General features: G+C 43.1%; 1 protein-coding gene across 1 annotated transcript; it reads left to right on the forward strand.

The window, feature by feature from the left end:
- The first annotated feature begins 14932 nt into the window (after nucleotides 1–14932).
- Nucleotides 14933–37473, forward strand: LOC122557279 (ras-related protein Rab-39B). Its single transcript, XM_043704805.2, has 3 exons — nucleotides 14933–15247; nucleotides 15440–16437; nucleotides 31369–37473. Exons 2-3 carry the CDS (start codon nucleotides 16223–16225, stop codon nucleotides 31793–31795), a joined length of 642 nt encoding a protein of 213 aa, XP_043560740.1. The 5' UTR covers nucleotides 14933–15247; nucleotides 15440–16222; the 3' UTR covers nucleotides 31796–37473.
- The last annotated feature ends 22685 nt before the right edge of the window (nucleotides 37474–60158 follow it).

A 60158-nucleotide genomic window follows, 5' to 3' on the forward strand; every position in this document is an offset into this window, starting at 1 on the left:
GCTGTACGGCTGCCCAGAAATGAGAATTGACTAGGAGATGTGATCTGTAGCCATCAGCCATAAAGCTTAACAGCTCAGATACTCACTAATTTCTGATCCAGTGTCAAATCACTTTGCTTGACAGTTCTCCTCAAAGACCCAATATAAAAGAATAAAATTTTTGAAAATTCCCTTTATTAAATTTATTGCATCTTTTGAATCCCCAATCCCAGTTCAAACAACAAGTCAGAGAATTAACAAGTCATAAAGTTCAGAGACATATTGAGATGTTCGCTGAAGTACAGCTGTGCTCAAGCTGGACTGTATTTATTTCTGTTGCAGAAAAAGCGCAGCAGGTCAGGCAGCATCCAAGGAGCAGGAGAATTAACGTTTTGGGCATAAGCCCTTCTTCAGGAATGAGGAAGGTGTGCCAAGCAGGCTAAGATAAAAGGTAGGGAGGAGGGACTTGGGGAGGGGTGTTGGGAATGCGATAGGTGGAAGGAGGTTAAGGTGAGGGGTGGGGGCGGAGAGGTCGGGAAGAAGGTTGCAGGTCAAGAAGGTGGTGCTGAGTCAGAGGATTGGGACTGAGATAAGGTGGGGGGAGGGAAATGAGGAAGCTGGAGAAATCTGCATTCATCCCTTGTGGTTGGAGGGTTCCTAGGCGGAAGATGAGGCGCTCTTCCTCCAGGCGTCGTGTTGCCATGGTCTGGCGATGGAGGAGTCCAAGGACCTGCATGTCCTTGGCGGAGTGGGAGGAGGAGTTAAAGTGTTCAGCCACAGGGTTGGTTGGTGCGGGTGTCCCAGAAGTGTTCTCTGAAACATTCCGCAAATAGGTGGCCTGTCTCCCCAATGTATAGGAGGCCACATCAGGTGCAGTGGATGCAGTAAATGATGTCTGTAGAGGTGCAGGTGAATTTGTTACGGATATGGAAGGATTCCTTGGGGCCTTGGAGAGAAGTGAGGGGGGTGTGGGTGCAAGTTTTGCATTTCTTGCGGTTGCAGGGGAAGGTGCCGGGAGTGGAGGTTGGGTTGGTGGGGGATGTGGACCTGACGAGGGAGTCGCGGAGGGAGTGGTCTTTCCGGAATGCTGATAGGGGAGGGGAGGGAAATATATCCCTGGTGGTGGGGTCTGTTTGGGGGTGGCGGAAATGACGAAGGATGATGCGATGTATCTGGAAGTTGGTGGGGTGGTAGGTGAGGACCAGTGGGGTTCTGTCCTGGTGGTGATTGGAGGGGCAGGATTCAAGGGCGGAGAAGCGGGAAGTGGAGGAGATGCGGTGGAGAGCATCGTCAACCACGTCTGAGGGGAAATTGTGGTCTTTGAAGAAGGAGGCCATCTGGGTTGTTCGGTATTGGAATTGGACCTCCTGGGAGCAGATGCGGCGGAGGCAAAGGAATTGGGAATATGGGATGGCGTTTTTACAGGGGGCAGGGTGGGAGGAGGTGTAATCTTGGTAGTTGTGGGAGTTGGTCGGTTTATAGTAAATGTCCGTGTTGAGTCGGTCGCCCGAGATAGAAATGGAGAGGTCTAGGAAGGGGAGGGAGGAGTCTGAGATGGTCCAGGTAAATTTGAGGTCGGGGTGGAAGGTGTTAGTAAAGTGGATGAACTGTTCAACCTCCTCGTGGGAGCACGAGGTAGCGCCGATACAGTCATCGATGTAGCGGAGGAAAAGGTGGGAGGTGGGGCCAGTGTAGCTGCGGAAGATGGACTGTTCCACATATCCTACGAAGAGGCAGGCATAGCTAGGACCCATGCGGGTGCCCATGGCTACTCCTTTGGTTTGGGGGAAGTGGGAGGGTTGGAAAGAGAAGTTGTTCAGAGTGAGGACAGTTCAGTCAGTCGAAGGAGGGTGTCAGTGGAAGGGTACTGGTTGGGTCGGTGCGAAAGGAGGAAGCGGAGGGCTTTGAGGCCTTCGTGATGGGGGATGGAGGTGTGTAGGGACTGGATGTCCAGGGTGAAGATAAGGCATTGGGGGCTGGAGAAGCGAAATTCATGGAGGAGGTGGAGGGCGTGGGTGGTGTGCCGAACGTAGGTGGGGAATTCTTGGACTAAGGGGGACAGGACCGTATAGAGGTAGGTAGAGATGTGTTCAGTGGGGAAGGAGCAGGCTGAGACAACCAGGGCAGTCAGATTTGTGGATTTTGGGCAGGAGGTAGAAACGAGTGGTGCAGGGTTGTGGGACTATGAGGTTGGAGGTGGTGGATGGGAGATCTCCTGAGGCGATGAGGTTATGGATGGTCTAGGAGATGATGGTTTGGTGGTGGGAGGCGGGGTCATGGTCAAGGGGGCAGCAGGACGAGGTGTCCGCGAGCTGGCGTTCTAGCCTCAGCAATGTAAAGATCGGTGCGCCAAACTACCACCGCACCTCCCTTGTCTGCTGGTTTGATAGTGAGGTTGGGGTTGGAACAGAGGGAGTGGAGGGCTGCATGTTCCGAGGATGAGAGGTTGGAGTGGGTAAGAGGGGTGGACAGGTTGAGGCGGTTAATGTCGCGGCGGCAGTTGGCTATGAAGAGATCGAGGGCGGGTAAGAGGCCAGCACGGGGTGTCCAGGTGGATGGGGTGTGTTGGAGGTGGGTGAAGGGGTCGTCAGAGGGTGGACGGGAGTCCTGGTTGTAGAAGTAGGCGCGGAGGCGAAGGCGGCGGAAGAATTGTTCGATTTCTCGCCGCGTGTTGAACTCGTTAATCTGGGAGCATAGGGGGATGAAGGTGAGGCCTCTGCTGAGGACTGATCTTTCATCCTCAGAGGGGGAGATCTGGAGGGATGGTGAAAATACGGCAGGGAGCTAGGACCTGGGACCTGGTGTGGGGCTGGAGCTGGGAGTGGGCACGGGGTTAGGTGTGGGGGTGGAGTTAGGCGTGGGGGTGGAGTTAGGCATAGGGGTGGAGTTAGGTGTGGGGGCGGAGTTGGGCTGTGGGCGGAGATTGGCGTGGGGACGGAGATCGGCGCAGGGGCAGAGACGCATGCGGCTTATGCCCGAAACGTCGATTCTCCTGTTCCTTGGATGCTGCCTGACCTGCTGCGCTTTTCCAGCAACACATTTTTCAGCTCTGATCTCCAGCATCAGTTCTCACTTTCTCCTAGTTGTATTTATTTCTGCTCCAATTAGGATAACATTAGGGAATTTTTTTCATCTTTCACATCTATATCTCATCATTTCACTCTAATGAATGTGCATTGCACTTTTTCTGTGAGAGTACTATAATTTCCATGCAAACTTTCTCTGGACAGCGTACAGTGCCAGAATATATTCCTTCACAGAGGGGATGTAAGCTATGTTTACAGTATTCCATGTATGGTCTAAATATGCTTTGTACAGTTTTGGGAAAACTTCCTATTTTTGTATTCCCTTCCTTTTGAAACTACCTGCTAAACTTGAAAGCTAGCTTTTTGCAATTCACGCACAAGGACCCCCAAAGCCCTTCATGCTGCAGCTTTCTGTACTGTTTCCCCATTTAAATAATATCCATCTCCTCTATTCTGCCTGTCATAATGCATGGCATCACATTTTCCCACATTATATTCCATCTGCCAAGAGTTTGCCTTCTCAGTCAACCTATTTGTGCCATCCTCACCAGTTGCCTTTCACCTTTTACCAATTTGGTATTGGAAGCGAAACTCAGTCATTAAACGCACTGAACTAGACCCCATATACAAACCAACCAGACAGAACTAGAAGCACTAAAAAACATAGACACATAAATACCAAGCAGGACAGACCACTAACACTTTATCGAAGACGCACTGATGATGTCTGTAAAAAACAACCAGCTCGGCGAACGAATCTACAACCTCATTGTAAATCTGTTTTTCATGTCTGTCATAGATGCTTCAATTAATAATGCTACACCTCCATTGTTTGCTTTATCTCCCCTTCTCTCACACCCTTCTGAAAACTCTATATCCAGGGATGTTGAGCTCCCATTTCTGTTTTCTGTTCTCTATCCTTTACCTGTCCCTCTAACCACATAGCACATTCTTTTGATCCCATGGACCTTAATATCTACAACCAATCTCTTGTATGTCATTTTATCAAATTATTGGTGAAATTGCAAATAGACAATATATGTGTAGTTTGCTTTATTTATATATTCTGTAATTGCTCAATGAGTTTGTTTAATTCAATATACCATTACAACACTCTATTGATTGCCCATGATTAGTTGATAAATCAGTATTTTCTACCAACAATAAGCATTTTCCTTTTTTTTTAAAGTAATTTTCCTGCTATGGATGTGAAGTTAACCAGTTCATAGTAATATTGCTTATTCATTTCCATTCTTGCAATGTAAGTGTAATATTTGCTTCCCTCTTCTCTGATATATTTGTCATTTCCACTTAAATTTGGATATTATGGTAAGTATCATTGTTGTTTTACTACTAACTTCCTTCTGTGTACTTGAGTGCAGGCCTCATTAAGTTGGCAAATGAACTTGATTTTTTAGCAATTTTTCCCCTTTACATCTTTAGGTTCATTCCCTAAAGCGTCCCCTATTACTCGTAGAATTCCCTGCAATCACCCATTATTGTAAGTTGAGATGAGGTGGTTGCTCATTATGTCATGCTTATGTTCCAGAATGCCCATCTGATCTAAGATTGTCATGGGGATGTATAATTAGGGAGCAAATGGTAAATAGAACTTCGATGTTGTGGCTATTACGGAGACATGGCTAGAACAGGGACAGGATTGGCTGTTGCAGGTTCCAGGATTTAAATGTTTTAGTAGGGTCAGAGGTGGGGGTAAAAGAGGGGGAGGTGTGGCATTGCTTGTCAAAGATAGTATTACAGTGGTGGAAAGGACGATGGATGAGGACTTGCCATCTGAGGTAGTTTGGGCTGAGGTTAGGAATAGGAAAGGTGAGGTCACCCTGTTAGGAGTCTTTTACAGGCCTCCTAATAGTCCTAGAATCATTGAAGAAAGGATAGGGAAGGTGATTCAGGAGATGAGTGACAGTAATAGGGTGGTTGTTATGGGGGACTTTAACTTTCCTGATATTGATTGGGAAAGCTATAGCTCAAGTTCGTTAGATGGGTCAGTGTTTGTTCAATGTGTGCAGGAGAGTTTCCTGACACAATATGTAGACAGGCCAACAAGAGGTGAGGCCATACTGGATTTGGTTCTGGGTAACGAACCAGGCCAGGTGTTAGAATTAGAGGTAGGTGAGCACTTTGGGGATAGTGACCATAATTCGGTGATTTTTACTCTCGTGATGGAGAGGGATAAGTGGGTACTACAGGGCAAGAGTTATAGCTGGGGTCAGGGAAATTATGATGCGGTGAGGCATGACTTAGGATGTGTGGCTTGGAAAAGTAGACTCCAAGGCAAGAGTGTAAATGATATGTGGAGCTTGTTCAAGGAGCAACTATTGAGTGTCCTTGATAATTATGTACCTGTCAGGCAGGGAGGAAAGGGTCGTGCGAGGGAGCCGTGGTTTAATAAGGAATTGGAATCCCTTGTTAAATGGAAGAGGGCGGCCTATCTCAAGATGAGACGTGAAGGTTCAATTGGGGCGATTGAGAGTTATAGGGTAGCCAGGAAGGAGCTGAAGAGAGAGCTAAGAGCCCCAAGGAGGGGACATGAAAGGTCCTTAGTCGGTAGGATTAGGGAAAACCCTAAGGCTTTCTATAGGTATGTTAGGAATAAAAGAATGACTAGGGTAGGAATAGGTCCAGTCAAGGATAGTAGTGGGAAGTTGCGTGTGGAGGCGGAAGAGATTGGGGAGACACTGACTGAATACTTTTCTTCAGTATTTACTCAGGAACAGGGCATTGTCGTCGATGTGAATACTGAGTCACAAATAAGTAGAATGGATGGCTTTGAGGTATGTAGAGAAGAGGTGTTGGAAATCCTGGAAAAGGTGAAAATAGATAAGTCCCCTGGGCCTGATGGCATTTATCCTAGGATTCTCTGGGAAGCAAGGGAGGAGATTGCAGAGCCATTGGCCTTGATTTTTATGTCCTCTTTGTCTACAGGAGTAGTGCCAGAAGACTGGAGGATAGCAAATGTGGTTCCCTTGTTCAAAAAGGGGAGTAGGGATAACCCTAGTAACTATAGGCCGGTGAGTCTCACTTCTGTTATGGGCAAAGTCTTTGAGAGAATTGTAAGGGATAGGATTTATGCACATCTGGATAGGAATAATGTGATCAAGGATAGTCAGCATGGTTTTGTGAAGGGCAGGTCGTGCCTCACAAACCTTATTGAATTCTTTGAAAAGGTGACGAAGGAGGTTGATGAGGGGAAAGCGGTAGATGTGGTATATATGGATTTTAGTAAGGCGTTTGATAAGGTTCCCCATGGTAGGCTACTGCAGAAAATACGGAGATATGGCATTGAGGGTGAGTTGGAGGTTTGGATTAGGAATTGGCTGGATGGAAGAAGACAGAGGGTAGTAGTTGATGGCAAAGTTTCTTCATGGAGTGCCGTCACTAGCGGTGTTCCGCAAGGATCTGTTTTGGGACCATTGCTGTTTGTCATTTTTATAAATGACCTGGAAGAGGGGTTAGAAGGTTGGGTGAGCAAGTTTGCGGATGATACGAAAGTCGGAGGAGTTGTTGACAGTGAGGAAGGATGTGGCAGGTTACAGCAGGATATAGAGAAGCTGCAGAGCTGGGCAGAAAGGTGGCAAATGGAATTCAATGTAGCTAAGTGTGAGGTGATTCACTTTGGGAAGAATAACAAAAAGATGGGGTACTGGGCTAATGGTCGGATACTTGGTAGTGTGGATGAGCAGAGGGATCTTGGTGTCCATGTACACAGATCTCTGAAAGTTGCCACCCAGGTAAATAGTGCGGTGAGGAAGGCATATGGCGTACTGGCTTTTATTGGTAGAGGAATTGAGTTCCGGAGTCCTGAGGTCATGATGCAGTTGTATAAGACTCTGGTGCGGCTGCATCTGGAATATTGTGTGCAGTTTTGGTCGCCATACTATAGGAAGGATGTGGAGGCACTGGAACGGGTGCAGAGGAGGTTTACCAGGATGTTGCCTGGTATGGAAGGAAGATCGTATGAGGAAAGACTGAGACACTTGGGGCTGTTTTCATTAGAGAAAAGAAGGTTTAGAGGTGACTTGATTGAGGTGTACAAGATGATTAGGGGGTTAGATAGGGTTGACAGTGTGAACCTTTTCCCGCGTATGGAGTCGGGTATTACAAGGGGGCATAGCTTTAAATTAAGGGGGGGTAGATATAGGACTGAAGTTAGGGGTAGGTTCTTCACTCAGCGAGTCGTAAGTTCATGGAATGCCCTGCCAGTAGCAGTGGTGGACTCTCCCTCTTTATGGGCATTTAAGCGGGCATTGGATAGGTATATGGAGGATAGTGGGTTAGTATAGGTTAGGTGGGCTTGGATCGGCGCAACATCGAGGGCCAAAGGGCCTGTACTGCGCTGTATTCTTCTATGTCTATGTCTATGTCTAGAAAGCTAATTGCAATGGGGTTGAGTTAGTCAGTATGTTCTGTTGGGCTGTTAAGAAAACACTGAGCATTTGTGTAAAGATGAAATAAGTAAGGTTCTCTTTGAAAGCAACATTTTTCTCTGTGAAAGAGTTTAAACAGATCCTGGTGTTGAAACCTCCAGGACTTCTTAGCACTATGTTTAAAGCTCAGCCATGCACCCAGTCAAGTACTGCCAGCCAGGGGGTCGCCCTTCACAATCAAATAGAAACAATTCTCAGGGTACACAGCTGCCATTGCAAATATGAGTGCACATTAGTAAATGTCTTCCGAGTTAAAACAAATCTACACAGGTTATCTGTCCATAATGTCGTTCCATCTTGGAACCCTGTCCAATGGAGTGCCCAATGTAGGCTAACATTGCCTCATTGTGCCATGTGGGAGATAGCATACTGGAAAGCATTCAAATGGTTGCATCCATTCATTTTTATGCAGCAACAGAAAAAGGCGAAGAAAAGAGAAACAAAATCTGCATTTGCTTCTGGAAACAGGACTACTTGCCTTTTGAGTGTAAACAAGTATATAGTCAATGAATGATTACTGTAGTAGCTCACATCCATTAGAACCAGTGCCAATTAAATCCTATCTGGATTGTTGAGCCTGACGCGGTAATGCTGTCATTAGAAGATGATATCCCAATTGCTTAATATCTTCATCTTCCTCCTTGGAAGACTCTCCAGCTGTCTCTGTTCTTCAGCACCCATCACATCCCCTTTTAACCTGCTCCAGTTGTGCACAGTGGAAGGGCACAGCAAACCAGGCAGCCTCAAAAGGTGGAGAAGTCGACGTTTTGGGTATAACCCTTTTTCAGGACTCTTATTCATGAAGACGGGTTACACCCAAAATGTCCACTTCTCCATCTCCTGATGCTGCCTGGTTTGCTGTGTTCTTCCAGCATCCTCACTGTCTATTTTGGATTCCAACACCTGCACTCAAAGATTATGTGGCATATCCTGTCTGAACTGTGCTGCAAGGCTCCACTGACATAGATTCACACATCAGTACCTCATCGTCAGACGATCTATCATTTGTTTTGTGTTGGCCTTGGTCAAAGAATGGGCAGCATAATATCTATGCCTGGCCTCAGTCAGGGGGTTGCATAATGTAGTCAGCAGCTACAATTGCAGAGGGTAATCTTTGTCTTTCAATAACCATCCATGTAAAGCTTCCAGCCATTGATGGTTTACCACATTCAGCCATGCAGATGGACATGGAAGACTCTGACAAGGAGGATCATGAAATGTATTCAGATGAGCCTTTGACACAGGGACCTTATTTCAATGAATGCAGCCCTTGTAATGTCATGCAATCATAGTGAGAGATTGAAAATGCTGTCTGAATGCTAATAGCTGTCCACTCACCCTCCCTCAACACCTAAGAAAGGCATTATTGCAAATAACAGAATGTTGGCGAATACTGACAGTTCAAGGTGAAAGAAAATTTGTCTTTTGCCTTTGAGGAGCCGATGTGATATTGCATTAATTTTATACTTTGCAGTCCACAAGTGTCACTTTTTTGGTTGCCTGAAATTACTTCAACTTCCAGAGATGAATATGGCTAATCCGCAATAACCAATGACATGGTAATGATTGCTTGAGACTAGAATTTGTATCCCACATAATCTGATTACTGATGACTCCAACCTGTACAGTCTAAGACCCTTTAAGGGTCTCGCATTGCTCACAAATAGAGTCTAGATGCTGTGATAGGGGAAAGAAAAACTTATTTCAGCCACTATGGGTATGGCACAGCCATTCTCTACTTCCAGTGAATATTTGTGAGTTGTATTAGAATAAAAAGCAAGGCAGGCCATGCTTGGCACAGCAAGTTGCAGTCTTAGCCTGGTAAACAAGGATACCCCCAAACCTCCATGTTCCTTTCTTCCTGAACAGTGTGTTGAGTTCATCAGTACGAGGCTTCCATATATTCCCACACACCTTGTTGAAATATGCCTTCGCTTCCTAATATTACCCTCATTCCAGCCCCATATTTTAGTAATGCCAACCACTGTGCTGTGCTGCACTGCACCCTGGTGAAAGTTACGGTGGTGCTGACCCTCCACCGGTGATCCTACCCCCACCTCTGCAGTGGCCAGGTCCTCCAAGGCACTGTTGTCTCCCCGTCCACATCTGAGCATGCTGCCTCCAATTCTCAGAACTGACAGCCCTACCTTTCCCACCACAGCAATGTTCCTGACAACTCCCTTGACTATCACTGAGCTGAGCCCCAGGACTAATTGTGGCTCACTCTCCTGATTGAACTGGACTAAAAGCCCTGACTGATCACTGACCAGGTCCCTGACTGATACTTGTGCATCTCCCCACCTGACCTGCCGTGACTCCTTGGATTGGTCACATTCCACCTATTCACCAGAATGTAATCACCGCTGACCCTGACCACTCCACATAGCTGATTAACCATGTCCAAGCTCCTAAACTGACATCAAATGCTGCCCAATGCTTACTGTAGTGTGACCCCCAACTGAAAGCTTTCTCCCTCAGCCTGATTGAGGACTATACCCTGTCTTTGAGACATGGTCATTCGCTTGCTGTATATGCAGTGTGTTTACTGTGTATGCTGCTGGCCCATGGTTCAGTGTGAAATTGATGTACCACATTTTCACACAGCAACATGTCCACCACCCTGACTACCGATTGCTGACAGCACTAAATAGCAAAGTAAGACAGAGGTACTGTGAACCTTTAAGCTCTGGTTGAGGGGACAACACACAAAAAGATGAGGCAAGGCATGGCTGAGAAGCTGTGAGCATTCAAGTAGACACAAAGTGAGTGAGCACTAAGAGAGAAAGCGAAGGGGTCTCAAATGTACCTGGATCAATCCATTAGTCTATCCCTGCTTGCAAAGCACCCTGGCAGTAGCATTACAATGAAAGGTAAATGGGTTGGAGATGAGACGTGAGGGTGCATTGAGGTTGCTGAGTCTCCAATGGTGACCTTTGTGAATGGGGGATGTGGGCAGTCACTGCTTGTGGAGTATTCTCTGAGCTGATGGGGACTGCTGCTCAAGATGGAGGTCCAAGAGGTGCGTTGGTGTTGCCAGGTTACTGTTCTAACTTTCATGTCGGGACTTATTGCCATCTACTTTCTTTGTAGCAGGTGGGAGATTACATATCAATGAGGGAAGATGTGAATATAGAGGCTTGCTAATGCATTCAAATGGCTGCGAATACACCTCTTGTCACTCCCAAGCAAAATTCTCATTTCACCATCAAAACTTGGTTGGAGAATCAAACTTTTTCTTGTTGGCGAGAATCTAATTTCTTCTGATCTAACCCTGTTTTCCAAACTGACTCACCAATGCTGAAAATGTGTTGCTGGAAAAGCGCAGCAGGTCAGGCAGCATCCAGGGAACAGGAGAATCGACGTTTCGGGCATAAGCCCTTCTTCAGGAATGAGGAAAGTGTGTCCAGCAGGCTAAGATAAAAGGTAGGGAGGAGGGACTTGGGGAGGGGCGTCGGAAATGCGATAGGTGGAAAGAGGTCAAGGTGAGGGTGATAGGTCAGACTGGGGTGGGGGCGGAGAGGTCAGGAAGAAGATTGCAGGTTAGGAAGACGGTGCTGAGTTCGATGGATTTGACTGAGACAAGGTGGGGGGAGGGGAAATGAGGAAACTGGTGAAATCCGAGTTCATCCCTTGTGGTTGGAGGGTTCCTAGGCGGAAGATGAGGCGCTCTTCCTCCAACCGTCGTGTTGTTGTGGTCTGGCGATGGAGGAGTCCAAAGACGTGGTCGACGATGCCCTCCACTGCATCTCTTCCACTTCCTGCTCCTCCGCCCTTGAGCCCCACCCCTCCAACCGCCACCAGGACAGAACCCCACTGGTCCTCACCTACCACCCCACCAATCTCCATGTACAGCGCATCATCCGCCGTCATTTCCGCCACCTCCAAACGGACCCCACCACCAAGGATATATTTCCCTCCCCTCCCCTATCAGCATTCCGTAAAGACCACTCCCTCCGTGACTCCCTCGTCAGATCCACACCCCCCACCAACCCTACCTCCACTCCCGGCACCTTCCCCTGCAACCGCAGGAGGTGCAAGACTTGCGCCCACACCTCCCCCCTCACCTCCCTCCAAGGCCCCAAAGGAAACTTCCATATCCGCCACAGATTCACCTGCACCTCCACACATATCATCTATTGCATCCTCTGCACCCGATGTGGCCTCCTCTATATTGGGGAGACAGGCCGGCTACTTGCGGAGCATTTCAGAGAACACCTCTGGGACACCCGGACCAACCAACCCAACCACCCTATGGCTCAACACTTCAACTCCCCCTCCCACTCCACCAAGGATATGCAGGTCTTTGGACTCCTCCATCGCCAGACCACAACAACACGACGGTTGGAGGAAGAGCGCCTCATCTTCTGCCTAGGAACCCTCCAATCACAAGGGATGAACTTGGATTTCACCAGTTTCCTCATTTCCCCTCCCCCCACCTTGTCTCAGTTGAATCCATCGAACTCAGCACCGCCTTCCTAACCTGCAATCTTCTTCCTGACCTCTCCGCCCCCACCCCAGTCTGACCTATCACCCTCACCTTGACCTCTTTCCACCTATCGCATTTCTGACGCCCCTCCCCCAAGTCCCTCCTCCCTACCTTTTATCTTAGCCTGCTGGACACACTTTCCTCATTCCTGAAGAAGGGCTTATGCCCGAAACGTCGATTCTCCTGTTCCCTGGATGCTGCCTGACCTGCTGCGCTTTTCCAGCAACACATTTTCAGCTCTGATCTCTAGCATCTGCAGACCTCACTTTCTCCTCCATGACTCACCAATGCCCACATTGTTTATAAGTTGGGAGATTTTGCCCTGTATTCCTGTGTATGTTACACAGTTAGGAAAAGCACAGTTCTGAAAACAGGAAGAGCAACAGATTGTGGTTTGGACAGAGGTCATTGCTGCTGTTTGTGTTGCCAGAGCCAATTGAACCATTAAAGGGGTGGAAGAACAAACCTTCTCAGATTCAATGGCATCATTGAGCTTTCCTGATTCTAGTGGGAGAGGAGTCATTAAAACACCCTGTTATTTTTGTTTCATTCATGGAATTGGACATTGCTTTGCTCATCTCTAAATGTCCTTGAAGTCTGGGGATTTCAGATAGAATACCATTGCGGAGGAATGTGACACAAGTCCAAAACAACTGAATGCAAAGCAAGAGATCCTACATAGGGAATGTAGAGTTGGAAGGCACATGGTCCCAGATTTGTGTGGGAAGTGATGTGTGTGCTTGCAAATACAAAAGTTGTAAGTGACACAGAAAATGAAATTTAATTATTTAAAAAACCCTTGTTTGTTAATTAATGTTTGAATTATGTTTATTTTAGTTGGTTTGTTACAATAAAAGCTTTAAAAATTAATTCTTGTCCAGCAACTTTCTTTCTATCAGTTCTGTGATGATTTCTTCTCTTTAAAAATTACCAGTCTGCATGTGGATACTAACACCTGGTCCAGCTGGGTTTCTGATCAATGCAGTATATCGGTGGTGAAGGATTTGACTCTTGAATATGTTAGGGAGATGGTTGGGGACTGGCAATTTAAAATTATGCCCCTATTCTGTCAGAGGAATGGTTTCTCTTTCAAATTGTTTGACTATCCCAAATTGTTCTCAGCCTCATGCTCCAGGCTGCTCTACTCTGTAGCCCCCACGCTTGCCTCTTGCCAGAGTTAATCTTGCCCCCCTCGTGTAGATGCAGACAAATATAAAAAGAAAAGTGGCAAGTGCTGTAATTCTGAAATGAAATGAAATGGAGTTTAATTTAGCTAAATGCGAGGTGCTGCATTTTGGGAAAGCAAATCTTAGCAGGACTTATACACTTAATGGTAAGGTCCTAGGGAGTGTTGCTGAACAAAGAGACCTTGGAGTGCAGGTTCATAGCTCCTTAAAAGTAGAGTCACAGGTAGATAGGATAGTGAAGAAGGCATTTGGTATGCTTTCCTTTATTGGTCAGAGTATTGAGTACAGGAGTTGGGAGGTCATGTTGCGGCTGTACAGGACATTGGTTAGGCCACTGTTGGAATGTTGTGTGCAATTCTGGTCTCCTTCCTATCAGAAAGATGTTGTGAAACTTGAAAGGGTTCAGAAAAGATTTACAAGGATGTTGCCAGAGTTGGAGGATTTGAGCTATAGGGAGAGGCTGAACAGGCTGGGGTTGTTTTCCCTGGAGCGTCGGAGGCTGAGGGGTGACCTTATAGAGGTTTATAAAATCATGAGGCGCATGGATATGGTAAATAGGCAAAGTCTTTTCCCTGGGGTCGGGGAGTCCAGAACTAGAGGGCATAGGTTTAGGGTGAGAGGGGAAAGATATAAAAGAGACCTAAGGGACAGCTTTTTCACACAGAAGATGGTACTTTTATGGAATGAGCTGCCAGAGGAAGTGGTAGAGGCTGGTACAATTGCAATATTTAAAAGGCATTTGGATGGGTATATGAATAGGAAGGGTTTGGAGGGATATGGGCTGAGTGCTGGCAGGTGGGACTAGATTGGGTTGGGTCGGCATGGACGAGTTGGATCGAAGGGTCTGTTTCTGTGCTGTACATCTCTGTAGTCTCTGTAGAGTCTGTAGTCTATTTTGGAAGCGCTGCAATCCTTTATGTTAGTATTTAAAAGAGAAAATGCAGATAGGTGTGTCAAGTATGAAATTTCACCACACTCATGTATTAAATGTTCTCAGCTGAGACATTAACTGATTATCTTGTAAAGAATAAAACATATTTATCTATATGTATGGATTATTCACACAGAAATATTATTAGATTAGATCCCCTACAGTATGGGAACAGGCCCTTCGACTCAACAAGTCCACACGGACCCTCCGAAGAATAACCCATCCAGGCCCATTCCCTTACATTTACCCCTGACTAATGTACCTAACACTATGGGCAATTTAGCATAGCCAATTCACCTAACCTGCACATCTTTGGATTGTGGGAGGAAACCAGAGCACCCAGAGGAAACCCACGCAGACATGGGGAGAATGTGCAAACTCCACATAGGCAGTCGATCGAGGCTGGAATCGAACCCAGCTTCCTGGTGCTGTGAGGCAGCAGTGCCAAACACTGAGCCACTGTGCCAAAAAAGCACAGCTGATCAGGCAGCATCTGAGAATCGACGTTTCGGGCATAAGCCCTTCATCATATGCCCGAAACGTCGATTGTCCTGCTCCTCGGATGCTGCTTGACCTGCTGTGCTTTTACAGCACCACTCTCTGGATTCTGATCTCCAGAATCTGCAGTCCCCACTTTCTCCCACAGAAATATGATTGACTATTTGTACTCTGTGGAAAATCTGATTTTATAAACTCAAATTTTCTTAATTGATGATGCTTATTAAATTGTTCTCAAAACCATACCTATTCTATTTGAAATGAGCATGTAGACCATTGCTTAGTAAATACATGCACGGTGCAATTGCACACCCTGGTTGCAATGAGCTCGTCGTTGCAGGATAGGAGGAGGCGGTCTGTGTTGTCGATGGTGCTGATGTTGCAGTGATTTCATCAGCTTTCGCCCAGAGCTGCAACCTGCTGAAAACAGGTTGTGATTCCTGTGTCAGTGAGCGGGAGAGGGAGGAGAGGCTGCAAACATATCCCCGGGGAAATCGAAGCAGTATCTTCCACCCATCCCTGGCTGCCACCATCTCAGTCTCGGGAGTCTCGGCTTTCGGCCTGTTCGCCATTTAATTGTTTGATATTTGAAAGCGTTGTGTGTTTTTTTGCTCTCTTTCTCTCTCTCTCTCTCTCTCTGCAGCTCCCGGAGTGAGGAAACGCTGCCGGCATCGCTTCCATTACAACCGAGAGTAAGCTTACATTAAACATTAGTATTTACATTAAAATGTAAAATTATCTTTGCAAAATCGATTTTGTTGCTAGCCCGCAATCTGTTTAATGTATATTCAACCGTATCGATTAAAAAAACACCGTAAAATGATGTTTAATGTTTAGTTTACAGAAGTGTTGTAATTGCAATTAAATTTTTTGTTTCTTCAAAGAAGCCCTGTTCTCCCTGTCTGAGGGGGCGATGGCAGCGACCTTGGCTGGAACAAATAGCCATTCTTTGGAACCTGGGATTTTGGCCAGGCTTTAATCCCAGCCAGTTCTGTCTGTCAGTTTATCGCCGATTCTCGTTTTCGAGGCGGGCCGAGGCAGGGTCCATCTAATGTTTCATATTATCTGAATGTGACTGAACTGCTCCGGTCTTCCTCCCTCCTTCAGCCCTGATGATTCTGACAGCTCGCTTTTGCATGAATGTCTTTCTCCTGGTCGATATGGAGCAAGATTTAAAGATGGAGACTGCATGAGGACCATCCGAGGTGTGATCCAGTGAGAGCAGCAAGCCTGGGAATCCTCCACGTCTGCCTGCGGATACGTTAATATTAGCAGCAGCGAGAAACACAGTCTACCACCGAGGGTCCTGGCCGTTTGTGAATACGGGGAGCTTCTCCAAACGAGGATATTCTGGCGATGTGAGGACACTGAAGAAGGAATGCACTGATCCTTGAAGTGACACATCCTTTTGTATCTGCAAATGCTGCTTTTTGAAAGGCCCATCATGGTAACCTGCTTATAAATATAGGACTCGGTGCAATCCTTGCTCCTTCCCCCAGACTCAGAGCAGGCCAGAGATTTCTGATTTTGTCTGTTTGCCAGCTACCTGGCAGATGGGTAACCAACCTCAATAAGTTGGGCACACTAGGACACTGCTGAAAGACTTGCTACTCTTGGGCCACAATATTTATCCATTTTGGCAAGAGGTTATCACAACACCTGAGGAGATGGAGGCTATTTGGGTCTATCAGTTCAGGTTGATAGTCATTGGGGACTCCACGGTAGGAAAGTCATGCCTGATCCGTCGTTTCACCGAGGGAAGGTTTGCCCAAGTGTCAGACCCCACGGTTGGCGTGGACTTCTTCTCGAGGTTGGTAGAGATTGAGCCAGGAAAACGGATTAAGTTGCAGATTTGGGACACAGCTGGTCAGGAACGATTCAGGTAAGTCTCAATGTCTAATACATCTGAGGAAAGCCGTAACAGGAATTATATCAGGCCATAATCTTGTGTTCTAAAGGGGCAAATCAATATACATGAAAATATGTAATTGTTCTGCCTTTTTCTGGTTTGTGTGTTCAAATTGATGCAAGCAGACATTTTGTGCAGAAGGCCCTTTGTGTGATATCATGAGTTGTTTCCACTCCCATGATGCCACAAATGGAGTTTGCTGTAAACATTTCCATTCACTCTCTCACTGAAATCCGAGCAGAGATTATCCAACTCAATTCTTTTTCGTGTGTGTGAGGAATCCCTCCAAATATTGAAGGGATCCCAGAACCCTGTGCAAAGAATTTACACCTCACTATAACACCCCTGCAAATTTTAACACGTTCCCAGCACCCCTGCAAATATTGAAACATTCCCCATTCTCTGACAGTGTTGCATATTTGCAGCATGCCTGGCAAATATTGTCACATTCCCGGCACCTCTGCTGACATTGTCATGTCAACAGCACCCTGAAAGCGTTGCCAGGCTACAAGGATTTTCTGATTCCTGAGATGATAGGATTGTTGTTTGCCCAGCCTTGGTGGGGGAGGGGGAGATGCAGAGCAATGTGTCACGGTCTCAGTATTTGGAGTAGGCCATTTAGAACTGAGATTAGGAAACAAGATTCAATCAGTGTTAGCAAACCACCAAGTGGAATTCTCTACCACATTTGGCTGTGGAAGCCAAGTCACTGTGAAAGATGGAACTATAGACACCAAAGGCATCAAGGAGTATGGGAAGAGTATGAGAGTATGACATTGAGATAGAGGATCATGTTAAATGGCAGAGCAAGCTTGATGAGCCCAGTAGCATGCTGTTGCTCCTATCTGTCTGTGTTTCTACATTGATATATTACCAGCATTGGTTACAAATATTCACACAATCCCAACATCCCTTTCAAATATCGACATGCTTGCAGCATTCCCTGACATATTCCCAAGATCCACAGTCTTACTTTTTGATAGCTATTGTCAACTGTTGTATGTGTTGCAAACTCCACACAGTCACCTGAGGCTGGAATCGAATGCTGTGAGGCAGCAGTGCTAACCACCTCAGGCAACTGTCTGTGTGGAGTTTGCACATTCTCCTCGTGTCTGCGTGGGTTTCCTCCGGATGGTCTGGTTTCCTCCCACAGTCCAAAAATGTGCAGGTGAGGTGAATTGGCCATGCTAAATTGCCCGTAGTGTTAGGTGAAGGGGTAAATGTAGGGAAATGGGTCTCTGTGGGTTGCTCTTCGGAGGGTCAGTGTGGACTTGTTGGGTTGAAGAGCCTGTTTCCACACTCTAAATAATCTAATAGTCAGTGAGATCTAGAGCCATTAACTCACTTCTTCTATCTTCAATATCATGGAAAGGAGAACTGCACACAAAATGTGTGTGGTGTGCTGCTCTGAATATTAAACCCAGTGACTGAGAAGTATTAGTAAATCCAAACACATTAATACTATGTTGACTAATACCTTACAAGGATTGTTTGGTTATGAGCAACATTGAGGCTTTTGTGGCCAAATAAAAAAATCCAGATCATTAAATATTGTGGTTTCTGAAATGCTCTGACAATGGAAGAATCATGTCGATGAAAATACCTGTATAGTATTAATTGTTGAGCATTATCTTTGAAGGTCATTACCCCTATTTTTGAATTGATGTATATCTTCCATTTTGGGATAACTGCAAATTAAACTGAATGGTCAATAATTTTAGAAACAATAGTAGTTCTTAGCTGGAGAATAGTGCAGATTACTCAGGACTCTGGCTGAATGCATCTTTAAAAAGCTTACTGAACCATCCAGGAAAGTCCCAAAACATATTGTCTTTACACAGGAAATCAAGCATGGAGAAAAAGGAGAGCTGGGGGCTGAATAAAAACACAAAAAGAAAAATCAGGAAGGTGATGGGCTAGTGCTTTAATCACTGGACTGTTAATCCAGAAACTTCAGGTAATGCCAGAGCAGATAGTGGAATTTGAATTTAGTTAAAATTTGAATTGAATTTATTGTCACATGTACCAAGGCACAGTGAAAAGCTTTGTCTTGCAAGCAATACAGGCAGGTCACAGAGTTAAGTAGCATAGATAAGTAAATAATAGGTAGACAGCGGCAAAAACAAAAAAAAGGTACAGGCGAATGTTAAGGGTTTGTGAGTCCATTCAGTATTCTAATAACAGTAGGGTAGAAACTGTTTCGAAACCTGCTGGAGCATATGTTCAGGCTTCTGTATGTTCTCCCCGTTGGTAGAGGTTGTAGAAAAACATTGTCAGGGTGGGATGATGAATCCACTATTGATTTTCAGGAAAAATCCACCTGGTCCTTCAGGGAAGGAAGCTGCTGTCCTTGCCTGGTATGGTCTGCATTATGGTTGACTCTCAGTTGCCCTCTGTGCAATGAATGCTGGCTTAGCCAGTGACGAACTCATCCTGTAAATGAATAGAAAAGAAATAAATACTAAGTAATGACTTATGAAACAGCAGAATAGTTAAATGGCCAAAGTATTCACCAAATAATAAATACGGCCAATTAAGGAGATATCAGGCAAGGTAAGAAAAGTCTTCTTCATGAAACAGGTTTATGGAGCATCTTAAATCAGAAGGTGATGTGCAGAACTGGAGACTCAAGAGTGGCAAAATCATTCAGTGATGGGAATGGGTCAGATAGACAATTGAAAGTGCAGTGTCCCCAAGTTCTCCTCTGTCATGCTTCCAAAGCTGCCTCTGCATGGTGTTAAGATTCTGCGCAAAGATTCGAACAGAGTACAATGTGGGGAGATTTGCTCTGGTTGGAAAAATAGTGTATTTTTTACATGGTATGAAACTCTTTAATATTAACTGTTCAGATGGATTTGGGTATACTTGTATACAAAACAGCAAGTTAATATACAGGTACACAAGCAAATAGAAAACAAAATGGTATGTTTGTCTTTATCGCAAAGAACTGGAGGACAAGAATAGGGAAATCTTGCTGCAACAGTAGACAGCTTTGGTCAGCCCATATCTTCATTGTACACTTCTGGTCCCCATACCTAAGTAAGGATATACTTGCCTTTGATGTGGATGCAACAAAGTTTTACTAGATTGATTTCTGCGATGGAGAGTTATCCGTGAGGAGAGATTGAGTCAACTGGGGCTATATTTTTTGGTTTACAAGAAACGTGATCTGGTTGAATCATTTAGGGTTCTGAGAGGATTGATGTGGAGAGATTGTCTTCCAGGGTTGGAGAGGCTAAAAGAAAGGAGCAAAAGTTCAGGCTCAGGGGTCAGCCATTTAGGAATGAATTGAGGTGCAATTTCTTCAGTCAGAGGCTTATCAGTCTTTGGAATTCTCCACCTAGAGAGTGGTACATGATCAGTCATTGTTTGCATTTGAGGCTGTGATCAATCAATTTTTGGAGTCTCAAGGAATCACAAAATTTAAGGATAGGTCAGGAAAATCGAGCTGAGGTAATCAATTTTAAATGACAAAGTGGGCTATGGCATTGCATAATTCCTCCTCCTTCTCCATGTCAGTGGCTGAGAGGTGACCTTATTGAGGTTTATAAAATCATGAAGGGCATGGATAAGGTAAATAGACAAGGTCTTTTCCCTGGGTGGGGGAGTCCAGAACTAGAGTGTCTTGGTTTAGGGTGAGAGGGGAAAAATTTAACAGGGACCTACGGGGCAACTTTTTCATGCAGAAGATGGTGCAAGTATGGAATGAGCTGACAGAGGAAGTGGTGGAGGCTGGTACAAATACAGCATTTAAAAGGCATCTGGATTGGTATATGAATAGGAAGGGTTTGGAGGGACAGGGCCAAGTGCTGGCAAATGGGACCAGATTGGGTTGGGATATCTGGTCGGCATGGACGAGTTGGATCGAAGGGTCTGTTTCCGTGCTGTACATCTCTATGACTCTATATGATTAATGGCAATTTCCTCACTTAATTCATCTGATGCCCTTGGATGGAAAATGTCAATTCCTGGAGATTTTTCTGTCCTAACTTGCAATATGCTCTCACATTATTTTTAACACATTAAATAGGTTCCTTCCATTAATTTTAGGTTCCCGATCCATATCTGGTATTTTATCCCCTTCTTAGTGTATGTAGATCCTGCATACTGCCTGATATGACTAATGTTCTTCAGGGTGCCTTGGAAGGATCCAATAGCAAGAAAACTGTTTGCTATGGTAGCTTTCACTGATGTAGAAAGAACATTCCCATTCCAGATGTAATACACATATCATCCTAAGCAGATGGTGCAGCTCTAGGACAGAGTGCACTGTGAAGCAGATGTGGTAAAATTTGACTTCCTCCAACACACTTAGATTCCCATGGAGTTACATTAAGTGCAGTTGGGCCTAGTGTGGGAAAATGAGATTAGTGCAGGCAGTAGTATATTTTTGGCAGTGCAGACTTGATGGGCTGAAGACCTTTTCTATACTGTATAATTCTATAGTGAAGCAATAATAAAGCACTTCAAGTGTAATTTTGCCTGCAGTGTTTGTTTCTCATGAACCCTTTATTTTTACCTACATTATGGAACATGTTCAGAGAACCAAGTGCAATTCCCATGCTCAGCACTGTAGTGTCAGCTGATAATGAAAGAAAGCATTATCAGGAAAAAAATGTCAACAATGCAAACCCAACTATTAATTGTGCAAAATGTGGAAAAGTGCAAGTAAGAACAGAAAGAAAAAAAGAGCCTATCCTTTTACTAAATTTGCCCTTTTATCTAGACCTTACTTGGGTTGCAAGGTTCAGCATGGATTTTGATTTTATATTGAATGAATTCCAAAGAGACCCGTATTTGCTATAAGTGGTGGGCCAGCAAACTTTATTATTGTCTTGTTATAAAAGGCAACTGTAGGATCATAAGAAGAATATATACTGCTGTGGTGCACATAAGATAGTCTGCAAGATAGTGAATGTTAAAGCTGATTCAGGCCTTGAGAGTGAATGAACATCAGTGACTAAATAAATAATTGGAAAGATGGAGAGAATACAGTTAACACCAAAAATTAATACCACCAGCTTGGAGTAAGTGATTTACCTCCTATACTATAATCTTTAGGAGTCTCATGTGCAGTAAGTAGACCCACAAAGCCAGGATTTTGATGCTGTGATATTGAAGGAATGGAGATATATTTCCAAGTCAGGATAGTAAATGGCTTAGAGGGGAACTTGCAAGTGGTAACTTCCCATGTAACTGCTGTCCTTGTCCTTCTAGATGGAATTGGTCTTGAGTTTGAACGATGTTAAGGATCTTTGGTGAATTTCTGCAGTGAATTTTGTAGCTAGTACACACAGCTGCTACTGACTGTCAGTGTTGGACGGAATGGGTGTTTGTCAATGTGGTGCCAATCAAGCAACTGCTTTGTGCTGGAGTATTGAAGCTACATCTATCCAGGCATGTGGGGAGCATTCCATCACACTTCTGACTTGTGCCTTGGAGATGGTAGACAAGTCAAGAGGTGAGTTACTCACTTGGGAAGTCAAGAGGTGAGTTACTCACTGCAGGATTCCTAGCCTCTGACCTACTCTTGTAGTCATTGAATTTATGTGGCTAGTCCAGTTAACTTTCTGGACCATGGTAATCCCAAGAATGTTGATAGTGGGGGAATTTAGTGACGGTAACCCCATTGAATGTCAAGGGGCGGTGATTAGATTTCCCTTATTGGAAATGATCATGGTCTGGCAATTGTGTGGTGCAAGATTAGAGTGGTGCTGGAAAAGCATATCAGGTCAAGCAGCATCCGAGGAGCAAGAAAATCAACATTTCGGGCAAAAGCCCTTAATCAGGAGTGGCTGAAACGTCGATTTTCCTGTTCCTTGGATGCTGCCTGACCTACTGTGCTTTTCCAGCACCACTCTAACCTTGACTCTGATCTCCAGCATCTGCAGTACCCACTTCACCTAAATGTGTGGTGCAAATAATTACTTGTCACTCATAAGCCCAAGCCTGGATATCAGTATCTGAGGAGTCACGAATGGGGTTGAACATTGTTCAGTCACCAGCGAACATACCCACTTCTGACCCTATGATGAAGCAGCTGATTAAATGGTTGTACCTAAGAGACGACCCTGAGGGACTCCATTAAAAATGTCCTGGAGCCGAGATGACTGACCTCCAGCAACCACAACCATCTTCCTGTGTGCCAGAAATGACTCCAACCATTTGGCCCCCGATACCCAATGATTCCAGTTTCATAATTAGGCTGAATAGTGACATGTTGAAATGAGAAAGTTGGAAGTGTATCATTCAGGTATACAGCCAGGTTTCTATCTTACATAAGCTGCTGAATATGTAGTAAAGATGGAATTTCTGCTTGCTTTTTAACTAATTAATGGACTTTGGTGCAAATGCATTGTCATGACAATGAGATAAAATGCACAGCAAAAGAGGAGGGTATATCTGTACACTTGGGAAGTATTTGAACTGTTGTCAGAATGCTAGTCAATTTTCTTCTGCTTTGCAGTAACAAGCTTAAAGTGAAGCTCTGTGAGATGCATGTGAGGCAAAGTAATGATTCCTGTCTTGGCAAGTCTTGAAATCTGCAAGTTTCCTGTGCATTGCCTCCATGATGTATGCATACATGAAATTATACTGAAATATCACTAAGTCTTCCTGCAATATTCATCCATGTTAATTTGTGATAAGGACCACAATTCTGGCCACACTTTCTAAAGTAGGAGTTTGAGAACTGCATTTTAAATGGTGCCCTATTTCCTATTGACCTTATTCCAACCATAAGGTGCTTTCTTTTAGCAGTAGCAGTACAGCCTTAAAGTGACTAGCAGCCTTTCAATAATTGAGACATCAGACAACTTGCCCTCTTGAGCTTGATGCTGTTCCGGCACACATATATTTAGCACCCATAGATCTGCAATGATGTGCAGAAGTATTGACCTTGAATTATAGCGCAAGGTCAGCTCTTCGGATGACAGTCACACACACTGTCGGACAAATAGTGGTATTGTGCTTATGCCTCTATGCAATGACCACATTGCCGAACCTGTGGGCATAGATTCCGCAGTGGGTAGCAGGTGCACTTGTTGTTGGAGAATTGCAGAGTTGAGCAAGCTCTGTGAAAATTTCCTGCAAGAGGCAGTTCCTGCTTTGTGTTTGATAGAGTATTGGGATTCATTTTGTATGTCAGTCTTATAAAACCACTATGTCTCTCTGAACATTTGAGCACAATTCTATGGATTTGTTCCAAGTTTCCTCTATTTTGTGCATCCACTTGGAATGAAAGCAGTGCTGCAATGGGTGAAAGAAATCTTAAACTGGCATGGGCTTTGTATTTTTTTTGGAATTCTTGCAATATATTTTCAGCAGTGTTTTATTATTTTTAATTACTAATTTTTTTGAGAAAAAATGTGTAGGTCGTTTTACTGATTGCTTATCGTTATTTATTAAGTGTCTCAAAAACAGAATTTTGTGGTTGAGATGGTGAAAGATGATTTAAAGACAAGAAAGGGAGATCAGTAAGTGCCAGGCCATAATCTGAGACCTTGATATAGCCTCCTTCTAATTACCAAGGACAGCTGCCTTCCATTGCTGAGAGCCACCTGAAGAGTTATGCTATTTACAGCAAGGGTAATTGCAGCCAACCATCATAGGGACATCTCTATCAACAATTGGCATGTTCAAATCTGACCCATTATCTCCATCTCAGATAACACTGTGACATCAATAAATGCACTTTCTTCTCCTTCATTTGTTCTTTGTCCTGCAGGTGTACATAACCGTGTTCCTGTCCACTGCTATCTGTCAAAGAGTACAATTCTGTTTTCTGTGGAGAGTGCCTTGGATTACCAAACAGGATAACTCCTCAGTGTACCCCCTCTATTTAATGACAGGTTCACATGATCAGCTCAGATATACACCATATGCCCATAGATTCCATTTTATGGCTGTAGTTTAGTTTTTCTGTCATGTTTATAATTTTTTTTTGCTTAGGAGCCATAGAGTCTTTGGATAGACTGACATATTTTTAAAACTATTTCCAGGCTTCCGAAAGCTTGAAAAAATGTTTGCCTCCTTTATGCAGTTAATTGTATTCTAATGGTTGCACTTGTATAAGTTTCTGGACCAGCCAGTTGTGCCAGTGTATTTCAATGGGCAGAATTTTTTCCCTCTTTAGTATGGCTTGAGTAATGGGGTGTCAAGATGGAAAAAAAAAGTGCAAAGTTTTCCCAGTTTTCCCCTAAAGCAGTAAGTGGTGAATTCAGAGTCACACCATGAAGCGGCAGCTATCTTATTCCAATGCAATTGCAATTCACTAACACCCTAACCTGCCTTAGTTTTATGCTACTTCCAATCCTCCTCTGGTTTGTTGAGAAACTAGAAGCACAGATTCCTGACATGTAAATCAGAGCAGGTACCTTGTGGCTGCAGTTCACCCAATGCTTAAGTCGATCATTGAACAGATGCTCCTCCACAACAAAGTTGCTGCATGCTCCATGGCCACCATCCTCTGCGAACTGTCACCCACACACGTCAGTATCCACACAACATAGCATCAGCCTCACCACATCATCATGAATATCCTTATCCCACAAGCCACACTCTACTTTCGAGCTCAGGAAAAACTATGATTTGCTTGCTTCTGCCAGGTTCGCTTTGCCTTCAGGAACATGCATGCATCTTATGGCTCTTAGTTTACTTTTTTATTGCTCATGCACTTCACTAGTTACTTGAAAGTTTCTAAATAATTAACGCACACTTTCTGATTTCAGCACTGATTTACAGATTACCCGCCTCTCTGTTGTTCACCTAGCTGTCTCAGTGCAACAGGTCTTTCATACTCAGTTGCAGGCTGCCAGTCTTTGTGGAATGCATTACCAATTACTGCACAGGGAGAGGCAGGCAGCTTGTCTCTGTCTCTACGAAAGCAGTTTTAACTTTTCCAATCTCTTTTCATTACTGAATCCCCATTTCTGGTATTACCATGGGTAAACTGCCTCTGTATCCTTTCTACTACCTTTTCACCTTTCTTGAATGTGGTGTCCAGAACTGTCCACAATATTCCAGCATCCCACTATTTATAATCCCTAGTAATCCTACTTTTAAACATGTTATCAGTTTGTCCTGCTGTTCTTTAAGGATTTGTAAAATTGGACATCAAAGCCTTTCTGTTCATCTACAAAATCATGCCACATATGGATTATCATCAGTCTGCACAAAGTTCACCACTTCACTCTTCTCTGTATGGAACTCCATCTGCCATCCTGCTGCCCTTTTTACTGCTCTGTCAATGTTATTGTGAAACTTATAACTATCTTCACCACTTTCTAAGATTTTGCCAAGTTTCTCATCATCTGTGAATTTGACAATAATGCCCATATCTGGTCCAGGTCATTTTTAAAAATTACAAGTAACTCACCTCCTGACTGCTCAAAGCATGTTCACCATCTACAAGGCACAAGTCAGGAATGTGATGAAATGCTCCATACAGAGCTTAATGAGTGCAGCTTCAACCATACTGAAGAAGCCCACAACCATCTGGGACAGATCAGTCCACTTGATTGTCTGCCATCCACCACCTTACATGTTTACTTCCTTCATGAAGAACATACAGTGGCAGCGCTGTCGCAAATCACCAAGGTGCCTTTGACAGCACTACCCAAACTCACAGTCTGTACTATTTCAAGGGACACAGACACTAGATGCTTGGGAACACCATCTCATCTTCCAGGTGTCATCACCTCAACCCCACACACAGTATTCTGAATTCCCAGAAAAAAAATTTAAATCGTGATTGAGACATGCTAGTCTGACTTGTCTTGTTTAATTCAAAATGGAGAATCAGTACCTTTATTTCCAAGTATTACTGTGATTTTCTTGTTCCCCTCTCATTCATAATGATATTATTGTTCCTTTACAGTTGTTGGAATTCTGTAATTCCTGTTTCTAGCAGTTCTACAGGTAAATCTACATCTAATGGACTGCAGTGGTTCAAGAAGATGGCTCACCACCAGTTTCTCAAGGGTACCAGCTTCTCAGGGTGATGGCGGTGTAATGATAGTGTCACTGGACAGGGATATGTACTGGTGACAGTGTTTGAATCCCACCGTAGCAGCTAGTGGAACATAAATTCAATTAATAAATCTGGATTTATTTTTAAAAATCTACTCACTGAAGTAGTGACCATGCAAACTACAGTTGACTGTTGCAAAAATCCATCTAATATATTGATGTCCTTTATGGAAGCGAATCTACCATTCTTCGCCAGTCTGGCCCACCTATTGACTTCAGACCCACAGCAAGGCTGGTTGACACTTAGCTGCCTTCTGTAATGACCAAACCATTAGCAAGGGCTATCAGGGATGGACATCAAATTTTGACCTTGCCAGCAATGTCTACATCCTATGAAAAAATAAATGAATAATTCTTGCTTTTAAACCACAGTCTTGTGGTTTCCAGTTTCATACCAGAACTTGAACACATAATCCAGTGCACTTTTTGACATTAGTTGAAGGAAAGCAAAGCATTCTCCAGGATTCTGTCTTTAATTCCAGTCACCAAAAACCAATTAGCTGATGATAACAGTTGCCACCACACTTCAAAGTAATTCTTTATATATGAAGTGCTTTGAAATCATAGAATCCCTATAGTACAAAAGGATGCCATTTAGCCAATCAAATACAAACCAACTCTCCCAAGAGCATCCAAACTAAGGATGTCATTTTCTTTCAATGCCGATTTTATCTGTTTTTGTCAGCAAGTATGGATTCATTAGCTTTGGATCCATGAAGAATAAAATTAAGAGCTAAGAGATTTAGGTCTCCACTACAGAGGAGGAAGTGCTGGATAAAAATGGATAAATCCCCAGGACCTGATCAGGTGTACCCTAGAACTCTGTAGGAAGCTAGAGAAGTGATTGCTGGGCCTCTTACTGAGATATCTGTATCATCGATAGTCACAGGTCAGGTGCCAGAAGACTGGAGGTTGGCTAACGTGGTGCCACTCTTTAAGAAAGGTGGTAAGGACAAACCAGGGAATTATAGACCAGTGAGCCTGACGTCGGTGGTGGGCAAGTTGTTGGAGGGAATCCTGAGGGACAGGATGTACATGTATTTGGAAAGGCAAGGACTAATTAGGAATAGTCAACATGGTCTTGTGCGTGGGAAATCATGTCTCACAAACTTGATTGAGTTGTTTGAAGAAGTAACAAACAGGATTGATGAGGGCAGAGCGGTAGATGTGATCTGTATGGACTTCAGTAAGGCGTTCAACAAGGTTCCCCATGGGAGACTGATTAGCAAGGTTAGATCTCATGCAATGCAGGGAGAACTAGCCAATTATATACAGAACTTGCTCAAAGGTAGAAGACAGAGGGTGGTGGAGGAGGGTTGTTTTTCAGACTGGAGGCCTGTGACCAGTGGAGTGCCACAAGTTTCAGTTCTGGGTCCACTACTTTTCATCATTTATATAAATAATTTGGATGTGAGCATAAGAGGTATAGTTAGATGACACCAAAATTGGAGGTGTAGTGGGCAGCGAAGAAGGTTACCTCAGAATACAACGGGATCTTGATCAGATGGGCCAATGGACTGAGGAGTGGCAGATGGAGTTTAATTCAGATAAATGTGAGGTGCTGCATTTTGGGAAAGAAAATCTTAGCAGAACTTATACACTTAGTGGTAAGGTCCTAGGGAGTGTTGCTGAACAAAGAGAACTTGGAGTGCAGGTTCATAGCTCCTTGAAAGTGGATTCGCAGGTAGATAGGATAGTGAAGAAGGCATTTGGTATGCTTTCTTTTATTGGTCAGAGTATTGAGTACAGGAGTTGGGAGGTCATGTTGCGGCTGTCTGGACATTGGTTAGGCCACTGTTAGAATATTGTGTGCAGTTCTGGTCTCCTTCCTATCACAAAAAATGTTGTGAAACTTGAAAGGGTTTTAAAAAGATTTATAAGGATGTTGCCAGGGTTGGAGGATTTGAGCTATAAGGAGAGGTTGAATAAGTTAGGGCTGTTTTCCCTGGAGTGTCGGAGGCTGAGGGGTGACCTTATAGAGGTTTATAAAATCATGAGGGGCATGGATAGGATAAATAGGCAAAGTCTTTTCCCTGTGGTGGGAGAGTCCAGTACTATAGGGCATAGGTTTAGGGTGAGAATGGAAAGATATAAAAGAGACCTAAGGGGGAGCTCTTTCACGCAGAAGGTGGTACGTGTATGGAATGAGCTGCCAGAGGAAGTGATGGAGGCTGGTACAATTGTAACATTTAAAAGGCATCTGGGTGGGTATATGAATAGGAAGGGTTTGGAGGGATATGGGCTGAGTGCTGGCAGGTGGGACTAGATTGGGTTGGGATATCTTGTTGGCATGGACACGTTGGACCAAAGGGTCTGTTTCCATGCTGTACATCTCTATGACTCTATGACATGCACTAAGATATTTTTAATCAACCTGTTCAGAGATGTTACTACACACCTCTGGAGCAGGCAGGACTTGAAGCCATGCCTCCTGGCTCAAAGGTGGGACTGCTACCACTACACCATCAATATTATCTCAGCTGTACCTGTTGGCTATACTGCGTTACCAGCCACTTCATGAGATACTAATCTAATATGTTATATCTCTAGCTGTATAAAAACATGTCAAAATATTTATTTGTGTACTTTTATTTTCTTGCCATTAATGTATTTTATTTCTTGGCAGTTTTATTTAGTACTCCTCTGGACTATTTAAATGTCGGTGTAATAGAATTTATCGTAAAGTATGACCCAAACCAATACAGCAGCTTGGTACATTCTGGTGGGGGCTGCTTAAACTGCTTCAGTGTAAGCTAAATGTTGGTGTCTTGCACGTTTTCCAGCCTCACGAGACATGAACATTGGGGAATATAGCTCACTAATCCACCTCAGAGCAAATTTAAGCCATTATCTTGGAAGGCTGACTCATCAAGGGATGTGCATGTGAAGATGATAATTAGCACCTGTGACAGGAAAACTTTCCTTCAGCATAAAAACATGACCCTTGTTGTTCGACATTATTTCAGTGTTGAATAATGTTTAGCTCAGTAACATAAGATTCCTATCATTCACAATTATCTGGAAGGCTGTGTATTCAATCTTTTTACATCATCAGACTATTATAGAAGATTGATCCTATCTTGACTGTTTCAATGATTATTTTGTTAGTTTCTTTAAGTGCTTGACAGCTTTTCAACATTATCTTACTTGTAAATTAGGAATTTTAAGTTATATTCATTGGCCTTACAGTATTAATACTGTTCAGAAACGCAATGTGGTTGACTTTTATTTGCTCGAGGAGGGTAATTAGGGACGGACAACAAATGTTGGGCTTGTCATAATACCTACATCCCAGGAAACAATAAAGAAGAAGAAGAATGTGATGGGCATCCCACTTTTTGATCCACTGAGAGGGTGGCCTATGAGTGTGTAGGAGACCCAGAAATGATAGTTTCTCAGCAGACTGCAGAGGTAAAACAGACATCACTGAGAAGTTAAAGTTGAGAGTGTGGTGCTGGAAAAGCTCAGCAGGTCAGGCAGCATCCAAGGAGCAGGAAAATCGAGGGAGGGCTTTTGCCTGAAACATTGATTTTCCTGCTCCTTGGATGCTGCCTGGCCTGTTGTGCTTTTCCAGCACCACACTCTCGACTCTAATCTCCAGCATCTGCAGTCCTCACTTTCATTACTGAGAAGTTCCCTATTTAACCATCTATAAAGTGGTTAGCTGGTTGGGCTTCCAGTTGATTTGGAGGACTCTGAAGGAGACTGCAGGACCAAGTTGATTACGAGGGTTTTGATCTCCAAGATGGGGATGGGGATGGGGAATGGTGGGTTCCAATCCTAAGGTTTGGGTAAGGTGTCAAATGGATGACCACTGAACTGAGGGTGAGAGGATCCAATCAAAGCCTGAGGTTAGAGGAACAATCCTGGATAAGGGGTTGACCTGATCCCAGGATAGGGTTGTTGAATCCCTGATTTCAGGATTGTGGCTTCTGTTTGGGATGGAGGAGGTGGGTTGGATAGTAGAAGATATTTGGTGGGGCTGGCAGGAAGGAATAACACTGAGTCTATAAAAAATGAAAAATACTGTCAATGTTGGAAATCTGAAACAAAGACAAAGAAGTCTAGAGAAACTCAACATCTCTGGTTGCATCTGTGGAGAGAGTAACAGAGTTAAAGATTTGAATCTGGTCTGATTCTTCTTCAGAACCCTGAGTGTAACTGCAGCTCTAGCTGAGAAACCTGGTGGCCATTATTGTATCTGCAAAACAGGTAATTTCCCAGACTTTCAGTATCATTGTCAATTTAAAATGCCAAAATGTCTCCTGGTCTTCCTGCCGCTTGTTCTGTCCGAATAAAAAGCAGACGATGGTCAATTGGAACAGGGTTCCCAACAAATTTAACTTTTTGGTCATTCATTGCCAACTCAGACCTAGATCCTTCTATAATCTCAGATTGGTTACAGGGATAGGCTGAATTTTCAACCAAGGAATCAGGAATCCTACACAAAACCAAAGAAAAGTGTCAAGTAGTTACACAGTTTCAAAGACTTTAGATAAAGAATGGGGTGATAAAATGAAAGCTTTGATTTACATACAGTGAAGTTGCAGATGTTTTTGCTCAAAATTACTGGCTGTCAAGGAAAAATATCAACTATTCCATCAGAAGAGTAAGCAATATCAATTCTCCCAAGAGTTTGAACAAGGGGAAGAACTTTTTCAACATGTCATGTTTTCAAATTCAATTTTCATAAAGTCAAGTAAAATCCCTATTTTTATTCTTAATGTCTCTAAGGCATTGTAACAACCAAATCAAAGGTTGCATACAATAAGATTTTCAAACTCACTGTGCTGAAATATTTTATGTGCCATTGAACCTGATCTTTTGATTATGTTAACTATTTCTAACTTTTCAACTATTTCCCCCATCTTTTAGGTCAATAACTCGTGCATATTACAGGAATTCAGTGGGAGGACTGCTCTTATTCGATATAACTAACCGTAGGTCATTCCAGAATGTGCATGAATGGTTGGAAGAGGCCAAAGTTCACGTCCAGCCATTCCAGATCGTTTTTGTGCTGGTTGGTCATAAATGTGACCTGGCAACCCAACGGCAAGTGTCGAAGGAGGAGGCAGAAAAGCTTGCTGCAGCTTACCGGATGAAATATATAGAGACGTCCGCAAGAGATTCCATCAACGTTGAACAGGCCTTTACCGATCTGACAAGGGATATTTATGAACTTGTCAGAAGGGGTGACATTATGATGCAAGAGGGTTGGGAAGGAGTGAAGAGTGGTTTTGTTCCAAATGTGGTCCACTCCTCAGAGGAAGCTGTCAAATCAGGCAGACGATGCCTTTGCTAATTAAAGAGTGGAAACGTTTAAACTTGATAAATCCCCTCGCACGTAGAGACTGTACCAAATAAATGCTGTAGGCCTTTTTAAGTTTGTATCACAAATTATTCACTATTTCCACAATACAGATATTTGATCCATCTTTTTGTAATTAATGAGATCCTGATGTCTGAATCAGTTACTCTAATTAGCCAGCAGATGGGAATGGAGAGTTTCCACCTACTGTTTTAATTCCCGGTCTGGGGAGACAAGAAACAATTCATGTTTTTGAAAATTTCTAAAAAGAAGCATTGAATAATCCAGACTGTAACTGGGTTTATGGTCATTAATTGACATTCTACTGTAAGAGAGGCAGTTGAGGAACCTGAACTGCTACTTTAATTCAGTCTGCATGTCCTCATTCCCTTGTACAATGCAGGTGAGGATCTTCATTAAATCCTGTCTACTCTTGATTCACAGATACAGCAAAGTCAATCTCCCATGACATAGTGTAAAATAACTTAAACTTATTCCAATAATAAAGACCTGCAGAAATAAATATAGGTATTTTTTCTGGCTAACATCTACATTAAAAAAATTCTACAGGTCATCTCACTGAACACACTCAGAGGTAGATGTCATTCTGAGGGTGATGTTTTATATTTCTTCCCAAATATCTCCTCCTCTCTTACCTTCCTGGAGCTGACAGCTGCATACTGTGGTACAGTGTAGCTCTCTGGAACATGGCCAAAATTATTATTTATCAAGGTTAAATTAATTCACAAAGTATCATCAGTCTATTGAAACTTAATGCATACTTCACTGTTGAGCCCAATCCAACCATCATGTACTCTGTCCAGCAAGAGTCACTGCTATCAATTAGAAACACAAACCTTGATTTGATTTTTCCTCTGAAGTGAATCCTAAATGTATCTGACCCAACCTGTTCAGCACAATCTGTACAACAGACTGGATCCCTCATCATAAAGATCAAAATAGTTCTATAACATACTGGTTGATGCAATCAGTTAGATTCTCACTAGGAGATTTCTTAATAATATTGGGGATGCGCGTGAGAAAGTAAGGGAGAAAAAGCAAAAGTTAAACAATAATATTTGCTGAGAACAAATAGTGAACATTTTGAAGTTACAGAATTAAGAAGGCCTTCACTAGCCTCCTATGTGTAGTGACTGTACAAACACATAAAGATATTTGTAAATCAGTAAACCAACTATATACAGTGTATGATAGATCAGTGCTCTTGAATTAACCATTACTTCACCAAATAAATGGTAAATCCATACAGTCCTTATCTTTGTGAGTATATAGGGACTCCATTTAAATATATGATGAGTGACCCTTAGTTTATGAGTCAACAGAATATATAGAATTATTAACTTTTACCCTGCTGAATAAAATACTTTTTTTTATCCAGGTGAATAAAGAGATGTTTAGTACAATTGTATGGTAAGGTCTTCATGCAGCCAAATAGACAGCAACTGTATAGTTACAAAGTGAGAAACTCTTACTTTGCCAGGTAAGCAGTAGGTCCACATAATCTTAGAGAATAACTTCCACATGCTACAAAAACAAACTCCACTCAATAAGACGATTGCTGTAGTTATGTGAGTCGTTCTTACCTTACTGAATGCATCATTGCAGATTAATTCCAAACACATAATTCGAACTAGATGAAATAGAAAATCATTTGACCAGATGCAAATTATTAATCACTAAATAAACAGGAACTATATTTGATTTTACAGCAAGTGTTTTAATCACTAATTTCACTAGGTTTCTGAGAACTGAACCATTATTAGTAAAAGTCAACACTGGTGAAAAGTGGAGCCTTGTGCTGTAACTTTTCACCTCACTCATCAGGATAAAGACAAGAATGCCAAATTTCAAATGATTACAACAGACTATGGTGCAGAAGGAAAGGGATGCTGACGGTTGCCAACTCAACTTTGATTGGGCAAGGCATGGTCATTGAGAGCACATTAGGGAACAATAGGCTCCTTATGCTTCTGGGTAATTCAAAAAGCAGCAAGTCTGTAATGTATTTTTTTTATTTGCAGAGTGAATCCTGGCTTGAGTATGGGTCACTTGTGGCAGGGGCAAATGAGCCACATTACAAACTTGACTGATAAATTGGTATTTGTGTAGTTGGCAACACTCACAAAAATGTTCACCAAATACTGCCCAGTTACAAAATCACATCAACCAGTGATGGTTTTGGGTTTTGCAAGTGTGAGCTATTTGAGAATGCTCTATACACTGCCTTTGAGGAATAGCCAGAGGAATATGAGGTTTGATTCAGTCAGTCATTGGAACATATGGCACTGAAATTCCGACACGATATTTCTCAACTGTGTGGTAGGGAGAATATCTGTTTGGTGCGATGGCAACCTTATTAGTGAAAAATACCACTTCCATTGCAGCTGCATTGTATCAGTGTAATTAACCGTTTGTTTTAATTTTTGAGATATTTTGCTTTTGTTTGAAAGTCTGAGCACAGTGGACACTACTTAAATTCAAAGATGACAGCTTTTTACAAGTTAGCATGACGCAGTGAATGATTTGTTCAGGATAACCATTGACCTATAGAATAACTTTGATCCACACTTTCAAGTTGAGCAAATCAGTAGCACCCTATTGACATGCTTTATCTGTGGTAATACTTTTTCTCCTGTACTATAGATTGTAGTGATTGTTTGAAATATAGCATTCTTGTGTTTATCCTGATAGGTTCAAGCTCTGACAGCATGTCTGTCTTTACAGCAATATTCAAGTCCTGTATTAGTAAGCATCTCTTCATGGAAACCAGTTCAGTCATTGAGATATTTAAAAATAAGCAGTAGTTAATATCTCACACAATACTGGATTGTTTTCAAGTGGTCTCTAACCTCATTCCAGCATGAAGTATCACTTCATACCTCAGGTACTATTGTATTAACTTCCTGAAAATGCAGATCCTCAAACAAGTGAATAATTCATGCATTCAATCCTATTTAACACTGTTTAAACATTGCCAAGGAAAATGTGATAGGTGTTTTAGATTTGTAAAACTAAAGCATTATGGTCAAACTGGCTTGAGCCTGGAAGAGACTGACAGCTGGCTAAATCAGCCCCAAGTGTACTTTCTAGGGCAATCTAGTACAGCTACTCAAAGGTTTAAACTTAATTCCCTCTGATTTATCTGTTACACATTTTGGGGTCCACCCATATTTGGGGAGGGATACAAAATCATTGGGAGTAATTTTGACTTTGGCCAATTGTTTAAACAGTTGCTATCAGATTAACCATTTGCTATTCTTCTCTTCCAACGTTCATTTCCAATTAGGTTGATCAGGAAGTATGTACAATGGCCAGCTGATTCAATATTGCCCATTTTCTCTGTTGCCAAAACTGGAAATTAGACCCAACAGTTTATGTATTGTTTCAGATATTGCAGATGCAGCAGTATCAAAGATATCATCACTAATGAAGGAGGTCTAGCTTATGATCCAGTAAAGAGAAAATTTCATAGCACCTTCTCATACTCTCAGGACATTCCAAATATTTTGTACATTCCCTATCTTTATATAGCTATTGTTATATTGGTAGATGTGGCAGCCAATTTGTGCCCAGAAAATTGCATGCACAGTCAATGAGATGAATGATGTGTTGGTCTTAAATGAACAATTATAAATTATCAGTAAAAGCAAAATGAACATTGAGGAAATATCTCGTTGAAATATGGTTCATCCAAATTGCCTGCTGAGATGATGTGCTCATAATGGAGCTTGGAATATAATCTTTTGACCACTAAATGAGAATTCTTCCACAGAGACATGTTAACATTAGATTTCCACAATGTTATCATCTGTATCCTGAGTTAATCTGAGGATTTATTTACACTATGTAATCTGAAGGATTATTCCAAATGTTAGTCATTTTCTGCATGAACCTATTCTTACTGACAGCAGTCTTAAACTGGTCTCTCAATTCTTTCATTGAAGCCTTCCTTGTTCAAGTACCTTGTTTCGCTTTATGATTGTGGATTCTGATTCTTCAATTTTGTTAGAGTCATAGCATTTAATATTTTATGTGCTTCTACTGTAATTATTGTAAAATCTAAATGTGGTGGAATTCTTTATTCCATGTTTCCTAGTGTAATGACAGAGTTAGCTGACAATTATCTGAACAGAAAATTAACTAATGTGGGATAAGTTATCTTAAATTTTTCAGCTTAGTGCTTTATTTTGTTGAAAAAGCAAGGTGAAAGTCCAAGTCCGAATTATGCACTGTACCAGCAAGACTGAATCAAAGAAAAAGGAAAAGAATAATCAGAGAGTTGTTTGTTTGGATTTTAAAGCTATTTAAGGGAAAGCAGGTCGGTAAAATGAAACTTCCACTGACTTGAGGACCTATCAAAGGTAATCCTCTGCTAATTAATTATATTCCTCCTTAGTCAGTGGCAAAGCAGAATCATCAAATGCAATATAAGTCAAAGGGTTTTTCATGGAATAAGTGAATGTTTTGAGGGTACACATTAACAAGTAACTTTTCACTAACTCTTGAGGGTCAGTTCCAGGAACAGTTGTGTGTGCACATTCAGCTCGTTCTGCATCCCCAATGCGTTTCTCCCACCTTTGTGTTGCTGGTGGGCCTCTGACAACCTCCTGATGCTGTTGAACCCAATCTCTCCACCATATTGAGCTTCCTGAACATACACAGGAAAATGTACTTTTTCTTTGGACAGGTTACCTTGCCCCAAAGCACCATTACATGTTACAGACTATTGCAAGAAAAATTGAATACAAAGGTAGGGAGGTTGTAGCTCAGTTATATAGGGGATTGGTGTGACCCATCTGACGCATTGTGTACAGAATTCGTCATCTAAGGAAGGATGTAAATATGTTGGAAATAGTTCAGAGAAGGCTTACCAGGCGAAAACTGGAATGAGTAGGTTGCCTTATGAGAAACCATTGGACAGTCTTGGATTGTACCTGCTGGAGTTTGAAAGAGTAAAAGGTGATTTAATTGAAATATACAATATCCTGTGGAATCTAGACAGGGTATAAGTAGGGGGATATTTCCATTACAGGAGAAACCAGAACTAGTAATCACTGTTTTAAAATAAGTGGTCACCTATTTAAAACAGATTAGGCAAATTTTTTTACTCACAGAAGGTTGTGATTTTTTGGAAGTTTCTTCCTGAAAAGGTAGTGGGAACAGAGTCTTTGAATATTTTTAAGGCAGAAGTGATAGATTCTTGGTAAGCAAAGGGGTTAAAGGTTATCAGGGGAATGCAGTCATGTGGATTTGAAGTACAATCAGATCAGCGACTACTTGATTAAATGGCAGAGCTGAATGGCCTACTCTTCTTCCAGGTTCTTACATTTAAATGAAATCCACTGAAGAGCGCAATGAGCCCATGCAGTGTTGATGCATAATGCAATCATTATTGTTGCTTTCCAAGCCAGGTTCAGTTAGACTAGCTACCTATAACTCAATGAAACCTAAAATCGTTCATCTTTGAAAGGGGTTGCATCTACAGATAAGAATGAATAAAAATGTGTGCCTCCAAATAATGCTCTTTGTTTAGACGCTGTAATAATTCCACTTCTTTCCACCTGTTAAAAATAGGAATTGATTTTTGTTCACTCATATCAGTCATGTTATTAATATTCCTTTGAATAAATTTCCCAAGATGCAAGCTGCAATTTCAGTCACAAGATTTGATGTCAACACACACATATATGAGGAAGTGCATCCTTGCAGTTGTGACATCACCAAATGTAGGCCTAGCTTTTAAATGTGTCTGGTAGGCAGTGAAGGACCAGTATCAGATGCTCATTTTTTTATAGAAATCATTTAAAAAATCATGATTCTATTCTTCAAAGCACATTTCAATTGTATAATTAAGAAGTAATTGTACTCAGGAAGGATAGCTTCCATCTATTTCATACTGGTGCAGTAATAGACGCTGTAAATCATATTTGCAGACACGGTGATGCAAGTATAATTAATTAGAAAACAATTCATCGGGGCTAATAATCACCATCCTTTCTACTTAACTGATGGTTGGATGCAAAAGAATTTCTTCAAGGATATGTATAGGTAAATGTCTCAATTGTTATCTTTCTGCTAAAGCCCCAAGAACATACTTGGTTGTTTTCTTTGTTATTTCTTCCACCTACCAACTTTAATACTTAGTAAGTTACAAAGGTCTGAAACAATTGAGATGATTTCAGCCTCATTTAGAAATCGTTGCAGGGCTAGGTGGATAAGTTACTCACTCTTACTATTGAAGAGTAGATGACGCATTTAAGTCTATAAATGTGTGAGTGTGCATAACAGTACAATAAATCAAATGGAGATTCTGAAAGGAGCCTACTCGGGGTGGGTCAAATAATTTTGAATGGTCAGATCACGGCTTAGATTTTTGTAGTGTGAGGAGTACAGAGTGGAACTTCAGCAGGACATTAACAAGTTGGTGGAATGGGTGGATAGGTCGCTGATGAGGTTCAATGCAGAGACGTGTGTGGTAATGGACTTCGCTACGAAAAATTATTGAAAGACAGTATAAAAAAGGGAGTACGATTCTAAAGGGAATGCAGGAGCAGAAGGACTTGGATGTATGTGTGCACAGATCATTGAGGTGACATGGACAAGAGGACAGAACAATAAGTAAGGCATACAGTGTCCTCAGCTTTATTAATAGGGGCATGCAGTACAAGAGCAAGGTGGAGATATTGAGCTTTAATAAGACATTTCTTAAGCCATGAGCTGCAGTATTGTGTGCAGTTGTGGACACCACATTAGATAAAAGTTGTTAATGTGTTGGACAGTGTGCAGTAACAAGTTACAAGATTGGTTCCAGGAATGAGAAACTTCAGTTATGAGGATAGATTGAAAAAGTTGGTATTGCTCTCCTAGGAGGACAAGAGGAGATTTGTAATGATATTTAATATTATTTAAAATCATCAGTATTCTGGATAGAATAGTGAGAAACTATTCCTGCTTGTAATAAGAACAAGAGGACACAGATTTAAAATGATGTGCAAAACAAACAAGGGTGCAAGGGTGTTAGACCATAAGCCCATAAGACATGGGAGTGGAAGTAAGGCCATTCGGCCCATCAAGTCCACTCCACCATTCAATCATGGCTGATAGGCACTTCAATGGCACTTACCTGAACGCTCCCCATTTCTCTTAATTCTTTGCGAAATTAAGAATTTATCAATCTCTGCCTTGAAGACATTTAATGTCCCGGGCTCCACTGTGCTCTGAGGTAATGAATTCCACAGGCTCAACACTCTCTGGCTGAAGAAATGTCTCCTCATTTCCGTTTGAAATTGACCCTAGCTAATTCTAAGGGTGTGCCCATGGGTCCTAGTATCCCCACCTGACGGAAACAAATTCCCAGCGTTCACCCTTTCTAAGCCATGCATTATTTTGTAAGTTTCTATTAGATCTTCCCTCAACCTTCTAAACTCTAATGAATACAATCCCAGGATCCTCAACCATTCATCACTCCAGGGATCATCTGTGTGAATCTCCGCTGGACACGCTCCAGTGCCAATATATCCTTCCTGAGGTGTGGGGCCCAAAACTGGACACAGCATTCTAAATGGGGCCTAACCAGAGCTTTATAAAGTCTCAGCAGCACATCATTGCTTTTATATTTCAACCCTCTTGAGATAAATGACAACATTACATTTGCTTTCTTAACCACTGACTCAACCTGCAAGCCAACCTTTAGAGAATCCCGGACTAGCACTCCCAGATCCCTTTGTACTTTGGCTTTATGGATTTTCTCACCGTTTATAAAATAGTCCATCCCTGTATTCTTTTTTCCGAAGTGTAAGATCTTGCACTTGCTCACGTTGAATTGCACCAGCCATTTCCTGGACCACTCTCCTAAACTGTCTAAATCTTTCTGCAGCCTCCCCACCTCCTCAGTACCACCTGCCTGTCCGCCTAACTTTGTGTCATCAGCGAACTTCACCAGAATGCCCCCAGTCCCTTCATCCAGATCATTAATATATAAAGTGAACAGCTGCAGCCCCAACACTGAACCCTGCGGGACACCACTTGTCACTAGCTGCCATTCCGAAAAAGAACCTTTTATCCCAACTCAATGCTTTCTATCAAACAGCCAATCCTCAATCCATGCTAGTAGCTCACCTCGAACACCATGGGCCCTCATCTTAGTCAGCAGCCTCCCGTGGGGCACCTTATCAAAGGCCTTTTGGAAGTCGAGGAAGATAACATCCACCGGGCTTCCCTGGTCTAACCTACTTGTTACCTCTTCAAATAATTTGTGTTGTGAGAGAAAGCATTTTCTCTCAGCAAGTAGTTAGGGTGTGGAATGCGCTATCTGGAAGTATGGTTCCAATTGGTTCCAACTGAGGCATTCAGGAGGACATTGGAAGATTATTTGGATAGAAGTATACAGTGGTATGGGGAGAAAGTAGAAGATTAATACGAGGTGATGATGCTTGCTTGGAAAGCTGGTGCAGGCACTATGGGCCGAATAGCATCCTTTTTGCTGTAACAACTCTGAGACCTCTTATTACATTTAATTTTAATACATATGTGCAGTTAGATATAATTGAAAAGGATTGCAATGGCAAGACAGGTGCAATATGTTGGATGCAAATAACCTGGATGGTTTGAGCAACCATGGTAATAAGAATTCCAAGAAGTGGGAATTATGTTCAAAGATGCTGATATGGAGGAATAGCTAGAGACTTTTCATTCCAAATGATTGGATTCAGATTCTTCAGAAAGATTGGCAGCAGGGTCAAGTGGGGTGATGATCAGGTGATATTATCATTGGACTGTTTATCCAGAGACCCAGATAATGTTCTGGAGACCTGGATTCAAATTCTGCCACAGGATTACTTGAATTCAGTGAAAAAAACAAGTCTGAATTAAGAGTCCAATGATGACCAATAATATTGATTGTCAGGAAAAACCCATCTGGTTCACTAATACCATTGAGGGAAGGTAACTGCTGCCCTTATCTGGGCTGGCATCCATGTGATTCCAGAGCAATGATGACTCTCAATTGTCCCTCTGGGCAGTTAGGAAGGGGCAATAAATGCTGGCCTAGCCAGTGCTGCCGACATCCTGTCAATGGCTTATGCCCGAAACGTCGATTCTCCTGTTCCCTGGATGCTGCCTGACCTGCTGCGCTTTTCCAGCAACACATTTTCAGCTCTAATCTCCAGCATCTGCAGACCTCACTTTCTCCTCAAAGTCATCCTGTCAATGACTATTAAAAGGAATATACATTACTTACAGCACAGTACTAAGCCAATAGATCCATATTGATATTTAAACTCCACACAAGCTTTCTTCCATTCTTCTAAGAAGTATATTAAGAAGTAGTATCCCTCTGTGTCATATTCAAGTGAGTTCAGAGAGCAATATAGGTTTACAGAAAAGATTTACTAGAAACTAGGTCCCAGGAATGAAGTAGCAATGCTGATAAGACATCCCTAGAGTAAAGAAAATTAAAAAGAAGTTCAATAGTGTTTCTAAATCATGAGCAGTTTTGATAAGAATAAATTAGGAGATTCTGATGGAAGGTCATTGATCAGAAATATTAATTCTTCATCTCTCTTCACAGAAACTGTCTGCCCTCTTATTTATGTCATTTTTTAAAATTTCAGATTTCCAGTATCAGCAGTATTTGCTTTTGTAAACAAAGGTAAGCCTTTTCAGTGGCAAAACTGGAATCATACTGGACTCAACATTAACTTCTGATCTCCTGCGTTCTTTAATACTTTCCGTTTTTATTTCCGATTTCTATCATTAGTAATACTTTATTTTATTTGTTGGATTAATATGGTTGGCTAAAGAACCAGAAAGATGAAGGAAACATCCTTTGCATGTCACAATTATTGATTGGATAGCACAATGGCTACTTTCAAAATTACTAATTCAGAGGCCTGAACTAATAATCAGAGACACAAGTTGAAATCCCACCAAGGTAGCAGGGGTTTTTAAATTAAATTACATATAATCTTGAATTTGTCATGTCTCACTCACTAAATGCACTGGAAATCAAGCTCAACTTTCCCTAGAATCATCACAAAAGTCAAAGATATTACCAAAGTATGCAAAAATCCCAATTTATCTGACAGATAAAGTTAAGCTAATAAAAAATATGAACCAAGTTTAAACCATATTTACTATTTATTACAAAAAATAGATTCTAACCACAGGTAAACAACTATCAATTGTTGGCATGCAAATTTACTAATTAAACTCTAACCTCCTTTTAGCCCCTGCCTCGAGACACATCTATAGGTTGAAACAGATAAAGAAGCATTATGTTACATGTGGAAGGAAACAAAATATGGAGAAGTAGTTCAATGGTCCCTGTCCATAGGTTTCAGGGTAAGATGTCCTTTTGCTTGTCAGGATTTTCTGTTCCACAATATCTCTTATTCATGTTCTCTTCACTTCACTCCACAGGAGGCTCAGTCAAATAGTACGCTAATGACAGAGTCTCTTCGTTCTTGGTTCACAATCAAAGGTTCCAGTAAGTGGTGAGGGAGAATAAGTCGGCTTTCTTCAGGCTTAAGATATTTTACTGGAGCGAAAGACAAAATGTCCAACCTTTCAATATACATCATCAAGCAGCTGCATTGCCTTGAATAGTGTTTGACCTGCTCTTGTAGCCACATTATTTATGAGGCTAATCCAGTACAGGTCAATGATAACCTCGAGAAGTTTGATAGTGGAGATTCAGCCTTGGTAATGACACTGGGTGTCAAGGGGAAATGGTTGGATTCCCTGTTATTGGAGATTGTCATTACCTGGGACGTCTGATGCAAATGTTATTTCCTATTTGTTCGTCCAAACCTGGATATTGTCCAGGGCTTGCTGTATTTGGACACATACTGCTTCAGTATCTGAGGAGTTATGAATGGGGCTGAACACTGTATAATAATCAGCAAACATTCCCACTAGTATCCTTATGGTAGTGGAAGAGTCATTGATGAAACAGTTGAAAATGATTGGGCCTGGGACACCACCCAGAGGAACTCCTGCAGAGATGTCCTGGAGCTGAGGTGACTGACTTCCAACAAGCAACAACAATTTTTCTTTCTGCTAAGGATGGCTCCAAATGGCAGGATGTTTTTCCCCTGATTTCCTAGGGTTCATTACTCCTTGTGATCCTTGATGCCATATTCAGTCAAATATGGCCTTGGTGTGCAGGGCATCTTATAGGAACAGGAGTAGGTAATGCAGCCCATTGAACATGCACTGCAATTTAATATGATCATAGCCAATCAAACATTTCAATGTCTTTTATTCACCTGATCCCTGTAACCCTGTGTGCCACTGATAATCAGACATCTATCAATCTCTGCCTTAAATATACTCAAAGACTGAGATTCCACAGCCTCCTGAGGCACAGAATTCCAAAGGTTCAAAATCCTCTGAGTTAAAAAAATCCTCATTTCAGACCTAAGCAGCATCCTTCTTATTTATAAATTGTGTCCCCTTGTTCTAATCTCCCCAAGCAGGAGATACATCTTATCTGTACCTACCTTGTCTAACTATTTTGTACGTTTTAATAAGATCATCTCTCAATCATCAAAACTCCAGAGGCCTGGTTTTCACAATCTCTCATAGAATGGTTTTGAGAACAAATCTCGTGAACCTTTGTTGCACTCCCTCTATGGCAATGATATCATTCCTAAGATAAGGAGACCAAAACTGCAGCTGCACTGTACTCCAAATGTGGTCTAACCAAACTCACCTACAATTGAAGTAGGAGAAAGTGAGGACTGCAAAGGCTGGAGATCAGAGGTGAGAGTGTGGTGCTGGAAAAGCACAGCAGGCCAGGCAGCATCTGAGGAGCAGCAGAATCGACGTTTCGGGTAAGCTCTTTATCAGGAATGAGGCTTGTGGTCTGGGGGCGTTGAGAGATAAATGGGAGGGGGGTGTGGTTGGGGAGGAAGGTTGCTGAGAATGTGATAAGTAGATGAAGATGGGGAGAAGGTGATAGGTTGGAGAAGAGGGTGAAGTGGATAGGTGGGGAAAGGTGATGGACAGGTAAGGAGAGCAGTGCCAAGTTGGACGCTTGGGACTGGGATAATGTGGGGTGAGTGGAAATAAGGAAACTGGTGAAGTCCACAATGATCCTGTGTAGTTGCAGGGTCCTAAGGCAGAATATGAGGTGCACTTCCTTCAGGTGTCAGGTGGTTAGACTTTGGCGATGGAAGAGGCCCAGGACCTGCATGTCCTTGGCAGAGTGGGAGGGGGAGTGGAAGTGTTCAGCCACGAGCGGTGAGGTTGGTTGGTGCAGATGTCCCAGAGATGTTCTCTGAAATGATCTACAAGTTGACGTCCTGTCTCCCCATTGTGGAGGAGACCACATTGGATACAACGAATGCAGTAGATGACATTGGTGGAGGTACAGGTAAATTTCTGTTGGAAGTGGAAGGATCTTTTAGGGCCTTGGACAGAGGTGAGGGGGGGAGGTGTGAGTGCAGGCTTTGCACTTCCTGCAGTGGCAGGGGAAGGTGCCGGGAGTTGGGTGTGGGCTGGTAGGGGTGTGAATCTGACGATGGATTCATAGAGGCAATGGTCTCTCTGGAATGCTGATAAGGGTGGGGAGGGAAATATACCTCTGGTGTTGGGGCCCTTTTGTAGGTGGTGGAACTGGCGGAGAATGATGTGGTGTATACGGAGGTTGGTGGGATGGAAGGAGGACCAGGGGATTCTGTCCTTGCTGTGTTGGGAGGGGTGACGTTCAAGGGCGGAGGTGAGGGAAGTGGAGGAGACATGCTGGAGGGCATCATTGACCACTTGGGAGGGGAAATTGCGATCTTCGCAGAAGGAGGCCATCTGGGATTTTCTAAGGTGGAATATTCATCCTGGGAACAGATGTGGCAGAGGCGGAGGCATTGGGAATAAGGAATGGCATTTTTAGAGGAGATAGGGTGGGAGGAGGCATAGTCTAGTTTGCTGTGGGTGTCAGTGGGCTTGTCGTAGATACCCGTAGTTAGTTGGATGGAGATGGAGATGGAGAGGTAGGGGAAGGAGGTGTCTGAGATGGTCCAGGTGAATTTGAGGTCAGGGTGAAAGGTGCTAGTGAAGTTGATGAACTGCTTAACCTCGTCGTGGGAGCACGAAGTAGCACTAATACAGTTATTGATGTAGTGGAGGAACGTTGTTGGGGTGCGTGGTTTGCCAGTGTAGCTGTGAAAGATGGACTGTTCCACGTACCCGACAAAGAGGCAGGCATAGGTAGGTCCCATGTGGGTGTCCATGGCTACCCCATTGGTTGGGAGGAAGTGGGAGCTAATTTCCCAGTTACTCGGTCTCAGTCTCACTCCGGTAGTGTCTCCCTCACTCTGTGCAGTTTGCTCACTTCTGGAATTCAGCTCTTGTGCCCATGTTTGAATCAAGGCTGTAATGAGCAGCGGGCAGATTGGTGAGGAAGAGATCAAGTATGTTTCTCCCTCCTTTTAATTCCTTCATCATCTGCCACAAACACAAAAAGCAGCTAGGTCCTTTAGGACTTGACCACTTTGGTCAGTCATCATGCTACTGTTAATGGCGTACATTGAACTCTCCCACTCAAAGTACATTCTGTGCCCTTGCCACTCTCAGTGCATCTTCAAAGTGGTATTCATCACAGAGGATAGACTGAAACATCAGCTGAAGGGTGGAAGTGGTATGTGGCAAATAGCAGTAGGTTTCCTTGTGCATGTTTCACCAGCTGCTGTGAGACTTCATTATGTCTGGAGTCAATGTTGAAATTTCCACACAATACGCCTCCCAACTGTATGCCATTGTGCTGCCATCTTTGCTGGGTATGTCCTGTCTCAATGGCATGGTTGGATGGGATGGTGATGACCTTGCCTGAAACATTGTGTACAAGGTATGATTCCATGACTATGACAGGCTATTGCTTGATTGCTTTGTGAGACAGCTTTCACAATTTTGATGCTAGCAACCATGGGCCTAAAACTGGACATTCTAAATTGACCTAGAGCCAGAGAAAATTGGCCAAACTAAACTAAACAGCAGCCAGTAGCTATTGGCTACAGAGAACTGTGAAAACCAGAAAGAGTTCAATTGTAACCAATTACAATCAGCCCAAGAGTTGTATATTGGAGACATATCAATCAGACGTTCTGACATCATGACTGCCTGAGTATGCACACTGTACACCCCACCTTTATGGCAACAGTGAAGGGTGTTGGCAGAACCTGATTGGAGGATTTAGGTTAAAATTTGGGAGCCAGCCCCATCCGTGAATACCTGCAGTAAGACTTGTGGGAGAAGACCACGCAGCAACCCAAGAAGACCCAGGAAAAGATTTTCCTTGATCTGTGAGACCCAGCCCTTTGTCAGAGAAGAAAATTCCAACAGCCAAATTGAAATATGTGGATTGTTGTGGGTAATAGTCAATAAAATGTGGAACTGGAAAAAGCACAGCAGTTCAAGCGGCTTCAGAGGAGCAGGAGAGTTGACATTTCAGGTTGGGACTTTTCATCAAGGCTGGGGAGGGGGAAGGGGCTGAGAAATAAATAGAGGGAGGTGGGGCTGGGGGAAATGGTAGGTGGGATGAAGATAGGTAGATGCAGGTACAATGTGATTGTGATTGGTCAATGGGAAGGTTAGAGCAGATAGGTGGGAAGAAAGATTGACAGGTTGGATAAGGTCAAGTGGGCAGGCCAAGAGGGAGGGCATGACCTGGGATGAGGTGAGAGGTGGAAGCTGGTGAATTCTATGTTGATGCCATTTGGTTGTAAGCTCCCAAGGTGAAAGATGAGGTGTTCTTCCTCCAGTTTGCATGTGGCCTCATTTTGATGGTGGAGGAGGCCCAGGATGGACATGTCATTGGGGGAGTGGGAGGGAGAATCGAAATGACTGGCAAATGGAAGGTGGGGTTGATTGGAGTGTACACACCGTGGATATTCTCTGAGTTGGCCCCCACATTTGCACTCGGTCTCTCCAATGTAGAGATGACCACACCAGGAGCAAAGGATGCAATAAATCAGGTTAGAGAAAATGCAGGTGAATCTCTGCCAAACTTGGAATGATTCTTTGCAGCTTTGGACGGCAGTAAGAGGGGGGTGTGGTGACAGGCATTACACCTCCTGCCGCTGCAGGGAAAGGTGCTGGGTGTGGAGGAGAGGTTGGTGGGGGGTATGGACCTAACAAGGGAATCGCAAAGGGAATGGTCCCTGCAGACAGCAGATAGGGGTAGGGAAGGAAATATCTTTTTGGTGGTGGGGTCAGAAAATGACGGAGGATAATGCATTGGATTTAGAGATTAGTGGAGTGGAATGTGAGGACCAGTGGGCCTCTAACCTTGTTGTGGTTTTGGAGGGGGGGTGGATTTGCTGGCAGGTGGAGGAGATGTGATTGTTGATCACGGGGGAGGGGAAATTATGGTCCTTGAAGTAGGACAATATCCACTCAGGTGGAGAGAGCTATATGAGAGTAAATATTGTGGGAATTTGGGAAATGTTAACATAGTGTTTTAACAAGGAATATTTTGTTAATAAACTGGAGTTGAACTCAAACTGAATTCTGTGTTCCTTTAGGAGAAAGTGAGGACTGCAGAAGATGGAGATCAGAGCTGAAAAATGTGTTGCTGGAAAAGCAGTCTGCTGCGCTTTTCTGTGTTCCTTTGTCTACCTCACCAACAAGAGCGCTCTTGGTTAAAGTGCTTTTAATGCACAAAGTGGTCAAAGTGTCCAAAGCACAGATAGCACTCAGATGTTAGCAAGTAGGACTTTGCCAGTCAACAGGGCTCAGTTTTGGTGTGTCTGGTTTAGTTAGTTTTCTGGTAGTTGATACAATCGAATGGCATGCTAGGACAGTCAACTAAATTACTATGTGTTCATCATTACATAAAGGCCAGACAAGGTGAAGATGGAGTCGAGAGTGTGGTGCTGGAAAAGCATCGCAAGTCAGGCAGCATCCAAGGAGCAGGAAACACGACATTTTGGGCAAAAGCCTTCGTCGACTCTCCTGCTCCTCGGATGCTGCCTGACCTGCTGTGCTTTTCCAGCACCACACTCTCAATGCTGATCTCCAGCATTTACAGTCCGCACTTTCTACAAGGTAAAGATAGAGTTTTCATTCCCTAAAGGGCGTTCATGAACCATTTTCTTGGTCATTGTTAGACTTTTAATTTCATATTTTTATTGAATTTAAATGTTACCATCTGCTATGGCAAAATTCAAACCTAAGTTCCCAGGGTCTCTGGATCACTAGACCAGTGACAAAAACACTATACTATTACCTCCCCCAACTTCTATGATATAGCAGTTAGGCTCAGCTAGAGTACTGAGTGACCTTTCCTGATGAAGAGCTTATGCTCAAAACGTTGACTCTCTTGCTCCTCAAATGCTGCCTGACCGGCTGTGCTTTTCCAGCATCACACTTGTTGACTCTGATCTCCAGCATCTGCAGTCCTCACTCTCAGCTGGAGTATTGTGTACAGTTCTGGGCACCCCACTTCAGTAAGGTGTGAACACATTAGAGACAGTGCAAAAGTGTATGACATACCATGAATCATAGAATCCCTAGTGTGGAAGCAGGCCATTCAGCCCATCAAATCCACATCAACCCTCTGAAGAGCATCCCACACAGACCCACACACTCTACCCTAACCCTGTAACCCTAATCTGTCAAGACTGCAGCTCCCTGGCACTATGGGAAATTTACTATTGCCAATCCATCTAACCTGCACATCTTTGGATTGGTTTACAAGAATGATTGAGGCAGAACTGGAAACTTCAGTAATGAAGAAAGTGAGGTGATTTTCCTTGGAGAAGGGAAGGCTGAGGAGAATTGATAGAAATTTTCAAAATCATGAGGGATTTGGACATAGTAGATAGAGAGGAGTTGCTCCCATTTGTAAAAGGATTGAGATTAACAGCATGGATTTAAAGTAATTTACAAAATAAGCAAATAAATATGAGAAAAATACTTTTCCTCTGTCACCCTTCCAGGCAATGCAAGAACGCACTGGGGAAAAGGCAGCAGAATGGCACTAATTCAAAGTACTCATTCAGAGACCTGGTACAGACACAATGGACTGAATGGTCTCTGTCTGCACTGTGTGGGATCATGTTCAAATAACGACTGAAATCAGTTAGTGGCAAAAATAGCCTCTTTGTTCAGCAATCTCAGCACAAGTTTGAGGCGGCAATAGAATCCTGAAATACAGTTCTTACAAGAGCCCTTTTATACACAGTTCTTAAACATACAGAGGAGCCTCGATTATCTGAAGGACACGGGTGGGGTGTATTTTGTTTGGCTAATTGAATGCCGGATAACACAGTTTAGTGAAGCATCAGACCTGGTCGGATAATTCAAAATTTGGATAATCGAATGCCAGATAATCAAGGTTTCCCTGTATTTCAATTCCATTCTATAGTACATTAAACCTTTGGACCTCTAACCTGGGAGACAGGAGATGGGTTAAAACAAATGCTAAGTGTTACTTCTGATGGGATGAAAGGTGTCTGTCCAGTTTGCTTGCATAATCAAGAGGTGTCAGCTCTTTTGTCTTTTAAATTAGTAAATGTTAGTAAAAAACGAGTAAAGTTAAAACTTGTAACAAAAGAATAAAGGATATTAAACTGATTACTGCCTCTGTGTGGTGAGATGTTTTTTTTATTTGCTGGTATGAGTTTCATTCATTCATGCAATTTCATGCAAGTGATGTTTGTCAGTTAGTTTCTTAAAGGGATAATGGCCCAGTTAAAAGGTATTTAACAGGTACTTAATCTATTCAGGTCCAGGAGATGGTCAGTAAAGGCTAAGTAACATTATAATAGAACATAGAACATTACAGCACAGTGCAGCCCCTTCAGCCCTTGATGTTGAGCCGTCCTGTGGAACCAATCTGAAGCCCATCGGCATGACACTATTCCATTATCATCCATATGTTTATCCAATGACCATTTAAATACCCTTAAAGTTGATGAGTCTACGACTGTTGCAGGCAGGGCATTCAACACCCTTATTACTCTCTGAGTAAAGAAACTATCTCTGACATCTGAGTCTGGATTAGAGTGGTGCTGGAAAAGCACAGCAGGTCAGGCAGCATCCAAGAAGCAGGAAAATCAACGTTTTGGGCAAAAGCCCTTACCCCTATTCCTGATGATGGGCTTTTGCCTGAAATGTCGATTTTCCTGCTCCTCGGATGCTGCCTGACCTGCTGTGCTTTTCCAGCACCACTCTAATCCAAACTCGGGTTTCCAGCATTTGCAGTCCTCGTTTTTACCTTTTTACCTATCTCTGACACCTGTCCTATATCTATCACCCCTCAATTTAAAGCTATGTCTCCTTGTGCTATCCATCACTATCTGAGGAAAAAAGCTCTCACTGTCCACCCTATCTCACCCTCTGATTATCTTATATGTCACAATTAAGTCACCTCTCAACTTTCTTCTCGCTAACGAAAACAGCCTCAAGTCCCTCAGCCTTTCCTCATAAGACCTTCCCTCCATATCATACAACATCCTGGTAAATCTCTGAACCTTTTCCAATGCTTCCACATCCTTCCTAGAATACAGTGACCAGAACTGTATGCAATACTCCAGGTGCAGCCGTACCAGAGTTTTGTACAGCTGCAACATGGCTCAAGGTTCTGCAACTTAATCCCTCTACCAATAAAAGCTAACACATCATATACCTTCTTAACAACCTTATTAACCTGGATGGCAACTCTCAGGGATCTATGTACATGGATACCGAGCTCTCTCTGTTCATTTACACTATCAAGAACTTTACCATTAGCCCAGTACTCTTTATTCCTGTTGCTCCTTCCAAAGTGAATCACCTCATACCTTTCCACATTAAGCTCCATTTGCCACCATTCAGCACAGCTGTGCAGCTTATCTATGTCTTCGGCACAATCCACAACTTCACCGGCCTTAGTGTCATCCACAAATTTACTAATGCATCTTCTATGACCTCATCCAGGTCATTGATAAAAATGACAATCAGCAGTGGTCCCAAAACAGATCCTTGCGGTACACCACTAGTAACTGAACTCCAGGATGAACATTTCCCATCAATCATCGCCCTATATCTTCTTTCAGCTAGCCATTTCTAATCCAAACTGCTAAATCACCCTCAATCCCATGCCTCCGTATTTTGTGTAATAGCCTACCATGAGAATCTTATCAGACGCCTTACTGAAATCCATAAACACATCAACTTTTTACCCTCGTCCACCTGTTTAGTCACCTTCTCAAAGAACTCAATAAGGTTAGTGAGGCACAACCTACCCTTCGTAAAACCATGTTGACTATTCCTAATCAACCAATTCCTTTCTAGATGATTACAATTTCTACCTCTGATAACCCTTTCCAACACTTTACCCACAACCGAAGTAAGGCTCACTGGTCTATAATTACCAGGGTTGTCTCTACTCCCCTTCTTGAACAAGGGGACAACATTTACTACCCTCCAGTCTTCTGGCACTATTCCTGTAGACAATGATGAAAGAAAGATCAAAGCCAAAGGCTCTGCAATCTCCTCCCTGTCTTCCCTGAGAATCCTAGAATAAATCCCATTCAGCCCAGGGGTCATCTATTTTCACATTTTTCAGAATTGCTAAGACTTTCTCCTTGTGAACTGCAATCCCATCTACTCTAATAGGAGAAAGTGAGGTCTGCAGATGCTGGAGATCAGAGCTGGAAATGTGTTGCTGGAAAAGCGCAGCAGGTCAGGCAGCATCCAGGGAACAGGAGAATCGACGTTTCGGGCATAAGCCCTTCTTCAGGAATGGGGAAAGTTTGTCCAGCAGGCTAAGATAAAAGGTAGGGAGGAGGGACTTGGGAGAGGGGCGTCGGAAATGTTCCGACGCTCCTCTCCCAAGTCCCTCCTCCCTACCTTTTATCTTAGCCTGCTGGACAAACTTTCCCCATTCCTGAAGAAGGGCTTATGCCCGAAACGTCGACTCTCCTGTTCCCTGGATGCTGCCTGACCTGCTGCGCTTTTCCAGCAACACATTTCCAGCATCTACTCTAATAGCCTGTACTTCACTATTCTCCTTGACATTGTCTCTTTCTCGTTTGAATACTGACAAAAATTATTCCTATAGCGCTTCCCAATCTCCTCGGACTCCATGTACAACTTCCCACTACTGTCTTTGATTGGCCCTAATTTTAATCTCGTCATTCGTTTATTCCTGATATACCTATTGAAAGCTTTAGGGTTTTCCTTGAACCTATCTCCCCACGATTTCTCATGTACCCTCCCGGCTCTTCTTAGCTCTCTCTTTAGATCTTTCCTGGTTAATCTCTAACTCTCAAGTGCTCTAAATGAGCCTTCATGTCTTATCCTAACATAAGCCTTCTTCTTCCTCTTGATAAGAAATTCAACTTCTTTAGTAAACCACGGCTCCCTCGCTTGACCACTTCCTCCCTGCCTTACAGGTACATGCCTCTCAAGGACATGCAGTAGCTGTTCCTTGAATAAGCTCCACATTTCAATTGTGCCCATCCCCTACAGTTTCCTTCCCCATCCTATGCATCTAAATTTTGCCTAATCATATCATAATTGCCTTTCCCCAACTATAACTCTTGCCCTGCGGTATATATCTTTCTCTTTCCATCACTAAAGTAAACATAACCGAATTGTGGTTGCTATCACCAAAGTGCTAACTGACCTCCAAATCTAACACCTGGCCGGGTTCATTACCCAGTACCAAATCGAATGTGACCTCGCCCCTTGTTGGCCTGTCTACATACTGTGTCAAGAAACCCTCCTGCACGCATTGGACAAAAACTGATCTATCTAAAGTACTCAAACTATAGTATTTTCCAGTCAATATCTGGAAAGTTAAAGTCCCCCATAACAACTACCCTGTTATTCTCGCTCCTATCCAGAATCATCTATGCTATCCTTTCCTCTAAATCTCTGGAATTACTCGGAGGCCTATAGAAAACAGGGTGACCTCTCCCTTCCTGTTTCTAACCTCAGCAGACGAGTCCTCAAAAGTCCTTTCTGCCACCGTAATACTGTCCTTAACTAACAATGCCACACGTCCCCCTCTTTTGGCTTCTTCTCTGTTTTTACTGAAACATCTAAATCCCAGAACCTGCAACAACCAGTCCTGTCCATGTCTCCGAAATGGTCACAGCATGGAAGTCCCAGGTACCAACACATGCTGCAAGTTCACCCACCTTATTGCAGATGTTCCTGGTGTTGAAGTAGACACACTTCAAACCACCTTCCTGCTTGCCGGTGGATTCTTGCAACCTTGAAACCCTATTTCTGACCTCACTACTCTCAACCTCCTGGACACTGGAACTACAATTTAGGTTTCCATCCCCCTGTAGAATTACTTTAAACCCTCCCGAAGAGCATTAGCAAACTCCCTTCCTCCCTCCCCGGATATTGGTACCACTCTAGTTCAAGTGTAGACCATCCTGTTTGTAGAGGTCCCACCTGCCCCAGAATGAGCCCCAATTATCCAGGCATCCAAAACGCTCCCTCCTGCACCATCCCTGATTCTCCTGAGGCATCTAGAAGAGATTGACACAATCCTTATCCTAGCTTACAGATTTTTAACAGTTTGGCAACTACATTTTACAAAAAGAGAACATGCACAGTTTAAATAACAATAACAAACATCATGGTGGTCAGTCAATCTCTGGTCCCGCTGTATTGTGAGACCTCCGTTTGATGTGGGAGGCGTCCTCTCCCTGGACCTTGACAGCGCTGGTATGGTCCTTCACACTTCACACCTAAGGCTTCCTTGTGGGGCTTTTTCACAAGAACCCACTTGCCTGGTGCAGTGTCATGACCTCTCTTTGGTGGGACTTTCCAGGCAGCCAATACCTGTAAGGAAGCAGTATCTGACAGTAAGACAATAAGATGACATTCTGCAGCATAGTGAGAGTCTGTGTAAAAGTTGGCAGACTGATCCTCTGCTGCTCTGTAGGTTTCAGTCAGAGCCTGTAATTCTGTTGACCGTGTAGATGCTCCAATGTATAGGCTTCCCAATGTCATGACAGTGCTGAATGTCTTGACAGTCCATTTCCTGTGATCTGTAATTAATATCCATTCCCTACTTGTCTTTTGCATGTGACATGGGCTGAAGGAGGTGCTGTGGGTTTTCATCAAAGTCCCTTTTTCCTATTTAGTACAAAGTGGAGATGTTCTTGTAAAAGTCACAGGTTCCAGTTTCAATAGCCCACAGTCATCCTTGTTTTTAGTCGAGATCAGGTGGTCTTTTAGTTCTTTGTAGGATTCTGATGGACCATGTTACCTGTCCTTCATTGAAATGTAAAGAGGAATTCATGTGGGTAAGGATGTCCATTCCAAAACGTAGCTGGGCGACAGGTCCTACCCATATAGAGGTTACTAACTTGTGAGAGTCGAATTCAAGGTATATAGGTTTTGTCTGTTTAATTTCAATCCTGTCACTTTCTGCTCCATAAGTTGATCTCACTATCCCATATTGCAGGAGTTTAGTTTTGTACGTTTGATTTAGGCATGTCAATCCTATACCTGGGTCCAAAAGGCACTAAATGCCCAGATCGACTGCCCTCATGTTCACATACAGTCCATCTCCCCTCTGTTGACATAAAGCCAGTAGGAGTGTAGAGGGACAGGGGGCAGGCTTGTTCAGTTTTTTGTTACCTTTAGCAGCTCCTGCTGCTGCTGGATGGTAGTTGTTTAAACTGTTCTAGGAGATTGGTGTTACTCCCAGCTTCCAGGGTTTCCTCTTCCTCATTGCTTATTAGATGACTCCTCCCTTTTCCTTTTTGCCACCACCCTCCGGCCCAGTGGCCTTCCTTCTCATGGAAGTGACATTTCCCTGGGCGCTTGTCTTGGGTTTTCTCAAGGTTACTGGAGGTCTGTTTAATTTGTACTGCCTGAAGGGCTTGCAATTCGGCACCCATATCTCGGTTGAGCGGATTGCCTCGGTCCACCAGGTCATAGTCATTATGCCCCCTCTGATCCCAGTCTGGTTTGATGAGCTTTAACATTTTAGTGGGTTCAGGTTTAAGTCCGGTCACCAAAGCAGACTTCAGAGGGCCATAATCGCAACCCTTAAAATCACTGTCATCCTGCACATTTGGGGCTCCTGCATATTCTTTCCAGGTCGTCCTAAACCTTTCTGTGGGTTTTTGACAGCAAGCTGTGCATTTTGACCAATTGGTCTTATGTGGGCGATACCCCTGTAACTAATGCTTTATTGCTGTCCAGCCATCTTGCAGCTCCTGCTCATACTTTCCAAGAGCACTTCTGATTGCTTCATGGAGGCGACGTCCTTCTTCTTTAGTTACAATAACATTCAGAATCTGTACCCCGCCCCAGGGATATATATTCCTCTTAACCAGTCTAGGCTTTCCCATGTTTTCATTGGCCCCTTCTTTGGGTGAGGCATTTCTTTAGACCACCTATCTATGTTCTCAGGGGTTGCAGGTGTATGCACAGTGTGCATTTCTGTCCATAGTACCAGAACATCCACCTCAGTGCCGTCCTCTAATCTCTGCCTGATCATTATTTCAATCTTTACTGCTTGAGTCCCTCTGGCTCCCAAGGGCAATAGCTTTGTTTTTCCGAATCACTTCCTGGATGTCTCAACTTGTCAGGTACAAATTCCATGTGGGCCTGGGAACCAGGGAAGAAACTGACAGGACTGTTAGCTCATCCTTTAATTTCTTGTTCTCTTTTCAAGCTCCTGATTTTTAAGGTGAGCCGTTTCCTATTTGGATCTTTCTGCATCTGTTCATGCATGGCTTTTAATTGCTCTTTAAGTTGGGTTGCTTCATGATCATGGGCTGATCAGTACATGATTTCATTTCTCTGGTGAAATTGTCCCATTAATGCAAGGGACCATTTAATTCTGTCTTTAGTTTTCTGTCGGGTGGTTTTTACCCCAGACCCATCTCTTGGCATCGAGGCAACTAGACAAAAATTAGGACTGCAGATGCTGGAGATCAGAGTCTAGATTAGGGTGGTGCTGGAAAAGCAGGAATGAAGGCTTTTGCCCCGATACGTTGATTTCCTGCTCCTCGGATGCCACCTGACCTGCTGTGCTTTTCCAGCACCACTCTAATCTAGACTCATGGCATCGAGGGTCCACTGTCCTTGGGGATATTATACTTCTACATGATTTTGGTTAGGGTCTCCCCTAACAAGAACTGTACCTCAAAGCAGTTCTGTAACTGCCTCATTATTTCTTCCTCAGTTATGTCAGGAGGGGTTAATCTGCCTCTGGACGTTGTAGGCAGTTTCCTGGGGTAACTCATGATCACCCTAATTCACGAATTGTTGGCAATCCCCTGCTGTGGTAATTCCCTGCCGTAGACTATGTTAGCTGATCTGTGTTTTGGTGCATTGGATTTGAAATAAAATAGCCAACTCACGAAAGGTTCGGGATCGTGTTCAGTGACTAGATCACGACTCTGAGAAGGAAGTTTCTGACCCTCGAAGAACTGGCAGTTTAGACAGTGTCCCCAGTGATTCTGCCCAAATACGCCAAGTTGTGGGATTGTGTACAAATAACGACCGAAATCAGTGAGTGGTGAAAATAGCCTCTTTGTTCAGCAATCTCAGCACAAGGTCGAGGCGGGAATAGAATCCTGAAATACAATTCTTACAAGATCCCCTTTATACACAGTTCTTACATGTACAGAGGAGCCTCAATTATCCAAAGAACAAGATGGGAGTATTTCGCTCAGTTAATTGAATGCTGGATAATCAAATGCAGGATAACATAGTTTAGCCAAGCAACGGGACCTTGCGATCTTGCCAGACAATCCGAAATTTGTATAATTAAATACCGGATAATCCAGGTTCCTCTGTTTTACAATTCCATTCTATAGTGCACAGAGGTTTAAAGTGCTTCTGTCCTGGGAGACAGGAGATGGGTTAAAACATGTGCTAAATGCTGGCTGTTACATCTGATGGGATGAAGGATGTCTGTCCCGGTTTGCTTGCTTAATCAAAAGGTGTCAGCTCTTTTGTCTTTTAAATTAGTAAATGTTAGTAAAAATACTAGGCCTATATGCTCTAACTAAGATAGAAATCATAATAAAAGAATAAAGGATATTAAACTGATTACTGCAGCTGTGTGGTGAGATTATTTAATATTTGCCAGTGTGAGGTTCATTCGTTCATGCAAGTGCTGTTTTGTCAGTTAGTTTCTTAAAGGGATAATGGCCCAGTTAAAAAGGTATTTAACAGATTCTTAATCTATTCGGGTCCAGGAGATGGTTGGTAAAGGCTAATTAATATTATAATGTTTCATGGAGACTTGATAGGGATGGTATTATTCTGTATGCTGATAAAGTGTGGAAATGCAGTAATGGGTTTGAAAGGATTGATGAAACTCAAAAATAATCATAAAATTTGAGTACCTGAAATACACTATAGTTATAGCTAATGTGGGCTATACAGGAACAAATGAATGGGATGTGATGCAAATTAAGCCATGGGCATGAGATTTTTGATGACCTCATTTTTACAAAGGGCACAACGTGCCAGCATTGCATTGCATTGAAATAGCAAAGTAACGAGGTAACATCGGAATCTATGAGGTTCTCAAAAGAAGATGAGCTAAGGTGGGCAGAATCAGACAATATTAAGAGTGTTGGAATAAATGGCCTTAAGTGATGGAACAGATGTAGTCAGAAGCTCAACACAGGGTCAAATATAGCACCAAGATTGTGAACAGTTTGGCTCAAACTCAGACTTTTGTCAATGAGAGGAATAAAATTGGTGGCTAGGACACGGAATGGCACAAACTGAGATAATAGTTTCAATCCTCCCAATATTTGGTTGGAGGAAAACCTATTACTGTCCACTGCTCCTCTAGTACCTGATATTGGACAGGCAGTTTGACAATTCAGAAACAGTGGTCCAAGTGAAAATATCGGAAATCTGGTTCAAAGTTGGAGTTTGGTGCACTGGGGAAAATGCTGCCTTAACTAGGTTTACTTACAAAAAGTTAAACATCACACAACACGAGGTTATATTATAAGAAGTTTATTTGGAAGCACTAGCTTTCAGAGCGCCGCAATCATCTGATGAAGGAGCAGCGCTCCGAAAGCTAGTGCCTCCAAATAAACCTGTTGGACTGTAACCCAGTGTTGTGTGATATTTAATTTTGTCCAACCTAGTCCAATACCAGTACCTCCAAGTCATCCTTACGAAAAATAAGAGGAGAGTGGTAGGGGATTAAAAAGTACAGATTAAGAAGCTTATCTGTAATAGACCAATGGCAGAGTGATGTCAAAAACTACAAAGCAACACAAGTACAAGGGAAGCCATTGGTTGAACATTTAGAGTCACAGAGCTGTGCAGCACAGAAACAGACACTTCAGTCCAACCCGTCCATGCCGACCAGATATCCTACCCTAATCTAGTCCCAGCACCTGACCCTTTCCCTCCAAACCCTTCCTATTCATATACCCATCCAGATGTCTTTTAAATGTTGTATTTGTACCAGCCTCCATCACTTCCTCTGGCAGCTCATTCCATACTTTTACCACCCTCTGCGTGAAAACGTTGCCCCTTAGGTCCCTGTTAAATTTTTCCCCTCCCACCCTAAACCTATACACTCCAGTTCTGGACTCTCCCAGCCCAGGGAAAAGATGTTGTCTATTTACCCTATCCATGCCCTTTGTGATTTTATAAACCTCTATAATGTCACCCCTCAGCCTCCTACACTCCAGGAAAAACAGTCCCAGCCTGTTCAGTCTCTCCTTGTAGCTCAAATCCTTCAACCCTGGCAACATGCTTGTAAATTCTAAACTTTAAAGTAAAAGTAAGGTCTTCCATTTGTGTTTAGCTCTAGTGCTTTTTGATATTTTCTAACATTAGCTTGTCAAGTATAGGATTGATACTGATGGGTATTTGAAAATGTAATTACAATAAAGTCATCCCATGGGCATCTCTCACATTAGAGAGAAAGATGACCAGTAGTGGACTAACCTGAGGGTCACCATGTCTTAGGCAAGGGGTGAAATTCAGAAGATGGGACCTTCATGGTAACCTCAGCTAGTACAGGAATTGAACCTCCACTGTTAGTATCACACTGTGCCACAAACTAGCCAAATGAGCTAACCAGCAGGGATAAAGGAGAACCAATAATATAATTGGATTCCCAAAACGCATTCAAAAACCTATGATATGTAAGACTACCAATAAGATAGGAGACCATGGTGTTGACGGTTGTATATTAGAATGGTCAATAGTAAAGTTGCCATAGTCCAATTGGACCGTAGGGCTGCTCTCTTACTAGAGACAACTAGTAGGTGTTAACCTAAGGGTCACCAAGCCTCAAGCAAGGGGAGAGCTTGAGAAGCAGACTCCCAGCTAGTGCAGGAGCTGAATCCATGCTGTCGACATTACTCTGTATTACAAACTGGTCATGCAGACAATTGAGCTAACCTCTTTTAGTATAGGTACAGGATTGACTAACTAATTGAAGAAAGAGAGTTTGGATAATTACATTTTCTGGTGGCAACCTTTAACTAGTACTGTGCCACAGGGATCAGTGTTGGGGTCACAATTATTACAATATATATTAATGACTTGGATGAGAGAAGTGAATGTACTAACGCCAGGTTTATGGATGATACAAAAATAGGTGGGAAGGCAAGTGGCAAGGATAATGCAAAAAGTCAGCAGAGATATAGACTGGTTCGGTGAAAGGGTAAAAACTTGTCATATGGTAAATAAGGTAAAAACAATGACTGCAGATGCTGGAAACCAGATTCTGGAGAAGAGTGGTGCTGGAAAAGTACAGCAGTTCAGGCAGCATCCGAGGAGCAGGGAAATCAACGTTTCGGGCAAAGGCCCTTCATCAGGAATACAGGCAGAGTGCCTGAAGGGTGGAGAGATAAACAAGAGGAGGGTGGGGGAGGGGACAAAGTAGCATAGAGTACAATTGTTGAGTGGGGTGGGGATGAAGGTGATAGGTCAGGGAGGAGGGTGGAGGAAGGTAGCAAAGAGTACAATGGATGGATGGGGGTGGGATGAAGGTGATAGGTCAGAGAGGAGGGTGGAGTGGATAGGTGGAAAAGAGGATAGGCTGGTAGGACAGGTCATGGGGACAGTGCTGAGCTGGAAGGTTGGAACTGGGGTGAGGTGGGGGAAGGGGAAATGAGGAAACTGGTGAAGTCCACACTAATGCCCTGGGGTTGAAGTGTTCCTAGGTGGAAGGTGAGGGGTTCTTCCTCCAGGTGTCAGGTGGTGAGGGAGCGGCGGTGAAGGAGGCCCAGGACCTCCATGTCCTAGGCTGATTAGGAGGGGGAGTTGAAATGTTGGGTCACAGGGCGGTGTGATTGATTGGTGCGGGTGTCGCAGAGATGTTCCCTAAAGCACTCTGCTAAGAGGCATCCAGTCTTCCCAATGTAGAGGAGACTGCAACGGG

This window comes from Chiloscyllium plagiosum, unplaced genomic scaffold (assembly GCF_037043375.1).
Source record: "Chiloscyllium plagiosum isolate Xiang-an unplaced genomic scaffold, Cpla_swu_hap1 HiC_scaffold_11, whole genome shotgun sequence".
NCBI lineage: Eukaryota > Metazoa > Chordata > Chondrichthyes > Orectolobiformes > Hemiscylliidae > Chiloscyllium > Chiloscyllium plagiosum.

Bases quoted from the DNA above. Each gene is read 5' to 3' on its own strand.
- LOC122557279 (XM_043704805.2), top strand. From the start codon at position 16,223: ATGGAGGCTATTTGGGTCTATCAGTTCAGGTTGATAGTCATTGGGGAC. The intron at 16,438-31,368 runs GTAAGTCTCAAT...CCCATCTTTTAG, and splicing joins GCTGGTCAGGAACGATTCAG to GTCAATAACTCGTGCATATT.